This window comes from Haemaphysalis longicornis, unplaced genomic scaffold, assembly GCF_048455015.1.
Source record: "Haemaphysalis longicornis isolate Haplotype H1 unplaced genomic scaffold, Haemaphysalis longicornis Haplotype H1 scaffold_9, whole genome shotgun sequence".
NCBI classification, from domain to species: domain Eukaryota; kingdom Metazoa; phylum Arthropoda; class Arachnida; order Ixodida; family Ixodidae; genus Haemaphysalis; species Haemaphysalis longicornis.
This window is the reverse complement of record NW_027526460.1, coordinates 51,771,876-51,842,950: the sequence shown is the minus strand read 5'-3', so window position 1 is coordinate 51,842,950 and position 71,075 is coordinate 51,771,876. Positions and strand designations below refer to the sequence as shown.

The 71,075-nt window shown below is 48.2% G+C and overlaps 3 protein-coding genes across 5 annotated transcripts in view; 1 reads left to right on the top strand and 2 right to left on the bottom strand.

Annotated features, from left to right (window-relative positions):
• The window catches only part of LOC144152624 (uncharacterized), a 324,401-nt gene extending 303,628 nt beyond the window's left edge, over positions 1–20,773 (top strand). For all 3 annotated transcript variants that reach the window (XM_077683960.1, XM_077683961.1, XM_077683959.1), the window contains 3 exons: positions 13–159; positions 4,965–5,109; positions 18,296–20,773. In XM_077683960.1, the coding sequence (XP_077540086.1) occupies positions 13–159; positions 4,965–5,109; positions 18,296–18,558 (555 nt within the window). In that variant the 3' untranslated portion in view covers positions 18,559–20,773. The remainder of the gene's footprint in view (positions 1–12; positions 160–4,964; positions 5,110–18,295) is intronic.
• A 5,838-nt stretch (positions 20,774–26,611) lies between these two features.
• Positions 26,612–53,102, bottom strand: LOC144151597 (protein 5NUC-like). The gene is made up of 5 exons (XM_077682706.1): positions 53,034–53,102; positions 42,921–43,104; positions 39,227–39,376; positions 32,848–33,051; positions 26,612–27,229 (listed from the first exon to the last, which is right to left on the bottom strand). Exons 1-5 carry the CDS (start codon positions 53,091–53,093, stop codon positions 27,036–27,038), a joined length of 792 nt encoding a protein of 263 aa, XP_077538832.1. The 5' UTR covers positions 53,094–53,102; the 3' UTR covers positions 26,612–27,035.
• Positions 53,103–55,587: 2,485 nt separating this feature from the next.
• Positions 55,588–63,178, bottom strand: LOC144153182 (protein 5NUC-like). Its single transcript, XM_077684832.1, has 3 exons — positions 63,029–63,178; positions 59,846–60,077; positions 55,588–56,000 (listed from the first exon to the last, which is right to left on the bottom strand). Exons 1-3 carry the CDS (start codon positions 63,131–63,133, stop codon positions 55,588–55,590), a joined length of 750 nt encoding a protein of 249 aa, XP_077540958.1. The 5' UTR covers positions 63,134–63,178.
• Positions 63,179–71,075: the final 7,897 nt, after the last annotated feature.

Sequence of the window (71,075 nt, the reverse complement as noted above, 5' to 3'; positions counted from 1 at the left end):
TCTCGCCCCCAGTCCCTTCAGCTTCAACAGCCGACCGTGTCCCGGCGCATTGGCCTGTGCTGCTCCAACTGCGGCACCACGGCCACCACCCTGTGGAGGCGGAACAATGAGGGCGAGCCCGTGTGCAACGCCTGTGGACTGTACTTCAAACTGCATAATGTGAGTGGCTCTCGGCACTGGCACGGAAGGGACTCCGTTTCTCTGAGGTGGTGTTCTTAAATGTTCGGAAAGAGGGGTTCAGGTGTGACTCCTTTCTCTCGACAAATTTTACACGCGTGCACTCGAGAGCGCATTCCAAACTATGATGGATGTGGCCTCCGGCATGCAATGCTGCCTCTTGGTGGCAACACGAAGTTGCTCATTTTTTGGTTCAATTGAATCACTTCTGTTGAGAGTACGTACTGTGCGAAGTAATATGCAGGCCAATTGAGTGAGTGGGAACATGGGATTTACGCGAGTGACAAAAACAGAGCGACGATGCATACCAGATGCATGCAAATTGGAAGTGAGCTTTTTCTCAGTAATATATTTTTTTTTTCTCCTCAACTTGTGCCAGTTTGCCGTGGGGCTTCTGGGCTGAGTTTAGTTTCGTCGGTCCGAAAGTGGTTGGCAGCGGACACTGGAGAAGGGCAGATATGAGGGGGGGGGGATCTAAAGACTCCCTAAAGGGAGGGTCGAGCTCACATAAAGAAGAAAATGAAACGGAGTGACAAGGACTGGAAAGCTTAAAGGGGCACTGACACAAAATTTTGAAGGCGAGATAACGTCGGAGATAGATTGGTGGGAACACATATACATCATCTGCAAAATATCAGTGGCGAATACAGCCTAGAACATATTTAAAATCAATTTTGAAGTGTGCGAAACGCAACCGAGCAGCCAGCAGAGGACCACGCGCAATTGTAAATAAACAACATCCAAACACGTCACGAGTTTGTGTTTGCCGCTTCCGCACTACCGGCGTTTTACGCGGGCTCGCCCGGCTCGCCGCTCCAATCGGAGGGCCGGAGGGCGGAGCTTCTGCTCTCGAGAACGAACGACCCGATCGTTGGCGGCGGAGGCGCTGTGATTTCGTCAGCAAATCGGGCAGCTGGCCGCGACCAAAGTTCTACAGCGATTCCAGGCACTCTGTTTCTATTACTGTTTATTACCATTGGATGCGAAAACGCGCCGGAGGCACGAAAAGCCCACTGAGCTAGCCGCACGGTCGCTGTGCAGGCGGCGGCCACGGCCGCGAAGTGGCCCAGGCCGGCGCAGGTAGCTCGAGTGATAGCTTGTTACCGCTGCACGAAATTGTCCCCAAGTCCCGACCATAGTGGCTTAAATGAGAAAGGAGTTAATGATGCGATGGCGGGTTGCATTAAAAATTGTCATCTGCACCGCTTACGAGAGCGGCACTCGAATATCCGCCGCAGTGCTGAGCCGAACACATCTGTAGGCGGACCTGTAGGCAGACCGGCTGGCTGCTCCCAGCGCGCGTCTTGCCACCCACCGCCTCGAGCATCGCGCGTCGTTCTTTAGCCGCGGTAGCATTTGCACTCGCAGCGCCTGCGCCACATCCACGGTCGCTTTTTAATCAAGCGCCTCACGAGATCAGTACGTGGGGGCATTCGCAGAAACTGCCGTCGATGCGGATTCGACAGTGCTACGGCGGCTCTGCTCTGTGATATCCCTCCGACGGTCACGTGGTCAGCTTTGTTCACACAAAATCCACAAAATCCATCGTTTCGCGGCACTCGCTGAAACCGAAACTGCGACTGGCCGCATTTAAAATCCCTCTAATTTAACAACCGTCGCACGCTGAAGCAAATGAGGTTTCTACAGGTTATAAGTAGGTCACTAGCTACTTATCGCAACGAAAAAAACAAGATGCTAAATTTTTGTGTCAGTGCCCCTTTAAGAAACATGAAGCTCATTTGAAATACTTCCGCCTCTGCAAAGTGATTTTTCTTCTGAAGGTTGTTATGGCACAAAGCTTCAGGAGTCCCGATGCCTATTTCTAGTTTCCTGGCTTGGTCATAATGGGGGCACTTGCACCACCAAGCAGCAGCATCAACAGCAATGGCAGCCTGCTATATAACCCATTCATCACCATCAACCTATTGAAATAGAAAAGACGTCTGAAAAGGGATTGGGAATTTTAAAATTATATGCTTACATGTGGCAACTTTCTCACTCTTAAGGCAAAAAAGTGCAACTTCCCGCATAAGTCTCGTTTTTATATTTTTGATGTGTATGGTTTCCCAATTAATAACGAATATTTCTGCCAAGTTTGGTTATGTGCAGCGTAGAAAAAAAGATTGTTTCATCGTCACAGTGGTGGCGTTTCCTTAGACCAAGGAAACGGATCAACAAAGAGCAAGTTCTTGTGTTTGTTTTTTCCCTCCTAACATGCTTGTGTTCTCAGTTAAAAGTGCCATGAATGGGAGATTGGCTGAATGACGAAACCTGAAATTGAAACCAAATCATGCAGCGCTCTAGTAAGGAAGAGGTGCTGGAAAACCTGTCCCTCAGAACCGGAGATAGCGAAGGCCTTGGCTGTGCTTATGATGGTCCCAGGTTCATGTGGAGAGTGCTAGAGGAGCTAAGTTGAACCCGGATTCAACAAAGCTTGTTCAACAAGCAAAAAGAGCAAGCTTTCCAAGAGCAGAGAGAGACAAACACTCTTGACAGCTCCACAGCAGAAAACGGAACAGAAAGGCTGAAAGAAATTGCCAGTAAACAGCGTAGGGTTACTGTAAGTGGCAGTGTCCTCTGATTGACCACAAAAAAATTCAGTGAATGCTTTCAAATCTCGGATTATTTTTAATTAATTTGAACTTTTTGGCCAACCTGACTGACGTGTGGGGAAACTTATCGTTGTTGAACGGCACGGCCAAAAATTGCTGTCGGGTTGCTTTCTGAACGAAAATTTTGTGAGGAGAACAAGGTAGGGTACTGATTGTGTTAGGTCTCCTGCCTTTACTGAGAGCAGATAGAGTTGAAACTTCGAAATGTGGAAGAAATGAGAAAACTAAGTAAATTTTAACGCATGACATTGTTATGAAAAGAAAAAGAACGTGCTGCAACTGACTACCCTTATCTTGCACAGTAAACTTTGTGGAGGTTACTTACAAAGAAAAAATGGGTGTATGTATTTCATATTTTTTAAGTAGTAATTTTTCTATGCTGCCACATTCAATTGGTTATCGTGGTGGGCTTATCTTCATTCCCAGTTGTACTGGAGTAACTAAATTTTGAATGTATTCTAATGTCGATGATATGGAGCATTGCGGAAAATTACACCAACATAGTGCACTGGTTCCAAAGTTGTCCCTTTAGCCTAGCATCGCCCCTTTCACGCTTAGAGGTGCGGTTTCAAACCCTTTAGTGTTGTGACAGCTGTCATGCTACTAGGAAGTGCGGATGACAATTCTCTCCTTTTTTCGTGAGTGTGCGTGTTGTCCTATGTGGTTGACAGGTGTGTCAAAGCATTTTTCATTTAGGTCTGTCTGTTGGCCCATGTGGTTGACAGGTCTATCAAGGCATTTTGTTTTTATCTCTGTTGGCTCGTGCACTTGACAAGCATATGAAGGCTGTGGGAAGTTGGGAGAGCTCAGCTTGAAACAGATATGCAAGAACGTCGCGAGACATTTAATTAAGAACTTATTAACAGACAGTGGATTTCAACCCACAGGGAAACCAAAAAAAATTGCAACATTGGAAAACGTAGAATGCAAACTTAACAAGCGACGTGGTGGAAAGCAGCGCGCGTGTGATCAAAAAGTGCGCGTGTTCGAGGAGTGGGCAACAGTTTCCTTGCACAAAAAAATCGGTACAGAAGACAACTTGGAAGAAATATGCAACATGAAGTAAAACATGAGCTTTCTCAGCAAAAACAGGATTCCAAACAAGAGCTGCTCATCCTTGGATGCAACCAGTAAAAGTGGGATTATTATCGCATTCACTTGAATCTAAGCCAGCCCCAATTCTAAGCCACCCCCTGCAATTCGGAAGGCCAGAAAATAATTTTACATATTTTTCTAATATGAGCTGGCCTAAATAGGCAAGGGTGGCAACAGCCACAAACTCAATTGGAGTTTATTAGTCACAGGCCTGTGTAGGTTCACTTAACATGGATGTCGTCGCTGCTTTGTTACCGTCTTCCTTCTAGCTGTCACTCTGATAGGGTGTGCAACATTCAGTGCTGCCAAGTGCATTTGCAATGCTGCACTTTTTGAACGAGCGTGTAGTCAAGCTGTCCAGAATGTTATTTTATGCTTGTCTCAAGATGCTCTCCAATGCTTAGATTTGGAGAGCGTTTTGAGAAAAGCATAAAATAACATTCTTTCTTCCATCTTCTTCTTTCTTTCATCAATGCTGAGTTCCTACCTGGTCTAGAGGTTTCAGAGAGTCTCTGCTGCCAGCGTAACTTAGTTTTGAAGTGGCGCTATAATACACTGCTCCTGGTGTAACGATGCAAAGCAGATGAACTTGCACTTCTAAGCCGATGTGGAACTCTGCACGTTGCTTCGAGCAAGCATGATCAAAATGGTAGTCTGTCACTGGTGCTTTCGTTTGCTATGGCTGTCAATGCTAATGGCTATAATACTCATGTTTTAGAACGGGCTGAAGGGGATGCTACCTGCATGCCACTGTTCAAATTTGAATTAGTACTTGGTGTGTTCTAGTACAAATCCCCCAATCGAAGCTGATTCATGACTTTTGCACCACCCCACCTTTTTAAGAGTGTCTGCTTAGGGCCGAGAAAATACCATATGGGCGTACATCACCACCAGTCATCGTCATCGTGGGCATTCTTAATCAATGCTGCTGATGATAGAGACGATTGGTTGTGGTGCATTTACGCACAGATGCATTTTCGCTTGCAGCCAGTCATCGTGTGTTGTAGTTTATCGCACGAAAGTTCCATGCCAAACTTGCCCTTGCCGACGGATTCTGTACTCTCACCCCTGCACGTGCAGATCAACCGGCCCCTGGCAATGCGAAAAGAGAGCATCCAGACTCGCAAGCGCAAGCCCAAGGGCAAGACCACTCCTGACGGCAAGGGCACGCCCGGCCCCGAGAACCTCTGCACCTCTACTAAGATGGAGAAGGACGAGTCCCTGGGTGAGTGGCTCTTCCTCTACCTCTCCTCCCCCCCTTCCCCTCCTTTGGTCGAGGGCAGGAATTTTATCTCTGTGACAAGTTGTAGCTTATCTCACCGAATAGTTTGGCATTGCTGCATCTTCTCTGCAAACCCTGCTTGAAAGGGGCAGGTTGAAATCGTCATCATCAACAGCGGCAGCCTACTCAGGTCCACTGCAGGACAAAGGCCTCTCCCATCGACCTCCGACCACTCTTGTCCTGCACTGCTCGAGTCCACTCTTTGTCCTCCACTTTTCTTATTTCATCGCTCCATCATGTTACTTGTCTTCCTTTCCTTCTATAGCACAAGCTACGTGCTGCACTGTGGAGGCTGCATTGTTGTCGACAGTCGGCCCTCTCAGGGCGCCTAACTCACCACGAAGGAAGCGACAAAAGGCGCCGGGGTCTTGCGGTTCCACCTGCCGAGAGGGGAGAGGGAGATGTCCTTTCAGGGCCCCCTTCATGTTGTGTTAGGCACCCCTGCTGACAACAATGTAGCCTCCACAGTGCTGCACGTAGCTTGTGCTATGAACTGTAGACCCGCTTCTTGGTATCCACTCTGTTACCCTTAGTGGTCCACTAGTTGCTTTTTTTTTTTTTTTTTCTGGGTGAAGCCCCTTAGGGGCTCCAGCTGTCGGTGTCTCCTGTCGGTGTTGTCTCATGTAGTCACGGTACTAAAACACCAGGACACTCGTTTTCAAACGCCTCGCGCTAGAATGTAATGTGTACTAAAAGAAAAGTGCATAATAGAACAAAAGCGGTTCAAAATAAACTAACTTGATTTAAAGATTTGTGGAACATACATCGTCAAGCACAAGCAGAAGCTGTTTGTAGACGGGTTATAATTTTTGTTACACTCAATTACCCACCGGCTCTCGATGCTAGGCCTGATTAGGTCGGGTGGTCGGTCAAGAAAAGCAAGAAAAGGCATACTTTAACTGGTGCGGGGGCCTCGTTGATTGCCGAGGACAAGCCTCCAGGGTGAGGTGCGGGCATTGCACTGCACTTGCGTTGACCCATGCCAGTACCCCAAACTGGGGCAGATGGGGCATGCAAATCGCTTAAATCCAATTCAACACAAAAGAGGGCGCTACTGCCTCGGCAAGCACACGATTGCTCTTACCACCGCGCTTCTCGGCGCCCAATCAGCGCGCGCCATGTGGCAAGAGACTTGCAATCTTTAAATGCACGTATATACTGCATGCTTCACCACTCACCAGATTTCACGTTAGTGGAGATGACCCGGGATATTTTTTTTATCACTACATGTCCTGCCCAAGTCCATTTCTTTTTCCTTATTTGAACTATGACATCGTCCAGCTACACAATGAAGCTTGGCTGCTTGGAAAAGGGTTATACAATCTTAGTGCCTACCTTTTTAGGCTTATAAGGTGGGTGAGAGTGAGTGATGCTGTAGTCAAAGGTTCTCGTTTTTAAGATTTTGCAATTTCTTGTTTTCATTGACAAGGGAGAGATAGAGAGAAGACAAACAACTGAAACACGACCACAGTTGTAACACAAGGATTGACTTTTAATCACATGTGTGCGTGGGCTGTGGGTTCGGGGAATTTTGGAAGGTGCTCGGGAGTAAAAGCAAGCCATTAAAGAAAAAAAAAATGAACTCAACCACGAATGTTACACCAGAACAGCAAAAAAAGAAATTTTATTCATTGGCAACCTTTTGGAAATGAGTTTTTTTTTTTTTTTCTAAAAGGGAAAGCTGTATAGCTTTTCTTTGTAGTCGTACGGCTGAATTTCAGGTGGAATATCAAATTTTTTCTTGGCAGAATCTTACTCTATCTCGGGGATATACTCTAAATCTGATCAATTAATACCTGTCCCTTACTTCGAGTCGTTGGTCCATTCGCTCTCGCATTACAAATGGCTAACCACCTAGTTAGCTCAGTCGGTAGAGCGACTGTCCTAGATGCCTAGGCGGGGGACACTTTAGAATCCTGGACAAGGGCAAACTTTTCTTCAGCTGCAAAGTTTCTAAGAAAGCTTTATAGCAATGCTTTGTAGCCGTATGGCTGCATTTCAAGTGGATGTCAAATTTCCATTTGCAACTTAATATCTTTAGCATGTAAAAAAATCTTGCAATACAAACCGTCCTCTCAATTCAAGCGTGACAAAAACAGGACACCGCTCTCTTTTTTTTTTTTTGTATTTAGGTGTGTTACGTGGATATGGCTTCTTAAACTGTGACTATTCGTCGCCTTCTTCCAATAAATGTTCATTAGATGAATTCCAGCCCTGACTGATGAAGCAATGCGTCGATAAAGGGAAGCGGTTTTACTCCATTTCGCACCCTATTTTAGTTCAAACTAATGTTTTTAACACGGATTATGCTAATTATTAAAATATACAACTCAGGTACCATGCATCTCGCCCAGAAGCCCAGCTCTGTTGTAGTCTGAGCAGGGTCTGTTATCGTACACCGCAGCAGGGAGGAGATGATACCGTGCACACAACTGATAGTGCGTTATCTTTACTGCAAGCAATACCCGGGACCCTTGAACTTTCTTATCAAATTGCCTTTGGGCAAAGAAAAATGCTTGCAGCTTGTTACATATAAAAAAAGGCTGCTCAGTAGCAACGTGCAATGATAGCTCCAATCTCTTAGTGGGTCAGTCACGGGGCAAAAGCGGCATTTCATTTTTGGAGATGCGTAGAACTCCTGCTGCACTGCATTTTCTGCGCTGTTACGTTCTTCCTTCTGTTGCGTCGCCACATTCGTGGCACCTTACTGATTGCAATGTGATCGGTTAGGTTGTCACATTGAAGCGTTCCCTCACCTTGCAGGGCAGGTTTGCCTAAAAGAAGTTGCAAATCAGTGTAGTAGCAAACTTCTGAAAGTGCTAACACTGCAGACTGCGAGACTGCTCCGCAGTTTTGCAATGTTCTTAAAGCGAATCGGTATGAAAAAGTACCAGAGGGCATCGTCATGATAGCCATCGGTGTCATTACTTTACTCATACCCACAAATGGGCAGAAGTGTACGCACTGTAGTGTTTAAGCATGTATGGCCGATTTGAAGTTTAAATAGTTGCAGTAAGTGAAAAAAAAAATTGGCACAGCTTGTACTAGGGGTGCAAGGCTGGAGAAACAGCAGAGCTGGCAGCCCCCCTAGGCCCTTCGTTGAAGACCCAGCTGTTGCACCTCACATGAATTTCCGAACTTGCCGCTGAAAGTTCTCCATGACTGGCAGGCCCGGGTCGTTTTGTCCGCAGGCTTTCACATCTCTCCCAGACTGGACCACGTTAGCACGCACTAGAACCCGCAGCCAAGTCCAAAGCCAATGCCTGCGCTACAAACCCAAAGGAATGCAGTGCACTTGGAATGCAATGATAGCTCAGTTGGATAGACGCCGTTTCCTAAAGCGAGGGGGGGACCCGGGGTCAGTTCTGACCATCAGAAGCGGGATATTTTTCTTTTCTTTCCAATTGGCTGCACTTGTTCTTGTTCCCTGCCACTGATAACCCTGTACCTTTTGCGCCGTTGGGGTGGCCCAATGGTTAGGTTGCCGGTTTCACGGCGTGAAGGTTCCGGGTTCAATTCCACCTCCCTGTCCACATTTTTTTCTTGGTGCTTTGAGGTATTTTGGTGCAACAGACGGACAAAGGTTGGCCTCTGCTGTTAAAAATGTGCTCTCACGCCTGTGATGTGCTGCCTGCAAGATTTTTTGCAAGCCTGTGGGCCACCACTTCTCAGTAACAGGTGCAGTGAGAATGGAACCTGATGATGTCGTTTAGTGCTCACTCACGTACAAGCTCGTCTTGGTGTACTGTGGTTCCCAAAACTCGTGAGGTAAGCAACGTAGCTGGATGATGCAAAGGTTTGTCACATTTGAAATCCGCACCTACACATTAGGCTCACTCTTGCCATATGAAGCATCTTCCCACTTGCCTACCTTGTGACATTTGAACACTACTTCTAAACACATCTGCAACATGTGGGTGCACACAGTTGCGCACACATGCACATGCACAGGGTGAAATGTTGCCACTTCTTAGGCCAACAGTGGGAGCTTGTTGTCCGTGTAGCATTTTACCTCTCAGTGCGGTCACAAGTACAATGCTGCTCAAGCCTTCATTGCCGATGAGTAATGTAAGGCGCAGTGGGGTCATTTTGTCGCTGCTGCTGCTTGTGATGTGTCCAATTTGCAATGAGCCATCGAGAGTCATTCTTCATAACTTTTGGGGTTATAAGGAAAGGTATATTTAAGATAGTTTACGGAACTTAAACTGTTTATAGAAATGGAGCTTGTGGGAGTTGTGGAGACCTTCCCAATTCTTCATGGCACACCGCCAAGGCAAGAGGCGGAGGCCCTTCTTTCTTGTCCAGCAGTGGTGGCTGACTCCCTCTTGCATGGCTGGTCTGGCCATGCAAAGACTGGAAAGGCGCACTCTGACCCTAGCTGGCCAGCTGGCCACCGGCGCAGAGGTGGCAGCCTTTTTTTCCCGCTTGCCTTCCTTTCTCCACACCTGCACCACTTTCCCAGCTTGGGCTGTTGGCCTTGCACACAAATGAGTGGTGCACACAACGAGCCTTATTTGTGGCCCAGCAAATGTTGGTATTGGCAAGTTTCTGTGTCTTGTGTGTTCCTGGCTGTTCTACGCCAGTCGGTGTTCACCTAGGCATGGCGGATTTGCCTGAATCTTGAGCCTAGGCTACAGTGCTATCTCTGCTGGACTGCACTACTTGACAACCAACTGGCGCCGTGGCATAGAACAGCCAGTAACACCTGAGATGAAAAAAACGACAGCACCAGTGCCTGTTGGGAAGCCAGTACACTGGATGCGTTCCTTGTTTACTGGCAAGACCAACTGGTCAGGCTGGGGAAGTGGCGCGAGGGTTGGAGGCAGGAAAGGAAGGCAAGTGGAAGAAAAGATGCCTACCTCTGCTGTTGTGGCCGGCCGGCTTGGCCAGACCAGTCATGTGAGAGGCACGCTGCTGCTGGATAGAAGAGAGTGATTTCCCCATTTGAGGTAACAGGGTACGGTAAGCTGTGCTTGAATGCTATTGGCATGGCGACGTTGTACCCTTCGAGGCAGTCGATGATGTTGCGCAACTCGGGGTCAGCACACTGCTCGGCAGCTAAGTTGGTCTCTGTTGGGACACCGAAAGCTCATCGTTGTCATCATCCGAGTTCATCATCATCATAAGCCGGTAGTATCCGAATATTTCCCATCACATTTGTAGGCATCCGATTCCCGCAGCCACAGGCACTGCCACCCTAGTCGGCTAGAGGGGTCCTTCAAATTTGTGAGCCAACATGGTGCATATTTGTCCATTACCATTCTGATTGCTCTGCCATAGACATATGGATGGAATCGAGAAATTGCCCATATAATAGCAAGGCAATTTTTTTCAAAGGCTGAATAATTCTTTTTTTCCTTTGAAAGGGTATGGCTGGTGTTTCAAAAGTGATACCTCTTCCCAGCTGTTTTGCCTTTGTATGAGCACGGCACCCAAGCCTATGTCACTTGCATCTGTGTGCATTTCCATTAGGGCTTCTTTGTCGAAATGGGAGAGCACTGGTGGGAACCACAGGGGGGAAGTTGAAGCTTGCGGAATGCTTCCTGTTGAGCTTCTTCTCAGCAAAAAGGGTTTCTTCCTTTCATCAAGTGCATGAGTGGCTCGGCCGTGCACGTATAGTGCGCAGTTTTGGACAAAGAGCCAATAGCATGTGCATGGGCCAAGAAATCTTCGCACACCTGTCTTGACTTTCAACATTGAGAAGTTTCTATAGCTGATGCCTTTTTCGGGTTGGGCAGGATGCCTCTCATGTTGATGACTGGGCCCAAGAACTTGACCTCTATGTGGGGTGGCACTTTTAAGGCTTTAGTGTAAACTCCGAAGTTTGAATTACCTCGACTACCTACTCTTGTGGGGGCTTGTCAAAGTTGCAGGCAAATACGGTGAACTCGTAAAGGTAAAAGAGACAGATGTGCCACTTCAGGCCAGCTGGCGTTGTGTCCCTGACTCTTTGGAATGTTTCAGGTGCCATACACAGCTCACACGGCATCACCTTAAATTTTTGCAGTTCATCCGGCATTGTCTTCTCACGGTCTCTCTCGTCCTCTTCAATTTACTGCAATACAAATAAAAGGCAGGCCAATCGATACATAACCTGACGTGAAACAGCCCAAAAACACACAGGGACACAACTTACACAGACGCAGCCACTTCAATTTTCCAGTACCTGGGTTTTAGGTCCATTGAAGAGAAGTACTTTGAGAAGTGGTTGAGGACATTGTCGATTCGTTGTGGTGGGAACACATTTTTGTGCGATTTCGTTCAGCCATCAGTAGTCAACACGGGACCAAGGATGGAACAGCTCCGCCATTTGTGTCATTGAGCGCCAAACTTGTTTACCTGTGCCATCCTGCGCCAAACCGCCCCTGTGGCGCCAAACTCATTTATCAGCGCCGTCCTGCCATGATGCCCCCTGCCCAAAAACTTGGCTGAGGCTGAAACCAACAAAAACTAGTAACGTTGGCTGAAACGTCATGTTTTCGGTCTCGGTAACCAGGTTATGGTTTCGGTTTCATCAAGGCTATGAGCGGCAATGAAAGTTGGCTCTGGTTTAGCTGTAAGGCCGCATGCCCTAAGTGCCTTCTCCTACCTCCTCCGCCTTCTCTTCGCATTTTTTTGTTTCGCATTTGCAGTTTTCCTTGCCGGCGTGGCCACTGCATCGCAATCGCTGAAAAATGACGAAAAGTGAAATATTTTTGTGGCTTGTCGCAAACAAATAGACTAATATTCGCATGAAAGGTTGTAGTTTATTGGAGGTAAATTTAGTGGCCCATTTTTGACGATCCTGGCTTTGCTGCCCGCACTGTTATGTAGCGGCATGTATTGAACAAATAGGTTCTTGGACGCTTTGCCCTCATTTGTCAATACGGTTTGCTTTGGTTGTGAGGTAATTACTATTTTTCGCCAGTGAACTTCGGGGTTAGCTTTGCTTGGTAGGGGATGGTCCAACATTAATCATGCCTTCTAACACACTGTAGTTACGTAGTTGATGCCGTAAGTTCATCAACTTTCGCAATCGTGTGGCAGGCAAAGACAGAACTATGTTCTTCAGCATCGCATGTACTAAAACCGCTGTTTGATAGAAAAAATGCAAGCAACCACCTTGTTTTAGGGAATGCCACCGTGAGTTTGCTCAAACACTGCCATTTACCGAACGCAAAGCAAGGCCTGTTATCTGATCCCCTTTGGCTCTGCGCGTGAGGTTTGACCTTTACACAGTGATAACGAGGTGTGCTCGCTGGGGTGGAAGGTAGATGACTCTGCATGTTGTAAATCTCCAGATATACAAGACCTGCCTTCCCGGATAGGAGCAGGTCTAGTGCCCAGTAGAACGCCTGAATAGTAGATGGATAAAATGTAACTTGGATGGGGCTGGCACAACGGCCAGCACGGAGGTTAGGCAGACACCATAATGTTGTGAAATGGGGTTACATCTGCTCCAAATTGCATTTCTCGCTGCTCCAAACCTGCTCCAAATGCCTGTCTGGCTGCTCCCAGCCTGCAGCAAAAGGCACTTTTGCCTGCTTACAGGACTGCTCCCATACCTATTTTCCCAGTTCCACCCTGCAGGACCTTAGTGTGCCATCTTTCTTGACAAGCACAGCCGGAGCAGCCCGCAAGCTCATTTTTGTTGTGGGATTTTGTCACCCAGAATGTCATCATCTTAATTCTAAATAGCTTCGTGTTCACGTGAAGGCACAGAGTAAGGTGATTATCAGGTAGGTTTAGCATCACAACGCCCGCCTCTCGTGGACGGGAGGCGGGAGTTGTGATGCGGCCGTGCTCCCTTGGTTGCGTGCGGGCACAAAGCATTCGTCCTCCCTTGCTGAGGGTATTCCTCCTTGTAGGGTGTTCACAATAGCAGTGGGAGAGGGGCTGCTTTTGTAAACACAACGTTTCACCCTCTCTATGCCTGTTTTTTCTGCCTGTCCCCTTCCCTCTTCTATCCCCCGCTACATTCTCTTCTCACTGTCCTTTCGTTTCTGCTGGCTGCAGCTCAGAAACCTCAAGCTTCCTTTTTGTGTTACACTTTTCGAATAAACCACGGCCGGGGCAAAAATCAGGTGTTTCCTCTTGTCTCTGACAATGAGTACTCTTGCCATTTCGGCTTCTCTTCCCTCACTTCCCTCTGTGCCCTGCACTCTAGCTCTCTTACCGTCGCCTTGCCGCTCTGCCTGCGCTACTCATCGATTACGTGGGTGAGTTTGTGTGCACACGTCGCATCAGCAATCAGCACGCGTTCTTTTGACACCCGCGCCCCCGCGTTGACGATTCGGCCCGGCACCTTGGCGGCAGCCTCTGCCTCGGTTTCCGCTTGCGGCAGTGGGAGGAGCCTCACGACTTGCGTCGAAGGGGAGACACACTCCCCATAACAGCAATTTTGAAGCGCTCGTAACAGCTGGCTGGGCCACCTCCGTGGCAGATATTTGGCGCGGATGACGTTTTAAAGGGCAGTTTTCACCCACATTATCAGCTTGTTTCCCGCATGAGCAGTTTAGTTTACACCTTGAGCTTCGTTCTAACGAAAGGTTGGTAGCAGTCGCTGGAGCTACCTGCACCCCTTTATGAAAGAAGCCAATGCCATGTTGCTGCTACCTGTCGCGTGCGTGGCGCATTTCCACGTGCAGAGAACTTATTTTGTATGGTTTTGTGGTGATATGAATTTTCTAGTGATATGAATATTCTTGCCGCCCCTTGAGATTCGTATCACCGAGATTCCACTGCATATAATGTACTTGCATAGCTGCCACTGCTAGCAAAATGGCGGAATCGAAGGCCGGACGCGTCAATAGAACTCCGTTGGCTCAGTACTTTTGCTTGCTTTGATTGTAAATATAGGTCACAATTTTTTGGTTATGAATACAGGTCAATGGCTCATTTCGGGTAACATTTCTGACAGAAATAAGGTCGTCCTATATTCAAGTATGGTAGTTTTGCGAGTGTCATTAGATTCTGGCTAAAAGTCGGCAACGGTCACATCACTAACTTCCCTAATTTCCTTCAAAAGATGAGATGAATGGACTGTTGAAGCCGCTGATCATCCTCAGTGAATTTCGTGACCAAAACTTGCGGTTTACTGCACTTCAAGCTCACAATGCCTGTTCTGATGGAGACACTGCAGTCAAGAAACAAGCTCTAGTCGCTCTCTACGACAGCGTTGGTGTCGGCGACAGCGTGTTGACAGTAGACGGCGACCATCAAGTTCGCATGGGGACATTGTACAGGACTTTGTTTGGCGTCGTGGCGTGCACTTGGCACTACAAGATTGCCTCCTGCTGTGTGGATGTGCTGGCGTCCCAACTTGTTGCAACTTTTCCAGCTTCGATGTGAATAATCCACTTGCACTGAATGGTTGCCTCCTGTGTCGATCGTGGCTGTCAGTAAATAGGTGTTTGTTGAACAGGGTTGTCCTCGAGGTTTGGGTGCATCGAGGTGCTTTATCATGGCCAGTGCACATTAAGGATTGATTGCTGCATCTCATTGACTTGTTCATAGTGAGCTTGGTTGCATTGGGTGTGTCGCTTAGTGTGATGCGGCCATTTCCATGTTTGGGCGTCACATTACGGCTTCATTGTGGTGTCAGGGTGTAGCCGTTTCGTGGGGCCTGGTAGTCCGTGCATTGCTGCATCTTTTGAAGGTCTGCCTTACCTTTTGTGGAGCGACCTCACCTCCAGAAGCTGCTGCCTTCAGTTTCTTCTTCGTGGGCAGCAGGGTTTCCTGCAGGTGACATCGGTAGCGCGACAAGGAGCAGCTGAAGCACGCTGGGCCTCCACTGGTTTGGTGCAGATACTCATTTAGCTCGTTCAAATGCTGTGCTGGCAATGGCTGGGGAGCATCAAAGAGGAAACCTTGCAGATGGAGTTGCTTGTAGGGGTAGCGGCGATAGATGTGGCCTGCTTCTCCACAGTAGTTGTGCAGCAGTCGAAGATGGTGGGGCAGGTGTCGAGTGGCAATACGACAGGCCTCCCGGTGATGAATAATGGTCAGGCGGAGACAACGAACAGCAGTGGTGTAGACCATAGCTTGTAGCTCACAGAGCGCTTTCCTCTCGTATTAAGTCATTGAGAGCTGCAACTCAAGTTTGCGGTCTCATCAGAAACATCTTCCTCAGTTCTTCGCACACAACAGCGCAAATTGTGGCACGTAGGCAGTCTATTGCTACTCCGACAGCATTGACAAGGCTCACCATGAGCGCACAACTTGGTTGTCGTATTTCCTTGAGCGCAGTTCGAGGGTCACCTCCATCATGGTAGGCTCTGAGAGGAATTTATCCGCGGTTTTTCGGCAGCTGCGGTGAAGCCAACAAAAAGTTTCTGCCTCAATCCCCGCATCAGAAACTGCAATTCCCTCCCCCCAACATCCTGGGGTCAGCACGCCAAAACAACCACATCACCTGCTCTATGAATATGACTGCACTTTCATTTGGGTGTTGAGTGCGAGTCTTGGCCCATTCTTTCTGCACTAACACAGTAAATAGTCTTCGGTAACTCACTTTTGAATAGATTTCAGGCTGTTACAGAGCTCTCGTGGTTCTTGAAACCATAGCAAGCCAGAGAAACACTTGCCTGAGTGTTTTCTCATTGTCGCATCAGTTAAATATCCTGATTTACAGTAAAGCCCGCTTATATCGAACATGGATATATCGAATTATTGCCTATATTGAACCCTTGTATAATTCTGGTAAAAATTACATGCATTTAAAACTTTTCATATCGAACGTGATTTTTCTCGCAATGGATATATCGAACTCTCCTGCGCGGAATTTTTCGCTCTCCTTAGGCATGCGGCAGGCTTTCCCGCAATACATCAACGCGCAGCGTTGGCGCGGGTGTCGCTTGCAACTCCCGCGCAAGCTCGGGCGCGTTCAAACCGGCCGTGGCAGAGTGGACCAGCTCCACACGTGCATGCCGTTGGAGTCGAAAGCGCCACATTGGGCACTGCGGGCTGCGATGTCGCCGAACTTCAAGTCTGCGCCACTCGCTGCGCGCACTTGCTCGGTTCACTGGGTTCGCCGTTATTCTTGTATCCATGCTTGTCTCCGCTCTGTCGAAGACGCCGAGCACTCCGTACCGCTTCCTAGCACGAGCGAAGCCATCGCTGCCGTGGCCCTGCTACTGCGATACTGCAGTGCCATTGAGGGCAGCAGTTTTGTGCTTGTCGACTGTTTAGATACCGTGGAGCAAGCAGTCACCAGCAACGCGCTGCGCTCCAAGAAGCAGGCTACACTCGCGCAGTTCTTCCGCCCCAATAAATTATTGTTTTCTTTCCGAGAAAGTGTCGTATCAATAGTGATCTGCAGGGTGGTAAGAGCTCAGCGTTAGCTCGTGACTCCGTCGGCAAGATTGCTCTCATATAAGTTTTTTTTGCTTCACTTTCTATATGAAATTTTTGCTATATCGAACTATTTTACAATCCTTGCGCTGTTCAATATAAGCGGGCTTTACTGTATTCGAGTTGTTCCAATCATTCCTGGCAATCAGTAGGCTGACTACATGCCAAGAGGCAAGATTCAAGAGTAACATGAACACGGGCAATTGTCAATTAAGCCTAGTGAAACCTAGCAGCATGCATCGGCTGTGTAACGGCATGGCCCTCAGTCCCCCCCTGGCTTGAGCCAATGAAGCTCCTGCTCAGATCGTTTGGCAGTAAATTGGCAACTTTAGCCCATTTGAACCTTCGAGTTACTGTGCTGTGGAGACGTTCAACTGACAGTTGAGTCGATGGTCTTTTAAATTCTGAAGCTCTGTCGAAGTTAGTGGAGTGTTCTCCTGTTGCTTTACATCTAATTTCAATTGTGAGTGGTATGTTCAACACTTCCACACCTCTGAGTTGCAGTGCGACGATCGCTGTTAATTATGCTCCCAGAACTTTGTGCACAAGCCAAAGGAGCGAAGGCATTTTTGCACCTGCTATATTGAATGCTTGCTCTCAGTTCTCATCACAGCTTGAATATGGTGTCTCACAAGAGAAAAATTATCGTGCAAACTTGCTGTGGAACCATAAATGCGGCCTAGGGGTTCTCAGCTTTGACCGTTGGCCCAGTTAAAAATTCAGGTTTTCATAGCAGAAGAAATGGCAGAACTGTGCACAGTGCTGGCCAAAGCTTCAATGGGTGTCTCATGTTTGTGCACTGCATCCTCAACCTGTTTTTGTCTGCTTCCTTGTGTTTCTAGCAAATAGCAGTCAACATTTTTGTTCACTTGAGTGTGTTTTTTGTGCATTCAAAGGCGATCCAACACGACATTGTGTTTGACCCGATTGCCAACCTGGAACAAACACTGATTCACTAAGTCAAGGGTCAGCAACATGCGGCCCTTAGGGCGGTATTATGCGTCCCCGGGCACAACATTCCCCCCCCCCCCCCCCTGTCACTTCCTATCTAAAGGCTGACATGGCAGGCAGTTTTCGCTTCTAATGATGTTTGACAGGAACAAAGAATGATCATTTACATTTGGCATTGGGTCTTCACTTTCTTTCTTAGCATAGGTCCAAGAAATCCCCCCCTCCGTCCCCTGCCCTTTCCCCTGGTTTGCTGACCCCTACACTAAGTGAAGTGAATGTTGTTCATTGTGAAGCTCATTTTGCTTGTATTACTTCAACTGAATGTCAATTCGTAGATTGTAGCTTTTGTTGTGCCATGAGAGCACTGTGCGGAGACCACCATAGAGCCAGTGTGAAATAACCATTTCCAAATTTGCTTCTGTGGGCTTTTCTTGCATTCCCGCATAGTTTTGACCATCTTCAGCAATGCTGCATGTTATTGTGGGAGTGCCTTTTGGGGAAGTGTGACACTGGTAGAGTAACTAGGCTCTTGCAGAGTGTGAACTTGGCAAGTGCACAGCTGTCATCTTTCTGAATGTGTAGGCTTTCATATTCACTACTGGCTCGTTGCGGGCTGATCACAGCTGAAACAGATTTCACTCAAACGTGTCCTTGCAAAGTTTAGATTCAATTTTGTACGCTATTCATTGATTTTGCTCAACTGCTAAGCGGAAAGGAAACTTTGTGCATGTAATAAGCTTCACATGCTGCTTAATTAAAACTCTCCTGTGGACGAGTCCTTGGTGAAATGTTGGCTGTACAGTGGGCAATGCTCTTCTTCTCCTCCTCCTCCTCCTCCTCCCTGCAGACCCCAAAAGCATGGAGGGTGAAGAGGCTCTTCAGCGGCTGGCACTGTGCTCATCAGCTCACTCCACCAGCAGCACATCCTCCCACTCCTCTATGAGCATCCTGCCCATCCAGGACGCCAAGGGCCCCTGGAATGCCTACGACGATTACGAGGGCACCAGCCACAGCGATGGCGGTAACGGTGGCAGCGGTGGCAGTGGCGGCGGCGGCGGCGGCGGTGGCGACAAGAACTCTGACCCCGCGCGGATCCCAGATCTGGCCTAGTGAGCCCCACCGTGTGCGCTGTGGGCCCCTGCATCTCACTTGGTGTTCCTTTTTTCTCGCTCTCTTTTGGTCTCTCTATCTCTCTCTCTCTCTCTTGGGAGTCTTGAAAAAAAAAAGAAAAAAAAAAGGAACTGTGGTGCATCGTCGGAAGAATAGTGCTTTTGTGTGCTGACAGCGAGGAGCGGATGCGAAACGTGCCTCTCGGGGAGTCGTAGCAACTTGGCTTCTAGCTGTTGCCTAGTTTTTTTCTTTGTGTCGAGTTCACCCCTACGCATTTTGTTGGAAACGTGCTGCCGTGCAACTGTGTGGCAGCACGCCGGCTGTCTACGGAAAGTACTTAGAAACGATGGTGCTGATCGTTTCCGTAAACACGATGTTTGCTAATTCTCTTTTGTTGTGCACAAATGAATTGCGGTTTTAGAGAAGTGTGTTTTATGGGATTACTAAATTGCTCTTCAGTGCGCAGTGCTGACTTGTAATGAATTTTGCATGTGTAAGGATATTTTTTAGCACTTTTTTGACGCACGCGCTGCGTTTAGCGGACACTGTGTTTGAGGCGCAGCGACTTCCAAATGTGTGATTGTGTTTCACCTTCTTTTATGTGTGCGTTGTAGAGGCGTGCCAGCAAACGGCTTCGCAGATTTTTAGCCACTAAGCCTTAGATGGTTGCTCGCCGAATGCGCAGGGACGCCGCACGCGCGTTGGTACACTGAGCCTATTTTAATGCACCACGGCCTTTGGAGAAAGCCGCGTTCCCTGCCTGCGGCATCTCCTTTTCTTTCCCAACGTATTGCATCTCACTTGGCCTGCTCTTGCATGCACTCTGTTTGCTTTTGGCAGAAAAATTGCGTTTTTCTCACACTGGCGCCACCACGAACGTATTCTCAACTGTGATTTCACGCGGGCAAAGTTGGTGGGAGTTTCGAAACAGGAGGCCGGCAGCTCATCACGTGCGCGCTTCGGTGAGCGTGCCGCTCGCAGCTTTGTGGCGCGGCTGCTGCTCGGCGGCCGCTCGGCAGCTGTGGAACTGCTCCCATGTAGCTAAGGCGCATTGTTTGTTGGACGCACAGCAGCCTATTTTCTTCTTTTTGGCACTACGGAGTACGCCTCCCCGAAAACAGCCATCTCATGTAGCAGTCGACACGACGGGCCCAGTGTTCGCTGTATCTCTGAGCTGTTTTTTGTCACGGGGTCACTTCTGGCGTGCTATTTCGCGGTGTATGTGTGTGTGTGTGTGTTTGTGTGTGCGCGCATGTGTGTGTGTGTGAACGTGATGGCGAGTCACGCAATAGCAAAACCACGCGAGATTTTGGTGGCAAGCATAATAATAATGCCTTATGCCTCTGATGTGTTGCTAAGCTGACACTGGTATAGGACAGGTTCATTTTTAACCATCACCCTTAGCGCGTCGGTGGGCGCGACAGGTTATACTTTATACGACACGCGTGTAATAACCCTTATTTTATTTTTTCGAGCCTAGATATTTGAGAGAAGAAGCTGCAAACGCTGTGTGCGTAAATGTACCCCATAGGAGAGGACCTTGTAGCAGCACAATAATGTTTTCTCAACATCAACCGTGTGTAAAAGCCAGCACCCAGCAGACGCTAAGTGTTGTGACCGATTTCCTGCATTTGTGGCACTACATTTCGAGGTTGTTTCTCTTTGACCCCCTCGTTTCACCATTTTGTTTTCGAGCGTTTCCGCACGCGTTTTTTTTTTCTTCGTGTTGCAGTTACTATATAACTACGAGCACAGGGCTCGAAAAATACTCACACCTGGTTTCTTGTGATAGCTCCAAGCAGTAGTGAAGAGAGGAAGAAAAAGCATACTAAAGCTAATCACCATTTGTTTTATATATGTCTCCAAATGTACTTTATTTATCAGTACTCGTAGGCTTGCGGCAAGTGCCTTTGTTTGAGGCCGGTGCCAAGAGCGTCTATTTTTTGCTTGCCTACCGTTTCCTTCCTTCCTTCTCGTCCGAGCTAAAAACGCATCGACGTACTGCAGAGATTTCACATTTTTTCACCAGCATGTGCTTTTTGTGTGTGGGACAGCACCCGAGCGCATTTGTGTACTTGTAGCCCCATCCGCTTCTGTGTTCTTGTGTACCTGCAACATTGCTTCATCTGTGTGTTGCAATTCGGAAGTCACCTCTAGGTTGATGGTTTTACTTTAGTTGCCGAGTATATTTATAATAAAACATATTATTTCACGACGCACGCCCTCTCTGGTTCAATTTGTCGGGCCTCCCCTTGGTTCAGATCACAACACTACCTTGCTAATTAGGAAGAGTAAGCTCGTTTTTTTTATCTCCCAGTCCATGTAGGCTAGTAGAGCACCCGACAGCCCTATTGGGTGCTCTGTGAAAACAGGGCAGGGTGTGAAGCAGTTTGGATTGGCAGTGTAGTTTAGTTTATTCTAAAGACTAGCTGTTGAAATAGTGTTGATGTGTTGTGGCTCGGTGGAAGTAAATGTCAACTGGAAAGACTTTTCAACAAGGAACACATTGTAGGTGCAGTTCATCAGAGCAGTGGCTCCTAGTTGTTTCTGTACGGGCAAAAGCAGTGAAGTGCCCAAGCAGAAGTGTGGTACCTGGGGAGTGCATTGGCACCTGAAATACTGTCAGTGTAACTTGGTGGCGAAAGAAGAACTATCGAAACCCATAATCTAATACATAGGCACAGTTGGGCAGTTGCCCGTACATGTCGAAGTTAGTGAGTTTCCTCGAAGGCGGAAACGGAGGACTACGTAAGAGAAAATACGTTTGCATAATTTGAAGGTAGGGTTTGTTCCTGTGATAGTGATGCCAATTTTAAATTGCACTGCCCACAACCGAACTAGCTATTAAGGAAAACAGATGAAGTGGGCTCACGGGCCACTTACTTGCCCCGCCTTCATGACCTCACAGAAACTTGTTTGCGCGATTGATGGTCGCCAGCCAAAGCCACCATTGGGAAATGTGACTGTGTGATTGTAGTGGTGCTTTTAGTTCTTTCTATTGCACCACTTAAATACCAAGGGGAAGCTTATGCACTGATAACTCCATTTGCAGCATTTCCCTTAGATGCCACAACTGACACTGTGTAGCGGGGAACTTTAATTAAAGCTTGTCATTCTTTTTCTTTCATTTTAACCTTAAAAACATCTTTCGAGCTAAGATTGAGTTGAGTGTGTTGCCAAAGGCTAGTTCATTCGAATTTGAAGTTGTGTTTTGTCTTCGTGGCTCCTTTGAAATAATTTGCGATTGTAACAGAAAAAAGGTCCTTTACTTGCTTCATTTTGTTGTTTTAGTTCGGCTCGTAGTGCAGTGATACCCACAACTGGCTGCTGTAGTTTTCTTGTATCTCGGGTGATACAAAGGTTGCTTCTTTCCTCTTAACCGTGTGAGATCCAGTGCAAACATATGGACTTACACCTTGGACATAATGCATTTACATTATCGCGAGCACTGGAGTTCTCGAAATTGTTTTCTGAATAGTCCAAAGATGCTCACATCATCTGCTCAATAGAGCTCCTTCACATAACTTAAAGGTCACGAACAGGAGCGTAGGGTCAGAGAATCCATCCATAAGTGTGGAATTTGAACGTCTCTTATAGGGTCTCTTATAGGGAATTTGAGGGTCTCTTATAGCCACCAGTAGCTATAGTGCTCAAATCTGTGGAAGTCCCCGCCCAGATTAAATCTGCTCTAATCACCCCTGATGCGCTATACTTTGTCGCAAAATTCTCAAAGAAATCAAGATCAGCATTTGGGGTACAATACACTAGCCACAGCCCTGTGACCAAGGCATTTGTCTTTACAAAACAAACTTGCATCACCCCGTTGAATTAACTGCTATCGCCACACCACCGCCACAAGTCGGTCGATCACTTACAAAAATCTGCAATACTGGGGCACGATTTTCCTATTGTGACTGTGTCATGAAGCCATTTTTCGTTTACAATAACGATTTGCTGTTTTGACTTTTTGCACCTTCGAGCTTTATACAAAAATTCCCCGCATTTCCCCGAGGGGAAGAATGTGAAAGTGCGAATGCACGAGTTGAATTTGCGCGGTTCGGTAATGTTCGCGAAAGAGAGATCACACACACACACACCACTACAAAGAAAGAAAGATGCATTTATTCACAGACACCTATTTGTGTTGTCGTTGTACTTGATTGCTAGAGCGGATCTCAGCTTTGAAATTTCGTGTCAGTACTCCTTTAAGCAGGTGCATTAGCCCTTCTCACGCCCGATTCTTGGCCAATCCCCCACGTGGGCATGTGCTATGTCAGCGGCCAGGCTGCGCGCGCCCATCTCCACGTGCGCGGACATCGCTGGTGGACGCAGGTTCAGGGTCGCTTAAGAAGTGCATTGCACTTAAAATGATTTAAACAGAACCAATTAGCAGGAGAAAGTCATTAAAGGGGCCATAAAGATAAGGTATATACAAATTCGACCTATTCAAAAAGTAGCCTTGTTAGTATAACAGGTGCTATTTTCAATTCACTTTCCTAAAATAGGGATATAACGAGAAAAGCAGGCAATAGGCGTGCGAATCATTTGCCACTTTCCTGCACTAGAATTATGACATGTTGCGGCTCGCTTGTGTGATCGGCTGAGACAAAAAAAAAGCAAATTAAATGGGGATTATAAGCTTGCAGAACAAGCTATATGTACTTGAAATTTAGTGGATATTTTTTTTTTTTTTTCACGGAAGTAAAAATGTTGCGTTAAACAGTAGGATTTCAACAAACATTTAAGCATTGCTCACAGAACTGCCGCCTCGCCGGTGGACGCAGGTTCAGGGTCGCTTAAGAAGTGCATTCGCACTTAATAAAAATATAGTGCCTGGAATCATAGTAAAACTTAGGTCACGGCCAGCTGCCAACGAAATCCCGACGAAATCCCGTGAAGAGCTAACGAAATCGAACAAGCAAATAATGCTTGTTCGAATGCCACTGTTAACGCTTAATTCCACCATAAAGCGCTCAGCTATTTTCGTGACTTCAGGTACTTTCATTGAACCTGTCGAACACGAAGCCCTTTCTCCACGATGTGGCCTATCTTCGGGACATCTTTCCATGGCGCCACCATTAGTTTTCTCAGCTATGAATACTGGCAGCTCACCTTGACAGGATACGCATGGCAGCATTGATCACGTGTTGTGAAACCATGCACTTTCCGTGTCACGAACACTCATATATATGGCACTACTGCGCCGACAACAGGCAGAAATATTTTCAGGAGTCCGCCAGATGGTTGTAATCGATCGTGATCATAATCCAGTGGCCGCACCAGCCCAGATGTTCGTAGGTGTGTCTGAACGCTAGAAAAACGGTAGGAATATTCCTCTTGTCGCGCGTTCTTGCTTTGCCCGTCGTGTTAAAGCAACCGGCTTCAAAGTGCTCCCAGGAAAAAACGTCCGCATTCTTGAACATCCAGCCATCCTTAAAGGGACCCTGCAACACTCTTTGAACAGTGCAAGTAAACCTGCGCGACGTTTAGATTACACTGCCAGGAATACCTGAGTCAAACGTACACGTGCACGTGAAGGCGTGAGCGCTCAAATCGCTGTGAAAGACGCGGAAAAACCAACCACACTGTCTTAAATTTTTCTCATTATGCACCCCTGGCATGGCCTAAACAACGTCATTGCAGCCATGGCTGTCCTATATTGGCTGTCGCTCGTCAACTTCGCAGCTTACTATTTCTCGCATTTTCTGTGACAATCCGCTGTCGTCGGCGCTGTGTACCAACCTCTTCTATGCCTGGACCTGTACTCACAGTTTTGACGTTTATTTTGTGTTTTGAGTGCGCGCGGATTTTGAGACCACTCGAACACAAACGTTTATTGCTTCAAAAACGCCCTAGCAGCCTGAGAGCGCGCTTGCGAGCAGCCAGCCGTGCCTGCTTTTTGTGGCGCCATAGAGGAAATAGACCTATCCACGTTGCGGAGAAAGGGGAAAACATGGAATTCTTTCCTCCATGGAGGAAGACTCCTTGGCATCCGATATATTGAAGGCCGCCCAAGAGGGAGGCGCAGCTTTCGTCGCGTTTCCCGCGGTCGAGTTCACTATCCGTTCACGATCCGTTCACTATCATCGCGCGCAGCTTCGGTGATAGTGAACGGATTTTCACAATTCTTGCGGGGGGGAGATTGCTGGGACAATAGAATTTACCCAAAATACATTCCGAGAAGTAGACGGTAAGCTCTGCAGCAGGGTCCCTTTAAGAACAGTGCGCTGCCATGCCCCACGCAGCGTCTTGTCTTTCGGAAACGTGTGACACACGCACACAGAACCCATTTCACATTCAAGTCCGGGTGTGCCACCGTCACGCATGTAGGATCGCGTACACGGCGGGGTGATGTTGGCGCGTGCGTGTGCGGCCGGCCGCGCCAGCAGCTGCGCGGGGCAGCCGCAGCCGACGTTACTAGAATTTATTCGTAGGCCACAGCGAGCCGCAGCCGTTGACCTGTGCACAACTCGAAAAAGTGTTCGATGCGCAGCACTGAAAGCGGGCTTTCCTGTCGTGGTGGAACCGGTGGCGCGGAGGCTCGTTGTTGTTGTTCATTGAACTTCTGACAATAAAAAAAAAAAAATTCCAAGGTGCTGAGGCAAAAGGCCACTCGCCTGACTAGGCCCCTAGCACCTGACAGCGCAAGCGACAGGAGCAGAGGCAATTATTCATCCCTAAATGAATACAAATTTTCATACACACTTTTAGCGTAATAAACCGAAATAATACCTACTACAAAGACAAAATGGCTAAACACAAAGACAAAGACATACACGCTTTTCTTGCGTAACAAAATTAAAATAAAATTACCATGTACAGGGCCGTAGCCAGAGGGGGGGTTTGGGAGTTCAAACCCCCTCCGAATTTTTTCCCAAGCAGCGCGTAAGCGAGGCTTAGTGTACCTTTCGGCAAAATTCGTCCCTTTCGTTAACCCGTAACTCCCTCGGAAAGAAAATTATTGCTTCGGTGAACCTTGTGAAAACTCTGGTGAAACTCTGGTGAACCTTATACAGGAACTCTACTTCGCTCAAGGTCAACTCCACCTCCATTGACGATGCCGGCTGTTCTGCGACACGAGACCCTTGACTCAACGCGTTGAAGGTGTCTTCAAAAGTGCCGCTTCTTTCGATCCAATTGCTGACTTTGACTTAGTGTCCAGTACGAGCTAGTCCACAGCTTAAGTTTATCTGATCATTAGCGTCATTAACCAGTACAACCTCTGAACGAACAAACGAAAAGTCGATAGTTATAGTAAATATTTTAAAGGCTGAGACTTGCAAGTACATTTCAAGCACATGCGGCGTCACTGAGGAGATTGGTGGGGCGGCTATGAACAGCCAGCGCGTGGTGGTTTTACTTCTTCGGCCGATTACGTAGATCTGAAACCCCAGACTTCTTCTAAGCAGTCATATTATAAATTACCCGAGTTAAACTACTGCACAATGCAGCCACAAATAGGCTTTTAACAAGCTCACTCCAGTGGCCAGATCGGTGAAACAGCAACGCATTTGATCACCGACGTATTTGATCGTCCAAGCAGCCGCAATCCGCACGCTGTTTGGACGATCAAAGCTGTCTTCTCTCGTTTAATCCTAGCCCTCATTCTTATCTCGACACTTTTCGATATTTTGGAGCACAGCGAGCTCGTGAGAGTCCAGGTGAACCGGTGTGTATCCAACATGCGTCGAGGGGCCAATGCGGGCTTTGGGGTATCAATGACGACACGGCGCATGCGCTTGATAAAAGCATGTAACTGAAAACAGCTAGGGTGTGGTATTCCGGCGATGTACTGTTAACGGACAAACACTTTATCAACCCTCCTTTCTTCTCACCCCCTCTATCATTACTTTCTGTTGGGCATTACGAAGCTTCGTCCTGACCCAGCCACCAGGATCCGTTCAAGTGTCAGTGGGATAGCGCACACAGACCAGCCTATATACAACCGCCCGATGAACTCATTTTTATTAGCAAAAATACTGGTGGTGACTGTACATGACGACCTATAGTATTACGTCGGTACGATATCGCAAATGATCTTGTTCTTTAAAAAAAAAAATGTTGACTCTTCATTATGCAAGCGATACATTCATAAATACACATACAGGCATCACATACATCAATAACCCACGAGGATGGCTTTTGACTGCGAAAGTCGCAACATATTTCGTACCAGGCACATTGTCACAGAAAAAAAAAAACGCAAAGCATACGAGTAACAACGAGTGTTGTATTACTAATCTAAACAGGGCAACATCTATAGCGCATTTAATGTTTCGCGCACCGATTCGCCGTAGTAACTGCAATCTAGAACATCTAAAAACACAAGTCCTGGCGGTGTTTGAAGGCATCTAACACTTCAGTCCACTAGGCGGGACCGTGCCACAGCGTTCATCACACCGTGTTCTTGGCATCAAAGCAAACTGGCTTTACTCGTCCGGGAAAACCCCTGGCGTCTTTGTTGCGTATGGGACGCGTCAATGCTTCAGCATGCTGCAGTAGACGCCTCCGAAGAGCAGGAGCAACCTGACGCAGGCAGCTCGACCGAGGTCCCAGAGGGCGGCCGGGCTCTCCGGTGCGCCGCTGGTGAAGGTGATGCGGCCGTCGAGCATGGGCATCAAAGGCGAGTGCTTCTTCAGGTACTTTTGCAGGATGTGACCGTCCGTTATGTCTGCGTCGTAAGCCAGAGGGAAACAACTGTTGCAGGGCTCAGGAATGATCGGTCTTATACGCAGAGCGCGGAGGGCCAATATCTTAGTTGATCAGCATGAGCGAAGACGTGACAAAGGTTAGAGCCGAACAGAAAGAGAAATGCCAGGGAGAAAATAATGATTCATGCACAAATCGTGACAAAACTCCGGCCGCCATTGATCCATGTGGTGAGGAACTTAAAGGGACCCTGCAACACTTTTTGTAGCGTATGTTACACTGGCCGAGGTTGAGCAGTTTCCCGTGTGCAGTGAAGGTCTGTTTTGCGCAAGCGCGAGGGACATTGAATTGGATTGGCTTGGCTTGGCTTGGCTTGGATTAGATTGTGTTGGATTGTGTTGCGTCATAGCCGCGGCAGACGCACTGGCGCCGGCGCGTGGTGTGCGCCTGAATTGCGCAGTAGCCAAGTCTGACGCTGCACCGGAGCCGCTTGATAGCCGTTTCGCGTGGCTCGTGAAGAGCCGTGCTGAGCATGCGCGAGGAGCAGTTACTGGACAGGACTGGACTGGACTGGATTAGACTGAATTGGACTAGACTGGACTGGATTGGACTGGACTGCTGAACTTTAGCTCACGCTACGTATATCCTGGCATAGCAGAGCTAAGAAACTACTATTTCTTTTTTCAATTTCTTCAGACATCTTAAATGCTTGCAGCCAACCAACACATCCGGTACTTAGATTAGGGGGCCGCAAAGTATCCAGCCAGAAATTACTGCTTTACGCCCATCAGATAACTCAGATTTTTGCTGAAAAGATTGCTGTCTCTTTCCAGGTCTTGGCGTTCTTCGATCGCTCGAATTACGTCATTCACAGCGGTGTAGTGGCTATTGGCCGGCTTTTCTTCGGTTGCAGCAACGAACGCATTCACGAAAACACCAAAAGTAACGGAAGGCGTATCTTCTGCGACAAGCAAAACACATTCTGGCGATAACTATAGCTTTCGCAGTGCTTCCAGATGCTAAGAAAAGGGTGAAAACGTTTATTGAAAGTGTTGCAGAGTCTCATAAAATCCAAGAAAATTTCTTCCGGTGGTTCCTTGTACTGGATGCTCACACCACATTTGTATCGGGGCCTTCTCTTACCACTTATTGAGATGATTTTATGTGTTATCCAAGAGCATTAATGCGATTGCGTCGCTAATTGCCGCCGGTGATGACTCCGGTTGCCCCATTGATTCTTGACCGCAACGAGTATTTTCTGAGCTGGCTGCCACTGGCTATTCTCAGGAGTTGAGTTCCAGCCTGGGGCCCATGCTCTGCGTTACGATTCTCAAGTTTGAATATCCGAGTAAATTTTGGGGTTTAAATTTCGCGCTTATCTTTTTTTTTTTTTTGCTCTTAGCTTGAAAGTCCCCTTTTGCCGATGCTACACATTTTTTTTTTCGGCCAGTACATTGTATACGAGAGCATTCCGGGTATATTTATACATCCAGCGTGTATGTGAGTTGAACTTGTGTTGAATGCGATGTTAGGGAAGCTGTCCTGACCAACGTTTCTAGATCCTCTAGTAACGTTGGTCCTGACTACACTTAGTCGGAGTTAAGGGGGGCGGGGGGGAGGGGAGCGACAAGAACACTGCTTACGAGTGGTGAATCCTTAGTGGCATCCTTCACTCAATAGCGGACAAGCAGGCATCCCACCCGCGTAATGCTTCTACTTCTGACAGCAAGGAACAGGGCTACTGTCCACAAGAGGTCAAGGCAGATGACGAGTACCTCGTGTACACGTATATACAGCCCGGCAATAACCTTCCCCTACTCTCTCTATTATCCGTGCCTCCTGGAGTATTGGCTCAGCTCGGATAATATGCTGTACTTGCCATACTTTTAACGTTCTCTTGCGGATCAAGCCCTGCTCTTCACGAGGTTTTAATTTAATTTAGCCCTAAAGTTCTCCACCTCCGAACCAGCCAACTAAAGCTGGCAGTGTTCCGACCCCAGCAACACTGGTGATGCCCGCACGCGATGCAAGCAAGAAATATACGCTGCCACGTTGTTTAATTGATTGTGGGGTTTAACACGCCGACGCAACACAGGCGATGAGGCACGCCGTAGTAGACGGCTCTTTGATTAATTTTGACCACCTGGGGATCTTTAAATCGCGTACACACCGGCGTTTTTGTTCTTCACCTCCATCAGAAAAGGTGCGGCCACCGCGGTTTGGAATCGAACCCGCGTCCTCGTGCTCAGCAGCACAACGCCTTAGTCACTGAGCCACCGCGGCGGGCGCTACCACGTTGTTGGGATGCCGTATAGTCTGAAGCATGCTCCGGGAACCGCCGGGTATCTTACACGCATACAATTTAGCCTTCAAGCAGTTTGCAGTAAGAGGTGCTTTCAGGGTTAACACGAGCTGCGGATGGGTGGTTGGTCCTCGATCTTTTAAAGACGATAGTCTTTCTTGGGCTACTTAAACCCAGAAATTTTGGTCTGTGTCTGTCTGTCTGTCTGTCCGTCTGTCTGTCTGTGACTCGATTCAGCCACCCAACCAAAGTAAAACAACGCGTGCGCAATAGTCTTATATAGTCGCAGCTAAATGTGCCCGTCTAAGTCCGGCGTAATGTTCATACTTGACAATATCGTTGAAGAACAACGACACATTACGCATATACAAAACAACAAATTATTACAGAAGTGATACTTGCAGCGTTCCTTTATAAAAAATCGTACATGTTTGATTTCGGCGAGATTAAATACTTCATCAACTGAAGAAAAAAATATCACTCCGCCGGCGCCTGCTGTCTCCCGCGCCATATAGCCTTCTGGCGGCATTTGAAGAAATCAAGTGGCAAGAGTTACGAAAGGTTCCACTAGATAGGTTCCACGGTCTGCTTAGAAAGCACGTGGACTAGAGAAACGCGGTTCTATAAACGTTGAAGTAGGGCGCCTCGATTCACACGCGTCTTCGCCGTACGGCAGCGTTGACATCGAGACACCCAGTTTGGAGCAGGGGAACGCGGGAAATTTAAAATGATTTAAGCAAACCTTTGGCGTCTTTACCTTGGGAGGAGCGCGACGCAACATGAACAACATGAGAGGTGAGCGGGAAAGTGAAGGGAGGCATTTACTTGGCAAAAGTGAGATAAAGACTATCGTCTTTTAACGACATTTGCAACGAAAGGAGCAGATACGCGGCCAATTTTTTATTTTACACTCAGTGAAAACTGAATTTCATATATAGAAAGAAATGGGAGTGTATTGTTTTGTCCAGACGTAGCCATCGCCTGAATAAAGTTCGATTATTTATAAATATTGACAGTAATAAGGCGTTACAGGGGACGCTGGCTAGTCAGGGCGCAGAAGAATTTTGGTATGAAGGTTCACACTGCTCTCACTGAGTTGTGATGCGGACGTGAGGTCTGGATGCAACGTTAGCCACAGCTGTCTAGCGTTACATCTTGGCGTAACTGTAACCATCACTAGAGTTAACCATTAAGCAATAACTAACAGTGACTCCGGCTTGTCAGTGAGCGGAAGTGGTTCTGTTCGGTTGGGTACCAATTCGAACTGCTGTCGCCGTGAGTTTTGAATAGGGAGTGATGTAGACTGCAGTGTTTGCATAACTCAAAGGGACAGGCAACCAATTTTTGTGGAGTCCATGTCCTCTAGCTCATATGAAATACAGCGTTTTATATAGTGGGGTGGCAAGAAATTTCGAAACAAGTTGGCGGATATAATTTTCATTTGGCACTAAGCTTTCTGAAAGGTGCAGCCATGTATAGTGCCTTATAAACTCCGTCGGTACCATTGCGTGATTCAAAAAGCGCAAAAAGGAATAGGAAAGGCTGCATTTTGTTATTGCTTAAAAAGGACAGACAACCGATTTTTGTTGAGTATACATTTTTTTATCCCTAATGAAAAGGCATCACTTAAAACCCGAAACGGTTTTGCTGATAACGTCCTAGAAGTTTTAAAATGGGAACTCTTAGATCTATCAGCCGTACGTATCCCGTCAAAAGGAATGCTGGGAACCTTGATAGTGAGCCGTGTGGCAACATACTTTTAACTGCACATGAGATAAAAAAAATATTTAAAAACTTGTCCCTGGCTAAACAACATTAATGCGCAACTTTTCCTGCTCCTTCATGCGGTTTTTGAAACTAGCATTGAAATCGACGGAACTCTTTGGACACGTAAGGTAGAGAGTCACGCCTATACACTATATGGCGCCAACTTTCAGATTTCGGACATGTTAGTGCAAAATTAAAATTAGTTCCGCATGTTTATTCAGAAATTTGTTGCGGTTATCCCAGTATATAAAAAAATACTCTGGCTTTCATATGAACACATGCACTCCTCAAAAATCGGTTACCTGTCCCTTTAAAGGGACCTTGCAACACTTTCGATAAACGCTTTCACTCTTTCCTTCGCGTCTGAAAGCACTGCGAAAGCTACAGTTATCGCCAGCACGGAGCGGCACTGCGTGATTTGCTCGTCGCACCAGATACGCCTTCCGTTTCTGCTTTGTTTTTGTGGCTTTATTTTTGAAGTTGCTATCGAAAAGCGTTCATTGCTGCAACTGAAGAAAAACCGGCCAACAGCCGCTACATGGCCTTGGTGACGTAATCCGTGCCGTCGAAGAACGTCAAGACCGGGAAAGAGAGAAGAATCTTTTGAGCGAGTTTAAAAGTTTTCTGATGAGCATAGAGCAGTAATTTTTGGCTGAGGTACTTTGCGACCCCCAAATCTAAGTACTGGGTGTGTTGGGTGACTACATTCTGCAAGCTTTCAAGATTTCAAAAAAAGTTGAAGAAAGTGTTGCAGTGTCCATTTAAAGCTGGGGACAGCTTTTTTAATACCTCTTTTCATTTCACATACAGTTAAAGGTATACTGCTGCACGGATCACCCTCACGGTTGGCCGCATTCGTTCTGGCGGCTTACGCAAGGTTGGTTGATGCAAAACCGTTTCGGTTTGAGGCGTTTCAACTGATGGCCTTCCATTTGGGATAGAGAGTGTGTAGTTCACAAAAATCGGTTGTCTGTCCCTTATAAAATGAGCGATGATTGCAGCCACGTCTGGACGCAACGCTAGTCCCAGCAAAAAAAAAAAAAAAGAAAATAAAAAATGGGCTTGATTCCTCTGTCATAAGAACCGGTAAAACACGTAGGCGAAAATGTGCAGCGAACTCTGCAGCTGAGCATGAATTGCGGGTCGGCGGCTGTCTTGTGGGTGCGGTTGGCGAGCGATGTCCTGCTGGCGGGTTGCTTCGGCAAAGGTGTACTGGCGTCATTTCCGTGACGGATATGACGTGAGTGAAATTCCGGCATAAAACACTTTCGTGTTAAAATATAAAACCCGAAAACGAACAACCCTAAGTACTATAACGTACTCTTTAGTGCTAAAGGTTGCTTCCCCGCAAGAAAAGCCTGAGCGCAGGGGTGCACCCTTTACAGGCCGCTTGCTTCGTTGTATTGGCGTCACTTCCGTGACGGATATGACGTCAGCGGAATCCTTGTGTATCCGGGAATAAAACACGTTCGTGTTAAAAAGGAAAACCTTTTAGAGGGTAAAACTTGCCCGCAGAATCCGTCTACCGGGCAAACGCAGACATAGCGAAGCGGGCCCATTGATGCACTCACTGCTGTCAATTTTGTAGCCACGCGGCACGCGTGAGAAGTCGTAGCCGCCACCACCTCCAGCGATGAATCGAGGCATGGCCACGGTGTACCACTGGATTTTGATCACGCGCTGGTAGGAGGGTGTCCGGCAAGCGGTGCACAGGATGGACAGCTGTTTCACGCGAGAACCAACATCTGCGTTCCGGTCGTACTGGACACGCATGCCTGCGCGCAAAAAAAAAAAAAAGAAAGGGGGGGGGGGGGCTCAGGTTTAGCACTCGTAAACCTAGTATCCCGACCGAAGGCGTACGCCCAGACGGCCACCCGGGCGCTGGGTGGACCGTGGGGCGTAGCGACCAAGCTCCGGCGAAGCGGCCGTTAAACCTCCGTCTAGCCACGTGGTACCGCAGCAGCGAGACTGCAAGCGAATGCAACTGCGACGCCTTTTCTCAGCGGATCACGTGGCGAGACGTCACACTTGCGCCTATGGGCCCGCCGCGCACAAATACAATGCCCGAAACGGGGAAACAGCGGAGAGGAACAAAACAGTAACAAGCCTTACGTCGCACAAAACGTATCCTCCCAGGTCACGTGGTTCTGTTTCTCTCTCGCGCACGATCCTTATGCAAAAAAATGGCATCATGCATCACGCTTCCTTACAGGTAACGTGATGTAGTTTTTTCTCTCACTCCTTCAACTCACGTCTGCGCGCATAGCATGCGAGAGAGAGAGAGAGAAGAAGGGAGGGAGGGAGGGCGGGAGGGAGGGAGAGAGAGAAAGAGAGTCTCCCTCTCTGAAATGCGCGCTGGAAATTGTCCCCCCAATGGTCGCTTTTAGTGCGACCGAGTGTGTATGTGGGCAAGAATGTAGCGGCAGCTACGGGATGCAAATCAAACCGCTAACAAAACGGCGTAAATTTGAATAGTTTAGGTGACAATCCATGTCACAAAACGTTTCACCAGTTTTCACCAAATATCATCTGGTGTAGCCATTCCGGGACATCAACACCAGGCGCACCCAAATTTCACCAGATTTTCAAAATCTGGTGCCGAATTTCACCACCTGGCAACGCTGCCGCGTTTTTTCTCTCAGAGCCGGGTACGCTGACTGGCTACAGCATTTAACGGGGCCCACCAATAGCGCAGCCGTACTGTTGAGAGATTCGTGCGTCACACGGGTGCTTCACAAGCGCTCTGTCGCACGTCAGAGCGGTGCAGTGTGGCGGCAAGGAAGCGGTAGGTGAGCAAGGAAAAAAGAAGGCACCTTTGTTGCGTGTTTGTTCGGCCCCTGCTTTACGCAGAGGTGTAATATTTGGTATACATTGTCGTGAAGGGGTGCTCTAGCGATTGCGCGATTAAAATGGCGACCTTCAGAAACCTATTTGGGGCCCCTTTAACGTGAGAGAGGTCACCCCATATACCCAACGACGGAGAGCTGCGAATTATGATGACGCTTCCCAAGGGGTACGTTACCGTTTCACCTGCTCAGGAACAGGCAACCGCAAGCACTACACGGAGCGTTTTCAGTTGCGCGTTGTCAGTCCATACACGCACTCGAGCACGCTGCAAAATTCTCCCTTATTCATTTTCTCTCCCCCCCCAATTTCTTCCTCTGCCTCCAACACTTTCCTCTTTCCTCATCAACCTCGGTCTCCCTATTCCTCTTTTTCTCCACTCCTGTTTCGTTACCCATTCCCTCTATCACACTATCCACCTTCCCCCCACATCTCGCTACAACCTTATTTTGCCAAGCCCTCTGCAAAACCCTACCTAACTCCCTTTGTCGCACTTACTATCGAAAAGACTCACCAATAACATTTCGGAATGCTTCGGGGGACGGGCTCACCAGACAGCGTTGTGCCAGAGCATCCAGCCCAAATTTGCTTTATCTGGCGACGCACGACGGCGGGGCGGATTCGCGCCTCAGTCAAACCGCCCGTGGCAGACGTGCCCCAACATGCCGGCGCCGCAGAGCCGCCTCTCCGGCTGGGCCAAATTATGCTTCAGACGACCGGCCCGCGGTTACAGTTCCTGTATGTAGCTCCCCTAGGGGAGCAGAGTTGCGCGTCCATCCGCCATCTTGAGTTCCAGGCCGTGCGGGAAAGCCACCCTTCTCGCGTGAAAAAGCTGCCGCCGGGCCGCCGCGCCAGTGGCAGTGGCGAGGAGGAGTGGCGAGGAGCGGCCGGGCAAAAACTGGCGCACGATATTGGACCGCTTATCAGATGAGCGGCCGCCGCTGCCACAACCGCCGCTGCCCAGTTGAGGAGAACTGATTGTGCGCAGCACTGAAAGCGGGCTTTCTGTCGAACTGGAACCCGCGGCATGTGGCAATCAGACGCGCAACTCTTGCGCTACGCGATACACAGGAACTCTCGCCCGCGGTAGACGCGCAGCGACATGCCTGGAGAGGCTGCCGCTGTGTCGCCTTCTCTTTCCCTGTCGAGGCGGCTCGGCTGACGCAACCGCTTCGCCTCCATTCGTCGGATTCAAACTTCGGCCAGCGAGAGTCCTGACTGGAACGATTCAAACCGCTCGCGGCTTCAGCGGACTCCCAGAGGTACAAACCCGCCCGGAGTTGGAGCAGAGGATGACAGATTCATAGAGAGGAGACACAGATGATAGAGGTGACATATTTACAGAACACAGGGGAGAGAGGGGCATATTTACAAGTTAACACAAACATAGACTTTGTGTGTGTGTGTGTGTTAACTTGTAAATATGCCCCTCTCTCCCCTGTGTTCTGTAAATATGTCACCTCTACCATCTGTTTCTCCTCTATGAATCTGTTATCCTCTGCCCCAACTCCCACACCAGCCGGCGTTCCGGTGTCCACCCCTCTGTTTCTACTCTCTATGAATCTGTTATCCTCTGCCCCAACTCCCACACCAGCCGGCGTTCCGGTGTCCACCCCTAGGTGTGACAATTTACGCCTGCTGGTGGTCTTTCCTTTCCTTTTTCTTGACAATAAATTCATTCATTCATTCACTGCGAGCGCGGCACTTTTCGGAGGCACTGAGTGGGGACGTGCTGTCGCCTTCGTGTGGGCCATGTAACGCTTTTGTTACCCTTGTACATACTGTATATAAATGTTGCTTCAACCAGAGTCCTTCAATGCTTCTCTAACCCGCCGCGGTGGCTCAGTGGCTAAGGCGTTGCGCTGCTGAGCACGAGGTCGCGGGTTCGATTCCCGGCCGCGGCGGCCGCTTTTCTGATGGAGGCGAAAAGCAAAAACGCCTGTGTGTACGAGATTTCGGCGCACGATAAAGATCCCCAGGTGGTCAAAATTAATCCGGAGCCCTCCACTACGGCGCGCCTCATCGCCTGCGTTGCGTCGGCGCGTTAAACCCCACAATCAATCAATCAATCAATCAATGCTTCTCTAGTCATGAAACTCCCGGCAAAGTTTCGTACGGGGACAAAGGCTACCGCGAAGGGCGCCACCGCAGATCGGAGAGCATCGGGCGGCCACCGCTGCTCTGTAGCCAGACCGGCAGGCAGGAACGCAGAAGCAGCATGCCCATTCGCACCAAATTTTTTCGCCACTCACAAAATGACAAGTCCATTTGAGCGGACCACGACACGTAAAGCGAAAGCGCACTGCTGATAAGGCGGCGAGCGTCTGTTTTATCTTACTCCGTGGTACGTTACCTGCCAAACGCGCTCTGACCACGCCCCCGGCTGCACTCCGATCAACACCAGCGCCGCGGCCCGGCCTCCCTGGGCAGCATGCGAAGCTCTCCCATAGCGTGACGGCGAAGTTTCATGACCAGAAAGGCATTGAAGGACTCTGCTTCAACTCTTCGTCGGCTCGAGAACTTAATCGCTCTGCTTTGCGCCGCGTCAATAGCGGACGGAGCAAGGCAACGTCACTATACCGGTGATTGCGCTCGGATGGCCAGTCGCAAGTTCGAGAGGGCCCAGTCCCAACAGTGGTGACAGCGTCGTGGTGGCGGATTCCCAAGAACAGCCAGCTGAGCTCAAACAAACCAAAGTTTTCGCGCTTACCGAGCATAAGAACGACTACCTTTAAATTATGCGTTCTGAAGCGTCTTCATACGCATGTCACCGCCTGCCACGACAGTTCCTTTTCGCAGGCTATCAAGGCATTGCGAGGTGCTTGCGGAACTGATTGCGTTATCGTCGTCGGCGTCCGTATACAAGGTAAGGTGATAAGACCCGCGAAGCTTGCGGCTTCGCAACGCCCTGCATGGACCTGTTTTACGTGGGCCTGTTTTGCGTAATGTATCCCAGGCGTGGGCGGGAGAAGATGGAACAGCGACATGGCTTTAACTCCCGTATTCATAAACCCTATTTTCACTTATCTTCAGCGCAACTAATATTACCGCCCCGGGCCTCAATCGGCCCCAATTACACATTTATTTCAACAACAAACGCAACCCTTAACCGCGGCCACTCGATTAAACGACACCTCTTTCATCGTGCGGCCGTGCCCTGACAGTGGCTTAACTTTATCGGAGCAAGCAGGCTGCAGGCTTGCTGCCTATCTGCGAGAATCTGCACTCTCGAAAGTGCATACCGTACTTGTCGCATTTCATAATTCGGATAAAAATGTAGCATAACTGGAAAGTGTAAATACTTGGTGTGTTTCTATGGGAACAACGAAAAAAATGGAGGACGCTCACACTAACGCGTAAGATTTCAAAATAGCGAAGCTGGACGCAACACTAGCGTGTTTTCTCTTTTTCACCTCACGGCGTTGTTTAAGTGTCGCCGCTTAAACAGGTGGCGGCACGGGTCCCGCGTGCTTCTGTGTTTCCTCCTCACCTATCTCTCCGCCATCGGGCGCTGTTCCAATCCGGGCGCTTGAGGAAGGGGGTGTGGTTTGACCTCTAGCTCTCAAGGTCAGAACTGGTCACCCCGCGAAGACTTCCCGAGGTAGCGTACTGTAGCTTTCGCTACAAAAAGGAACTCCAAGTACACCTGAGCCCTACTCATGGATTCTAACGCGAAATGATTAATGTACAGTTGAGCGCCTGAGACGCCCTGCTTTAACCTTGTGTTGTCGAAGGGTTCTGTAATCTTGCTGCTTGGGACACTCAGCTTTGCTACCAGCCTTAACGCTTTTGAACGGCTTTGATCTGTCCCCTTGAGCATTGCGCTGCTGCGCCTTTATGCAGCCGGGTCATGGCTGACTATGTCGCAGCTTGTTTGTTCACACGTTCCGCTGCGTTTTGAAGCAACGCTTTCTACCTCTACCAGCCAATGGTTCTTTCGTGGCGTGCGGGACAAGAAACTCCCAACGCGGCTGCGGAGGGAAGGGCGGTTTTCACTCAAGGAGCATAGTGTAGATGGAACGGCGAATTTACCCAGCGTAAAGTCCCTAGGGGCCTTAACCCAGAGTTCTCCGCGCGCTCACGCCGGTGGGCGCATCGGCGCGACCCGGCTTTGTCGTCCGCATTAGCAACTGTTTTCGACCTGTTTAGGCGCAGCTTCGCGCCCTTTGAACGCTTCCTTCGCACGGCTTGATTAAATTGTTCGACAGCACCTCCTGGGTAACCCGGATACGGTGGAATTAAACGGTCGTACGGCGAACATACGTTAAAGATTGGTTTGCAGGGCACAAAAAAAGTTGAGACCACATACAGACATCTGGCCGCTAAACAAACACTACCTTTTGCGCGCTGCTTGCCACGAATGGGACTGCGTTTTCTAAATTGGTGACTACCAATTCGGTTAATGGTGTTTTAACAGGTATTACTAAAGGCGAAATGAACAACTGGTTCTGATAAATAGCGATGATAAGAGTTCCCTCAGCTTTCTCGCAAATCACAAACTTATTAAACTAACTAGTTTAAATCGGTATAAATTGAAATCACTACGCTCACATGCCGAATTGTTTCGGTGCCCACGCTTGTGTCGCGCGGTGATGTAGCCCCGAGTTAGCACATCAGGATGGCTAGGTTCCACTGTCTCGCCCTTCGAATGACGCTCCTCGCCGTTTTCTTTCTGCCGACACACGTCCGGGCTACAGCGGCGGCGTTCGCCGCTCTAGCCCGGCCGTGTCCGACGCTTCTGCTTTCGGGACGCCGCCCCTGGGAATTCTAGGTATACCAAAAGGCAGAATCTCTTTGTAGAGCCACGTGTGGGAATTCAAGTGACGTCGCATGGGCAGTTGTTGCGGGTGTCGTTTACAGCTTTGCTTTCCAACCACTTTCACAGCGGATCGGAGCCAATTTTTTTCCGCTCCCGCCATTCGTGATGTATTGGCGTGCATGCGACCACCTCTCGCTGTTGCGGAACGCCTACTGCAATGAGGGGCTCCCGACGGGGCTAGCTCTACTACTGCCGAGTTTACGCTTTAACCGCGTTAAAATTTACCGCGTTCAACCGCGGCAAATTTTTCTACCGAAGCGAATGTCCGAACACGCACGTATACTTACCGGAAATCTGTAGGAACTTGTCGGCGTGGCCGACATCGGTGTTTATTGAGTGTTCCATCATGGCCCTCAGCGTGTCTCCCTGCATGGTGACGAGGACGTACGGGTTGTCGTACGGGTACATGTCGAAGAGGTCCACCAGGCGCACCTCGCCTGCGTGGAGACCACAGGCGCGTCAGGCGACCGCGCCAGGCGACCGAGACCACGCCGAAGCGCCGTGTGAACGTCACGAAGGCCGCACTACGCTACGTTCTAACCGAGGGAGCAGCTAGGGGGGCGGGGTAGGGAAGGGGAATTTTTAGGGCGCTCTGTCCCACACGGTCGTTCATCGCGTCGCAATGACTTTCAGCCGCCTGAACGCCAGTGTGGCAGATGTGACGTCACAACACGTGGTCTCCCAGCTGCACTCGCTCGAAGCCTCGCAGCTGCGGTACCACGTGACTAGGTGTGGGTGAAACGGCTGCTTCGCCTGCACTTGATCGCTCAGCGGCAGCTGGGCCGTCTGTGCGCGCGCTTCATCGCAAGCTAACCACTTGACTAAGCGACGGTTTAACGGCTGCTCGCCTGCGCTTAGTCCCTCAGTTCCGCCATCGCTGGCGCGCCGGCTAGGCTGTCTGTGAGCGCCCTTCAGCGCAAGCGAAAGGGTTCACGAATACAGTAGATATAGCTAGACGACAGGCTGCGAAATCTGAAGCAAAATAAACTTCCACAGAGCACTGTGCATGATCTTTGCTAGTGTCACTAGATAAGATACAGAGTACCGTGTCACTGAGACACGCAAGGGAGCAACGGCGGCCATTTTGTTGTTTATCAGTGTTGCGGGATTGTCGCTTCTGCGGCATCACCGCTAACTTGGCTAGGTCATTTGTAAACAACACTGCCGAAGGCGCAGCAATAGGGCATCTTCGGACACACTTCTGCAGCTGAAGTGCTGCGTAGCGCGTTATCTTTTATTCACGTTCGGAACGACGCCACTCACGCGCAGCCGCAGAGCAGGGAGGACAAGCTGAGACTACCACAGTTGACCGAAGGAAACCCATAAGCAACGATATGGCGGCGCCCATGTACCGTCGCAGTGTAAACAAGTGTCACGTGATGTGAACTGACCAGTGATCACGGCGGCGGCACGGAACAATAGGAGAAAAGAGTGCCGATACTCTGTAACCTTATCTAGTGACACTAGTCTTTCTTTGCATTCGCCCGTGGTAACTAGCGGCGCCCATGAACCGTCGCAGTGTAAACAAGTACCACGTGATGTGAACTAACCAGTGATCACGGCGTCGGCACGGAACAGTAGGAGAAAAAGAGTGCCGATACTCTGTAACCTTATCTAGTGACACTAGTCTTTCTTTGCATTCGCCCGTGGTAACTAGCGGCGCCCATGAACCGTCGCAGTGTAAACAAGTACCACGTGATGTGAACTAACCAGTGATCACGGCGTCGGCACGGAACAGTAGGAGAAAAAGAGTGCCGATACTCTGCAACCTTATCTAGTGACACTAGTCTTTCTTTGCATTCGCCCGTGGTAACTAGCGGCGCCCATGAACCGTCGCAGTGTAAACAAGTACCACGTGATGTGAACTAACCAGTGATCACGGCGTCGGCACGGAACAGTAGGAGAAAAAGAGTGCCGATACTCTGTAACCTTATCTAGTGACACTAGTCTTTCTTTGCATTCGCCCGTGGTAACTAGCGGCGCCCATGAACCGTCGCAGTGTAAACAAGTACCACGTGATGTGAACTAACCAGTGATCACGGCGTCGGCACGGAACAGTAGGAGAAAAAGAGTGCCGATACTCTGTAACCTTATCTAGTGACACTAGTCTTTCTTTGCATTCGCCCGTGGTAACTAGCGGCGCCCATGAACCGTCGCAGTGTAAACAAGTACCACGTGATGTGAACTAACCAGTGATCACGGCGTCGGCACGGAACAGTAGGAGAAAAAGAGTGCCGATACTCTGTAACCTTATCTAGTGACACTAGTCTTTCTTTGCATTCGCCCGTGGTAACTAGCGGCGCCCATGAACCGTCGCAGTGTAAACAAGTACCACGTGATGTGAACTAACCAGTGATCACGGCGTCGGCACGGAACAGTAGGAGAAAAAGAGTGCCGATACTCTGTAACCTTATCTAGTGACACTAGTCTTTCTTTGCATTCGCCCGTGGTAACTAGCGGCGCCCATGAACCGTCGCAGTGTAAACAAGTACCACGTGATGTGAACTAACCAGTGATCACGGCGTCGGCACGGAACAGTAGGAGAAAAAGAGTGCCGATACTCTGTAACCTTATCTAGTGACACTAGTCTTTCTTTGCATTCGCCCGTGGTAACTAGCGGCGCCCATGAACCGTCGCAGTGTAAACAAGTACCACGTGATGTGAACTAACCAGTGATCACGGCGTCGGCACGGAACAGTAGGAGAAAAAGAGTGCCGATACTCTGTAACCTTATCTAGTGACACTAGTCTTTCTTTGCATTCGCCCGTGGTAACTAGCGGCGCCCATGAACCGTCGCAGTGTAAACAAGTACCACGTGATGTGAACTAACCAGTGATCACGGCGTCGGCACGGAACAGTAGGAGAAAAAGAGTGCCGATACTCTGTAACCTTATCTAGTGACACTAGTCTTCCTTTGCATTCGCCCGTGGTAACTAGCGGCGCCCATGAACCGTCGCAGTGTAAACAAGTACCACGTGATGTGAACTAACCAGTGATCACGGCGTCGGCACGGAACAGTAGGAGAAAAAGAGTGCCGATACTCTGTAACCTTATCTAGTGACACTAGTCTTTCTTTGCATTCGCCCTTGGTAACTAGCGGCGCCCATGAACCGTCGCAGTGTAAACAAGTACCACGTGATGTGAACTAACCAGTGATCACGGCGTCGGCACGGAACAGTAGGAGAAAAAGAGTGCCGATACTCTGTAACCTTATCTAGTGACACTAGTCTTTCTTTGCATTCGCCCGTGGTAACTAGCGGCGCCCATGAACCGTCGCAGTGTAAACAAGTACCACGTGATGTGAACTAACCAGTGATCACGGCGTCGGCACGGAACAGTAGGAGAAAAAGAGTGCCGATACTCTGTAACCTTATCTAGTGACACTAGTCTTTCTTTGCATTCGCCCGTGGTAACTAGCGGCGCCCATGAACCGTCGCAGTGTAAACAAGTACCACGTGATGTGAACTAACCAGTGATCACGGCGTCGGCACGGAACAGTAGGAGAAAAAGAGTGCCGATACTCTGTAACCTTATCTAGTGACACTAGTCTTTCTTTGCATTCGCCCTTGGTAACTAGCGGCGCCCATGAACCGTCGCAGTGTAAACAAGCACCACGTGATGTGAACTAACCAGTGATCACGGCGTCGGCACGGAACAGTAGGAGAAAAAGAGTGCCGATACTCTGTAACCTTATCTAGTGACACTAGTCTTTCTTTGCATTCGCCCGTGGTAACTAGCGGCGCCCATGAACCGTCGCAGTGTAAACAAGTGTCACGTGATGTGAACTGACCAGTGATCACGGCGTCGGCACGGAACAGTAGGAGAAAAGAGTGCCGATACTCTGTAACCTTATCTAGTGACACTACTCTTTGCATTCACTTGCGGTAACTACCATTAGAGGTGTTAAGCCTGGGCCATTTTTTCGTGGAGCGAGGCGGGCATATCGTATATGATGAAACAAGAACCGAGTCGGTCGCGTACCCCCGTTGACGCGCTCGTCAAAGCTCTTGACAAAGGAACCGGCGTTGACGACCACGGCGTTGATCTGGCTCCAGACGCCGGACACGGGCGGATCCGAAAAATGGTCAAACACGGCGTCGGCGAACATGTTACCGCCATTGCACTCTTCTGCCGAACACTTGGACACGTGATTCTCGATGAGGACCTGCGCGGGCACAAGCGGTCGGTATACGCGCGCACTTCGGCCGTGGGTTTCTATAGGGATCGCACTTCGTCGACAACATGCGCGGTGGATTCGGCGGATTTTATAGCGAAGTTGTATATAGCTACCCTCCGGCGGGGCGACACGAAAAATACGAATGTTCCGTAGCTCTATCAATTTAATGTATGCATAGTAGGAAGCAACCATACTCAAATTGTCCCCTAAGGCAACCCTATATCGCTCCGCCAAGTTTCATCTACTTGTCTTAATGAGTTGTAAACGTTACAGAATTACCGTCAGCTGTCAATACATTGCCGTGTACGAAGGAAGTATGGCTACAGAAAACGGCTGCAACTTATGTTTTATCGAAAACGCCCTGAAACAAATTAAACGACAATTAGGCGGTAAGATGCGATGACGATAACGTTACGCTGAATTTCATCTACTTTTAATAATTAGTAGTTCACAGTGAATTTGTAAATATTGTGGAATTCCCATCTGCTGTCAATACACGGGCTTCTACGGGAGGGAAACGGAGAGAGAGAGAGAGAGAGAGAGATAGAGAGAGAGAGAGAGAGAGAGAGAGAGATAGAGAGATAGATAGAGAGAGCGAGAGAGAGATAGAGAGATAGAGAGAGATAGATAGATAGAGAGAGATAGATAGATAGATAGATAGAGAGAGATAGATAGATAGATAGAGAGAGAGAGAGATAGAGAGATAGATATATATATATATATATATATATATATAGATAGATAGATAGATAGATAGATAGATAGATAGATAGATAGAGAGAGAGAGAGAGAGAGAGAGAGAGAGAGAGAGCTCTTTATTAGAAGAAAGCAGAGAGGTCTGCAGGCATGTATTCGCTTACATGCTACTTTGCGGGGATGGGGTGGAGGGAGTAAAGGCTTTAAAAGAAGTAGGGCGAAAGAGAGGGGAAAAAAGGAAGAGGTAAAAAAGAAGGCAACATGGAGTGTTCCGTGGGTCACGTAAAAGTCCAGGTGGTCTCACAGGATGACGATGTAGAGTTCTACAGTGTCTCTGCGACGCCGATGTCGTGTAAATAACCAAACAGTGCATCTAACACTTTTCGCTGGGATGATGGAGATGAACGGAGAGCCCCATGTTTGCCCCCTAGTATAAAACGTTAGTCCTTCTGAGTTTCATTCAGCTGGTTAACTACGAAGTATGCTCAATCGCAAATTACAATTTAAACGCGTACATGCGTCGACTGCGACAAAACATGCCACAGATTCGCTACTCTTCCTTCTTCACAAAGTGGAAGTGGTGATGAATTTTTAACGCATTCTTTTCGAATAATTGTGCACCAAGCCACATTTCTTATTGTTTCCGATGTCAAATACAGACAAAGTAACTATTGCAAACTTTTTCTAGTAGGCATCGGCTTCTTCTTTGCACGCTGACTTTTGGTGATGGTGTTGTTTGAAACCAGCGGTCTTTTCTGCCTGGCTTGCAAAAACATGGTTGGGACGGGGACAGATTTAGTGGACGGTACCGAAGGGAGCATTTTGCTTTCTTGCCACATAACAAAGGACGGAAAAAAAAAAAATCAACCAACAAAACTTCGGCTGAGAATACTGGAGGGCGTTCTTCGCTTCGCAAATGGAAAGAAGCTCGTTTAATTCGGTGCTCCGAGGGAAAAGCTTATGCTAAGTTTCCGGCTTTGCTCGCACACCGAAACGGGCGTGGTTCACGGCTAGAAGCTTCAAAGTGCCGCGTGAATCGGGATGTGGCGAAAGAGACACCATACAGAAGTAACTATGGAGACACCTTCTAACGGTCACGTGATCGCGCACAAGTTCGAAACGAAGCAGACTATTCGATTAGCGAAGATTCATGGGAATGGTGGTATTCAGGCATTGTTGGTTGATCTCACGAGAGCTCGAACATGCGTGTACAGGCGCATTTTTTTGTTTTTTCCTATATCTTCATGGCCTATATCTTCAAGCCAGTAGACAAAGGGCAATCCGTTTTCTATAGCATGCGTAATTTGCGAAAAAGAAAAGTGGAAAGGTGGCGTGGGTGACGCGTGGTTTCCGGCGGCTGCAGTTTTTTTTCTTCCAACTTTGGGGTTTACCGCATGGCAAGGTGTAATTGTTCTAAAATTTGTTTCAGAACTAAAACTACACCAAAATGACAAACAGTTCAAAACAAAGCTTACGTTCTGCCATAAACAAAAAAAAAATTTCAGAAAAAAATCGCGATATCCGACCAGACGCTAGCTTTTCGCTCGCTGTGACGTCCCTTATCTCCATATACCTGCAATAGTGACCAGCTTCTAAGTGATAGGTAATGTCGGCCAGATATTCTAAAACGTATCAGTAACTTATCGCTTGGTCAGAAAAGTGTATATATACGCAAAAAAAGATTCCCTCCTGTGCTTTTTCTAAAAATGTGTAATTTTAAAAATCAACATAAAAAAATTCCGCTCTCGATGTTCTTCAAAACTGGGGAACCGAGACTCCTCAAGAGGGCAAACAACACTGCTGGGAAGTATGTTGCACTATTTTGTTGGTACCGCAGTTATTTGGTACCCGCGTTATTGGTACACGCGTTCGAGACGCGTCGTGCAGAATGCTCCGCTAATGCCGCTGCTTTTACCAACCGCGGTGGCTCAGTGGATAAAACGTTGTGCTGCTGAGCACGAGGAGGCGGGTCCGATTCGCGGTCGCAGTGGTCGCTCCCCGTGTGTACGAGATTTCGACGCACGGTAAAGGTCCCCAGGCGGTCAAAATTAATCCGGAGACCTCCACTACGGCACGCCTCATCGCCTGCGTTGCGTCGGTGCGTTGAACCCTACAATCAATCAAATCAATGCCGCTGCTTTTCTGGCTTCGCGCTTTGAAACAAAGGTGTGTGTTTGCATTCTGCGACCACAACAGGTGATTTTCAACGTTTCATGTCAATCGAAAAGAGATATCCGCATTCTTAATCTTTTTTATCTGCAATGTTTGAGCGCTAGCACAGTACGCCTGTGGCGAAGACGTGACAGAAAGCCTCGTCACTTTTTTCATAAAAAAAAAAGCAGGGTAATGAAACAAGAGTATTTTGGTGCGACGGCTGCCGTAACTGACCCCGTGCCAGCAACCTATTAAAAAGGGAGCGCCTGTTTAAAAATTGCGAACTTGCTTAAATGATCAAAAATTGAAAACTGCGATTGGTTTTGATGCCGAAAGAGCACCGACATTTACCAGGACACGTCTGTATGCATAACTCTGCCGTGCGATTTAGTTATAACAAAGTTCCAGTCACAGCACGAACAAAGTACTGAAACAGGAAAGGTCATAGGCGTGAGAGTTTTGGCGTGAAGACATTTATTATAGCGAAATAACGCGGACGCCTGGTAATTTGCTGGATGGCGTGGCTGAGATCATTTCTTTCATATCCCTGTAATGCCCAGTGTATCATTTATGATACGTAATCTTTCGGATTTTTTCACTCCCACCTGTTCGACCGCCAAGAAACGCTGGCTGTATCATTTCTGATACCTCCTGAGCGTTTTTTTTTAGACTATAGTTTCATAACTGGACGCATGGAGTCCCACATACACTTTGAAATATAGCACTCTCCATCGTAAGCGTGCCGGTGGGTCTACACCAGCTTTTTATGGGTATATGATACCTTATAAACCTAAAATATATATGTAGGTATACATATACCTACTCTTTATGTGTGTATGATACAGTATGTATTTTCATAACCCTGGGAGAAAAAAAATTTTCGCCTTTATTGATTGTTTGTGTCCCAAATTATAATGTAATAAAGCATTATAATTTTTGTCTATTGTTTTCTTTGTCTGGGTATTACAGGGATATTAAGCCTTTCATAATACATGATCATAACCATAAAATTAAAGTGAAATGCTTATAACTTTTTCGTTACAACTTGGACGTTCATACATTCAAACACAGCACACCAAATTTCTTGTAAGGGCAAATGAAAGGTCCCCTAATCTCAGAATAGACAGGACTGCTTTAAAAAAAAGATCAGGTTAAAAAAAAAACAGGTTTTAAACAGCTCAACCGGTTAGGTGCTTCATTACAACTGACTCTAGCCTCACGATAAGTTCACGCGCTCGCGGCATCTCCCATGGGCTCGTCAGAGATGGCAACTTAATTGGTTGTCCATGCGCAGAAGCTCGCTGCCTCATTGTTATTTCAATTGTCGGTATATCTGTACCCTCGGCAAGACAGATATCATTTTTTAAAGGAGCCATGAAGAGAAAACACAAGTTTGTTTCATTCAAAAGATTGCCTCGTTAGAATCATACTGACACCACTTTTAACGTAAACTTCACTCAAATAAGCTACACAATTTGGAAAAAAGGGAATGACCATGTGACCCACTAGCTCAATTCCCGCACATAACCTATGATGTCACATGGGACAGCTCTGGGATTGGAGGAGGGCGGCATAAGCAAACGCAAATTAGGCAGAGCTTATAAGCTTGCCGAACGAGCTATTTGTGCTTAAATTTAGGGCACATTCTTTTCAAAGCCGTACGAATGGTGGGACAAACTGTGGAAGTTACGAAAGCACACGTAAACAGAAGTGCCGATGCGTACTGCTGTTGGTACTGCGTGCACTATGCTTGGTTTAGCTGCACAGGACTGCGGGGCTTTACGGTTGTCTCAGACTACACTTTCCCATTGACGCAAGGAACGGTGTCTTACGTGACCATATTTGTGAAGCGAGCACTATGTTTCACCAAACGATTTTTTTCTCCGTGAACAAAAACAAGCCTGGCGTAAATGCGGTCAAAAACAAACGAAAGGCCACGGAGAAAAATTGTTGCTCCGTGCCAAAGGCAGAAAACGGCTTGCTACGGTATGGTGGCGCCATGTAGGTTCACTAACGGCAAACAAGGCCTCCCAATTGGCTGCAGAGCTATGGTCCCTAGAAAGACATAGCAGAGCGGTCGGTTCCCGTGATGTCATTGCAGACCAAGAAAACGCACGATTTAGCCGGAAAATCAAAATTTTAACCTAAATTAATTCATTTCTTTGTGAATAAAGCATCGTTTGCATTCGGACAAGCCCTGGGGGCACTATAAAACAAGAAATCTTTCGAATGACACAAACATGTATTTTGTCTTCATGGATCCTTTAGTGCAGAACACTTTATGGGCTCGCCTTGTCGTCGTAGCTAGCTAACAGTCGATGTCAAGCGACTGCCGGAATCAGGCGGCGCAGCGAGATAGCGGACCCAAGTAGAGCCTGGTGTACTGTCGTCAGGGAGTCACTGTCACGCTGAGGCTTCGAAAACCACGTGGTCTAAATAGTCATAACCGTTCGAACCCCGTGAACCGCTGACCCTGGTCATACATCTCCCCGTTGTTTAGCGCAAAGAAAACTGCGGGTACATTTCAGGCAAAATCTGTGTACGTATATAACCGGCAGCTTCCGCGTTCATTTAGGTAGGAACGCTCGTTGGATTGGTTTTTACGATGGTAAGCGAAAAAAGCGTCCGCGAAAGAAAAAAATGGCGCGTTCGAAATGACGCAGAAAGGCTCCAGCCGCGCAAGAAAAAAAAATTACGCTTTAGAAATGACGCAAAAGAGCTCCAGCATACGAAATTAGAGCAAGCACAAAAATAACAGAACTCCCGCGGGCGCAGTTCCAGTCAGGGGCGCTCGAGCACTGCGAAGGCGGGAAATTTGAAATGCATTGCGAGGCAGCAGTAAGCGGATAACGGCGCTGCAGCCCATTATGGCGAATCACTGCTTTGCACTTCTGACAGCTTTCACATTGAGTGGAACGGCTCTAATTTCTTGTTGAAGCGAGCCCAATAAGCGTCGCCTGCGAAAATGCGCCCATCGGTGAGAGGCCATGACATTTTCCCTATAGGTACCATTGAATGATTGATTGCAGGGGTTTAACACGCCGACGCAACGCAGGCGATGAGGCGCGCCGTAGTGGAGGGCTCCGGATTAATTATGACCACCTGCGGATCTTTAACGTGCGCCGAAATCTCGCACACATGGGCGTTTTTGCTTTTCGCCTCCATCGGAAAAGCGGCCGCCGCGGCCGGGAATGGAACCCGCGACCTCGTGCTCAGCAGCAGAACGCCTTAGCCACTAAGCCACCGCGGCGGGTTATAGGTACCATTAGGAGGTCAACGTCACGGAGCAAGATCTTGCTCCATGGTCAACGTGTCCCCTCTGTAGCACCCAACCCGCACGGAGTCAGTTACGGCAGTCGTCACACCAAGAAAACTCTGTTTCGTTACCCTGCTGTTTGATTTTGCTAAAAGAAAAGTGATGATGTTTAGAGTTTAATGGCGCAAGGCCGACTAAGGGCAAAGAGCGCCCTAAAAGAAAAGTGACGCCCGCGAAGGCGCTCTTTTTGTCGGGCCTTCGCCACAGGCGTATAGCACTCAAACATTGCAGAAAAGAAAGTATAAGAATGCGAATTTCTTTTTGGGAATGATGATGTGGCACAAAATGCGGACAGACACCCTTTTATCAAAACGCGAAGCCAGAAAAGCAGCGGCATTAGCGGAGCATACAGCACGACGCGTCGCGAACGCGTTACTCCGGTAGTAATAAAATAATGCGATATATTTTTCAGCAGTTGTTGTTGGCCCTCTTGAGGAGTTCTGGCTCAGCAGTTTTGACGAAAATCGAGTGACGCATCTCTAGAAAAAGCACCGCACTCAATCTTTTTTTTCTCGTATATTTATATAGTTTTTCAAACTAGGCGATAATTTACAGGTATGTTTAGAAATATCTGACAGACATTACCTATCACTTAGAAGTTGGGGTCCTATTCTCGACTGCATAAATTCACGGTGAATTCGCCATGTTTTTTTTTTGTATAAACAACACGTAGCCATCAGTGACGTGATGCATGTGTAGCTATGACGAGATGCAGTGTAATTTCACGCTTAGCTCATACAGATCACAACCAAGCTATCAACTATCGCGGAGGAAAGGATGTAAAAACTCTTGACTTGCATTATAAAAATTAGGACGGCACCTGAGGCTGGCAAGAGAAACATATTTCTTTAGGTTACAATTGGCGTCGACACCCCAAACTGATCAAATAACGTTGATCCAAAAGCGAGCGAACGGAGGGTGTTAAGCAAAAGAACAACACACAACCTTTTTTGCCGTATCTATTTGAGGCGTTTTTTTTTTCTAAATGGGCCAGATCAATTTAGCGCGAATTTGAGCAACAATCGTAAATTTGTTACCGAACCTAACTACAACGCCTTCCAAGCTATTATATGATATATTTAACATGTCAGCTAGTGGAAGTTTATGGCAACAAGTAATTAAAAATTAATCCGTAAATTTGAGCAGTATTGAGGTGATAAGTTGGCATTTGGCTCATATTGAATTGAAACACTGGAGTTGATGCGGAATTCTTATGAAAACTTTATTTAAATTGACTTTCAAGCATGATGTGATTCAGTTTCTATGGAAAAAGCATTAAAATATGCAGCAGGTCTTCGAGAACGGTATGACCATACATGGAGAGCTCGTGAGTCCTCTTGGCCCCATTAGCAGCTATTTTTGGAATTCTTTTCTAGTGATAATTTTCTTGGGCACTAAAGTAAGCAATCTCTCCATTACTTTGCCACGAATTTCCAAAATGCTTCAGAGGAAGGCTGTTCATATTTTCTTCAACTTAAGTGGTTCGTACTCTCAGAAGGGGGTGGGGGGTTTTACCAGAACTTGTAAGCGGTGGCTATTTAGTTACGTGCTAAAATGGTGAATATGGGAGTAAAAAAAAAATGCTATAGCCACAGTTATTTCGTAGGAACTGGGGAAACGAAATGAAATCATTGTTTCACATCTGTTTGGTTTGTTCACTTCTTCCGTTTACTTCGTCGTTGACATCTGGCAACATCTTTTTCAGATCTCCTAATTTTCGTCTGCATTCGTAATGAGCAAGCTCCGAAAAGCAAAAAAAAAAAAAAAAAACGTGATAACACCCACGAAACAGTCTGATCAGTCAAGCCAAAAGCAAACTCCCATTGGGCAAATGAACTTAATTGGTTCATATTGATCCGTGAAACAGCAGGATATGGCCCATTTTCGATACAAACTACGATCTGCGTACATGTTTTCAGGGCGTTATCTCAACTATTTTCTTTCCATCCCTTTTTTAGGGGGAAGTTGCCGAGTTTTTCTTGTCACTGCAGTTTTAGGCGGCTAAGTTCCGGTTTCTAGATCTGGCTCACCTCGAAAAAAAAAAAACACGTCTCATTTATTTCTTTCAATCGCTTGAAGTGACATAGTTGAGCTGTCTGCTTCAATGCAAGCTTTGTTGCGTTATCAGCTTCCCGGCCGGCACCGCCTCCACGTTATCGTCTGCTGCTATGATCACGTCGAAAAAGGCGGCCGTGACCACGGAGCAAGTTTATCTTGCTCCGTGGCCGTGACCATCGGTTGTACAACGCAGTAAGGACAGCAAAACGCTACGTCTGATAACGGCAGAGCGTACTGATGCCGCCAATTCACTCACTCGTCAAGCTCGAACTCAATCAACGCAGTATACTGCGTTGATTGAGTTCGTTTTATTCATTATAATGAATAAAACAGTCAGATTTCTTTATTTTTCTCCTGAATTGGATCATGTGACCCACCAGCTTACTAGGAGGAGTGTGGACAAATGTCATGCGTTGGGTTCTTTTCAATGGAGAGGCTTGTACTGCCCTCTAAGTTGCTGTTACGCCAAACAAATAATTGGTATTTTATTGCCAAACGTGAAAGGAAAATACGACACGTTATTTTTATGCTCCGTTATTGCTTACTTGGAAACAATCAAAACTAATAATTATTTTGGCAGGAAACTTTTAAAACGCGTGTCATGCGAAACTGCGCCTGCTGCAAATTCACGAGAATATAGCGGCGCTGAAGGTCGGCGAAATTTTTTGCCCTATTTCACAGCGACGTCAGCCGCCATTTGCAAGCTGTTACGTAACAACACGTCACTTTCACGCAGGCTGAAGTTGCAAAGTGTGACGCGAACATTCTCGCCAACTGTCTATATTACGTGACGTCTTCTCAGCCAACCACAGAAAGGGCGTGACATGCAAGCCGTATTGTTGTTGAATAGCAAAGACAGGCCTACGTTGTCATGTCCGCTGCATTTCGTCTAGTTTTTTGTTTGTCTGCCGAGAATTATGCGCGTTCAGTAAAGAGAAAGAAGGAAAATGTCATAAAACGTCAAAATGACGAAAGTACGCACAACCGCTTTGTCAACCGGAAGCTTTGTCGACCGGAAGCACGTGACGAAAATTGAAAGCCAGTCAGAAAATACTTCCGGCAAATTCACAGTTCACGGTGAATTTAGTGCGCGGAGAATAGGGCCCCTGGTCACTATTGCAGATGCCGAGATAGGGAGCATCAAAGTGAGCGACAAGCTAGCGTCTGGCCCGATTTCACGATTTTTCTGAATTTTTTGTTCACGGAAAAATGCAACGGTTGTTTCTGTTTGTCATTTTGGTGTAGTTTTAGTTTTCAGACAAGTTTTAGTCAGAACATTTACATCTTGTTATGCGCTAAGCCCCAAAGTTGAAGAAAAATAACTGCAGCCACCAGAAACCGCGTCACCCGCTCCACCTTTGCAATTTTCTTTTTCGCAAATTTCGCATGCTATCGAAAACGAATTGCACTTCTGGGCTCCCTGGCTTCGACGTAACTCACAAACTGAGAAAAACAAAAAAATGCGCGTGTTCATGCATGTTCGATCTCTCGTGGAATCAACCTTTTGTGAATAACACAAATGTTGTGACAGAACACATCAGGGAGTGAAGCACCTTTCATGCGAGTTGTAATCAGGCCTTCCACCGTTTGCCAGACATGGCGGAACAAAGTTAGAGAACGCGTTAATTTTCGTAACTGCATGCGGAATGAAATATGAGACACTGCCAGCAGCAATGCTCGGGTGGTTATGAACCTTGGTTGTTCCGATGACAGTCTCGGCCTCCGGCTCGATCGCATCTCTTATCGCGTTCATCAGAGCGGTTGTGTCCGCGTCTGCGATGGAAAAAGAAGGCAGTCAAGTAAGTGCAAGTCAACTGCCCCCCTCCAAAAAAAGAAGAAAATGACGAATCTAAGCCGGACACTCAGATATCCTTTTTCTTTTCAACACGACTGTGTTTTATTCCGGGATTCACGAATATTTCACTTACTTCACTTACGTCATATCCGTCACGGAAGTGACGCCAGTACAACGAAGCACGCGGCCTGCAAAGGGTGCACCCCTGCACACAGGGTCGTCTTGCGGGGAAGCAACCTTCAGTACTCAAGAGTACGTTATACTTAGGGTTGTTCGTTTTCGGGTTTTATATTTTAACACGAAAGTGTTTTATGCCGGGATGCACCAAGATTTCACTCACGTCATATCCGTCACGGAAATGACGCCAGTACACCTTTGCCGAAGCGATCCACCAGCAGGACGTCGCTCGCCAAGCACACCCACAATACAGCCGCCGACCCTCAAATCATGCTCAGCTGCAGATTTCGCTGCACATATCACTTTCGTGTTTTACCGATTCCTATGACAGAGGAATCAACCACAGTTTTTTGCTTTACTTTGTACCTGAGTTTCACATAAAAGTAACAAGGATATCAGGGCCCATTTAAGTAACCTTAAATGGGCTCTAAAACGATACCGATAAATGCTTTAACTCTTTCCTTCGTTCTTTACTCATTGTAAGCACGGCGAAAGGTATAGTGATCGGCAGTACAGAGCAGCACTGCGGGATTTGCTCGCACCCCAGACACGCATTCCAGTTCCTCTTTTTCTTTTGCTTCAATTGTCTTTAGAGTGGCTATCAAATGCGTTTATTGCTGCAACTGAGCGGAAGCCGGCTGATAGCAGAGCCACAATTCATGGCAGTGACAGTATTCATGTCTGAAAATGTCAATGAGACCATGACATGTAAAGAGGATACAATGCCTTAAATACCCCTTGCAATTGAACATGAATACCCCAACTGGCATCCAATCAGAATAGCCCGTTTGGACCTTAAGCCCCAGTTACACGGTAACAACAAGGGTAGAGAGAAGCAACAGTCCTGGTCTCCTCTCCCCTCTCTGAACTCGAACGACCCTAGCGTCGACGCGGAGGACGCAAAAACCAGAGCTACCCAAGGAAGGCTAGCAGCCAACTAAAGTAGGCTAGTATTGCGTAAGAGATGATTCATGATTAACAAGCTAATGATTGATTAGTAAACGGTATGATTACTAAGGTAATATTGGGCGGATTAAGATATATTGTAGAGGATTAAGGTGGATTAAGGCGTAATTATGTGGGTTAAGATTCATAAATATAGATTAAGGTGAAGGACGGTAAAGTTGCGTTGCGCTGTGTCGACCTGTTGACATGTTATGGTGTACTAGAAGAGAGGTGTGACGTCTGGAGCTAGTTTGAATGGGGGAAGGGGGTCCCTTGTGCGATGAAAATTTCTGCTAAGGAGCTCCTGTTGTAAGCAACGCCTCTGGCGGCCGTTGCTTCCCAAATGACTCCACAAGTTTTTTTTTTTTTTGTAAATTTATCCTCATTTATTGCCTTAAATAGCCTTGTTTTCATTTTATGGCATATTGTTTTATAAAACACTAACAAAGGCTTGTTTAGGGGCTATAGTTGGTGTAGTCTAGAATTAAAAAAAAACGTACGCTGCATATTTCGAGGGACAGTGAAAAAGACACAAACCAAACGATGGTTCGCAAATATTAACCTGCGCTGCATATTTGGTCAAGGGACAGCGAAAAAGACAAAACCAAACGATGGTGCGCAATCCTTTGCGCACCATTGTTTGGTTTTGTCTTTTTAACTGTGCCTCGTCCAAATATGCAGCACACGTTAATTTTGAATTCTACCTTAAATAACTGTTGAGTTTGGTTTAAAATCTTTTAGGTGGCGCGGGCGGCAACAGGGGTTCGCTTGGGAACGCCTGCGCTCCATACAATTTGTTTATCGCAAATGGGATCCGCTCTTTCCATTGGTTTGTCCCCCGCACGGCACAACCCCTATCTTCTAGTACACGGTAGACATGTACGCCAGGTTTTCGCCTTCAAGACGGGTAAGAAGACTTAAAGCCGTATTCTGAGTCCCTCCTCCACTCAATTCATTCCCTCCATTCGACTATAAGGGGAGGATTCCGCAATGCTTATGCATGGGGAAATCGATTTCAAGGATCTCCTCCACTAGAGGCTCAAGTGGAGGATGGATTCAGAATACCAGGGTTAGTATGCGTAGCCCATGCGCATGTAATTTAAAACATGTACGCGACGCGGAGCGCCTGGATACAAGCACTCTCCGCGCATAGCCGCGCGTATAGCCACTAAATTCTAGCCGCGCGTTATACCTAAGAGTGACGTAGATAATTCAACTACAAATGCGCCCATTATAGTGATTATCCAGCGGAGAGTTTCGGCCCAATTTCTATCTTTGTGCTCAAATCGTTGCCCACAAACGCGTTTTGTGCCAGCCGGAATGTGCAGGGCTACGCTGGTGGCAAGCAGTCACCTTCTGCAGAGTACTTGTCGAGGAGTTCGGGTCTTCCGGAGGCGGACAGCACCTTCCGGTCCCTCCACCGCACCGTGATCGTGAAGCGCCCCAGGAACTGGTAGTGGTTGGTGGCGACGAATATGTAGCCCGTGCCGTTTGCCCGGTCCACCTTGATCGGGTAGTCGAGGTCAGGCGCCTTGCGCAGGAGGTTCTCCTGCGTCGACGGGTAGGCGAAGCGGTCCTTGTAGGACACCACGAAGGCGTCCACCTCGGTCACGTTCTCGGCCAGATGCCGGTCCAGGTCCGGATTGCCGCCGCCCAGCGCGATGACGACGCTGACGCCTTTGGAGCGCAGCTTCCTCGCCTCCTCTTGCAGGCAGTCCCTCGGGTTTGTGAAGGTAATGGTGGCTGCACGAAGTTTTACCGGCTTTTGGAATAGCGGAACGCGACGACACAGCATGGAGAGGACAGAAAACAGGCCTGAACAAGTACTGGCACAAAAACTGGCACGAAACGAGCACTGGAACAAAATTTCCACCTTGGGAATTTCCACTTACTCCACCTTGGGAATTTCCCCTAAATATGGTCGATTAACACCTGCAAGACAACGGACTCTCGCTGCGTTTCTCTATTCGTCCCAGGTTCGAATTCCTGGCGGTGCCAGTAACTGCTTTTATTTGTTCGCGGGAGTTTTCTGTTGACACCGACGGTCGCGACAGAACCCTGGGGGGGGGGTAGAGGTAAAAAAGCTTCGCTTTAAAAACGCACGCGTAGCACGCGTACCAGCAACCGGCGCAACCCTTTAACATGACTTCAAAATAAGGGCTCGCTTTCGCTTCGACAGAGGGCAGAACTTTTGCATAAGGCCCATTCTGGCTTTCCTTCATATGCAGCAATAAACGCATTCGAGCCACTTTAAAAAAAAATTCCCCCGCATTTCCCCGAGGGGGAGAATGTGAAAGTGCGAATGCACGGTTGTCGGCCCGCTTGCGGCGCTTGCGCTCGGGCCCCGCAGCCCACCGCCTCGCCGCCTTCTCTTCCATCTCTTCCATCGGGTTTGTAGTATCACGTGTACACCACGCAGTTATCAAGCCGCTATAACGCCGCTGAGTCGCCAACGCACGCCGCTGACGACGTAGTTTGAATGCGTTAAAGATATAAGGCGCGTCACTAACACTGATATCAGCGTCGCGTCCGTGGCTTGGTCGGTAGAGCGTCGCGCTGCAGCCGCAAAGTCCTCGGATCGAAACCTGGCGCCGGATGCTGTTTCTTTTTTAAATATAGAGGAGCACTGCGGACGCCGCCGCCGCCGCCGCCGCCGCCGGCGGTGGATGGTTTGGGGTCGCTTATAAAGTGCATTCGCACTTAAAATGCCACGAAAGCAAAGCAGGAACAGAAGGCGCATCTGTTGCGACGAGCAAATCGCGCAGTGCCGCTCCGTGCTGGCGTAACTATAGGCGGTGAGCGTGACCACGGGCAACGCTGCGAAGCGCGTCTCCGTGACGTCGGCTTAGGGATTCTGCTTCACTCGGGCTCGCTCTCCCTGCTTTTTGTTTGCTCTCGGTTGAATTTTGATGCTTGTCCGCACCAGATTTGCGTGTACGAACCCTTTGATGATAATAGAAGACTTAAAATCGGATAGCTCAAGACGTGGTTTAAAGTACAGTTTTTGATACCGCTCCGGAAGAAACGTTCCCGGCGTCACCCCATTCCTTGCGAAGCCGGTCCTGTGCGGAGCGCGATGAGCAAGAGCTAGGCGTGAGCTTCTGTATTAAGCAATCTTTCAAACAAAGGGAACAGGGAAAGTCTGATAACCGACAACAGCTAAAAGGCAAGACCAAAACAAATTCCAGGCCTTCGGGGCTGTTGGCTTTGGCAGAAGGCATTGCGATTCCCGGTAATCGTCTGTAACGTAAAGCCATTTTTGCAACCTTGCCGAACACTCGAAAGTATTGTATCACATCACTTTACGTTGTCATTGCATGAGAGTATGCCGACGAATTCACTATGGGACGCAAAAGATGTAGGTAGAGTTAAAAATAACCTACTCCTGCTGCTTTTATACCCGACTTGTAACCAGTATGGACATGTATTGAGCGAAACGTTAGCAATTCAGCACGATACCAATAACGCGGTTGGTGCAAGCTCGGAGGCTGTGCTCGTATACAGGGCACGGCGCCATAACCGTTTCGTCCACAAAGCAATCGTGCTTTCAACCTCGTCTGATATTTGTAAGTGTAGACCAAATAATAGAGACTTAGGAATGGCACGCCCATTTTACATTACTGCTCTTTTGTCCTTTAAAAGCCAGTACGGAGTGTAAAAAGTCAGTACGGAGAGGAGCTAGTGCTAGTCGGTTTGCATCATTTCTGCAGGTGCACCGCCATAGCATTTTCCCGCCATAACACAAACGAATGCACACCCACACGCATGCACACCCCCACGCACTCACACACAAACACGCACACACATGCCCGCACACACATACACGCACACGCACGCACGCACACGCGCGGAGGCACACCCGCGCACGCACACAAACATATGCGCGCGCACACTCGCGCGCATACACACGCACTCGCATGAACCCATGCTAATCATGTATACGGTAAAATACAGTAACACGATGTGTTTTCAGATCTGGAGGGATATTTACGGTACATTTTCCGCAGCCATATCTTCACCATATGCAGATATGCGTTAAAGTAGAACTGCAATTCATGGGGCATCATCCCGAGTAGGCCAGGATTTCTTCAGTACGCCCGAAGCTAGCAAAAAAAAAAAAAAAAAACTGAATTACTGGAAATATGCTTTTTAATGCACTGAAACATCAAAACAGGCGATTTCTAGCACAGGCACCTTACAAGTGGAACATGATAGAAGACAGCGGCGCGAATCCCAAAGCTTACGTCAGGAGGTGCACGGGGCGCCACTCAAACATCTCACCGCCAATAGCTTCCTCAATGCTTGCAGACACGAAGGAAAGAGTGAAAGTGTTTATCGGCAGTGTTGTTGAGTAAAACCTCTTTTGCTCTGTCCGTTATAGTGGTCCTAGAGGAAAGCCGTTCCTGGTGCGAACTCGGCTTCTGTCACGTGTAGCCATTTTTCGGGACAACGGAAAGGGCGTTTCGTAGGACCCGGTTATGCAGGATGAAAGAACACGGAAAGAGGCAGGTGTATCTCCCTATAAAACTGACATGGCTCTGCACCAATCCCGGAAATAATGCCGCGTTTCCTTGGCAAATAGCCTGCGGGTAAACGCAACGGTTAAGAGCGAAAGGCGCAGCCTTTTGAAACTCACATCGGGGAAGCACCACAGCCGATTGCTCGACAAGTTAATCGATTAAATTCGGCAAATTAATCTGGTTGAAACTGTTGGTCAACATCCTGTTCTAATACTTGTGTACCACCCGCCGCGCTGGCTCAGTGGCCAAGGCGTTGTGCTTCTGAGCACGAGGACGCGAATCCGATTCCCACACCCTACGAGGCTGCACACTATACACCCCACCCTCTACGATTCCCTGTGCAGAAACTGCGGCGTCCCTGCCATGCTTTAGCACATGGTATGGGAATGCCAAGTTAACCCCCACATCGACCCTATCCAAAACTCCTTCCGAGAGCAGTGGGAGAGAGAACTCGCTAGCTCTAGCCCCAGCAGATAGCTGCAGCTGATCGAACGGGCGAAGACGGCGGGTTGCTCCAATGGTGGGTTGCTCCACAAGACTTTTTTGGAACAAGTTGTACTCCTCCTCCTCCTCCTCGTCCTCATCCTCCTATTCCCGGCAACGGCGGCCGCTTCTCTGATGGAGGCGAAAAGCAAAAGCGCCTGTGTGTACGAGATTTCGGCGCACGTCAAAGATCCCCGTGGTCAAAAGCAATCCGGAGCCCTCCACTACAGCGCGCCTCATCGCCTGCGTTGCGTCGGCGCTTCAAACCCCTACAATCAAATTAAATAAATCAATACGTGTGTACGTGCGTTCGTGTGTGGGAAGGACGTGCGCACGAACGCACAAGCACACTCCCACTCCCTCACTCACCCACACCCACACCCACACACACACACACACACGCACGCACACACACACACACACACGCACGCACGCACACGCACGCACACACACACACATATTATATATATATATATATATATATATATATATATATATATATATATATATATATATATATATAGAGAGAGAGAGAGAGAGAGAGAGAGAGAGAGAGAGAGAGAGAGAGAGAGAAAGAGATCTTACGGCCTGGCTGCCCGTGGACGCGCACTTCCTCGTGGATGTAGCCAATCACGCCGACCCTCACGCCCGCCATGACCTTCTCGAAGGATCGCTGGGGAGTGTTGGGTAGCTCGTTGAGATGCGGGTCGTTAGAAAAGTCCGCGTTGCACAGTACGAGCCGCGTCTCCTTGGTCAGGTTGGCAAATAGAGGCGTGAGACCCCGTGGACCGTTGTAGAACTCGCTGATGCCCAGCGACTGGGAGGGGCGCAGGGCGAAGACAGCATTTACGCTTTCGCTTCGTTCGCCCTAGAATTGCGTATACTCGCGGCAAAAATACTAGTGTCCAGAATTTTACACTGACGCCTCAAAAACTGCCACTTCTATCTCCTGTGCTGCGCATGGACCCAGCTTCAATGTCAGTAAAATTATGAATTGCAATAGTAGTATTTTTACAGCAGAGGCCTATAGTATACTTCATCCTTCAAAGTCAAATTCCACAATCTATTGTCTATACCGATACCCTTAGTGTTGTGTGGGCATTGGCATCCCCAAAGCCTTCCAAGAACCATGTTGTCAACCTTCTCTTCAACGCCATCATGTCTGTACATTCCAAAAAAAACTTGATGTGGTTCTTTCCTGGGTCCCACGTTCCTTTGGGATCGCCGGTAATGAAGCGGCAGTTCAAATGGAGACTACTGCTTCACTTGCAAATACAGTGAACATTACAACGCTAGCGTACACCGACCTCAAACCACACATAAACAACACCTTCGCAAAACATGGCAAGTACACTGGAATGAACGTACCAAACAAACTACGCGTAATAAAGCCACTCTTGGGATTATATACCACCGACACACGCAACAGACATACTGAAGTTGCCTTGGCTAGGTTACGGATAGGCCACACATATGTAACACTCACACCTGCTCACTGGTTCCTCAAGACCATTGTGTTGTAGGTGCGGAGAGGGCCTATCCGTAACACACATCCTCACACAATGCGAAGTACTAGACACAACACGACATAAACACTTTCCAGAGCTATACAGATACAACTTCCGCTGCATCCAGCACACTTTCCGGAAGATTACCCCATGTTTTCGGTTAAACGTACTTTTAAATTTTCGACAGAGATTCACTTTTTAGAACTCATCTTATATCATGTGTGATCACCAATAGCCCTATACACTAGCAATCCTCATTGGATTTTATTTCGCTTCCCTTTTGTTGTCTTTTTACTGTAATAATTTAGTATTTACACTTACAAGTGTATCAGAAATAACCATGTCTTTGGCCCTCTTTGCCCTAGCGGGCCTTGCGACAATGGACACAAGTCATCATCAATTGCATATGCTACAGTGATACCACGCTTCAAACATGTTAAATCTGCGTGTTCCCCCACCTCTGCCGACTACACAAACTTTACCCAACTCAACACCCAAAGCTGTGCGCCAGTGCAACCAACTAGCCACCCTCTACCAGACGGCAGCACGGTGCGACCAAATTCACGAGCACATCTCTAGCAGAGGAGCAGTGGAGGGAGACACTGCCCAGCGCCGACTACAACGAGCAGTGCCTAACAATCGCCAGAGCAGCCACCGGCGCCCTGCAGACTGGAGCCACGGACTAAGGGCACCCATCACGTCGTAACAACCAACGAACCTAACAAACTTACTTCTCTCTCTCTCCTTCTCTCTCAAACATAATTACGGCGCTAGTATCGGTTACGCTGGAGAGGTACCCCCCTCACTCCAAGAAATCGGTGCAGGTGGGCTTCACGACAACGCCCCAGAACGACCATTCAGCGTGCTTAAATGTGCGAATTTGGCGAATGACGAGGCCCAGCACGCGATTAAAGTAAACACGGGGATCTGTGCTGGGACAACTGCGCAAGGCGTTCGTGCGCGCTGTTATCCTAGCGCAGATCCTAGTTTTTACTTTAATCGCATGCTGGGCCTCGTCATCCGCCAAATTCGCACATTTCAGCACGCTGAATGGTCGTTCTGGGGCGTTGTAGAGTGCTGCGACGTTTATTTCAATTCGTAGCATTCTTTGCTGAGTGCCGTGTCAGCCTCAACCGTGTAAAGCCGTGCGTTTGCACAAAAATGCATAACTGGCGGAGTTTACACATTTAATCGGTATAATAGCGTAAATGGGGATAATAGGCCATTTAAGATTTTACGAACAAGCATAGAAATATAGAAACTAGAAAATGAGCTAACAAAATTAAAAAAAAAATGCCTTTTTGTACATCGCTCGAAAGCACGAAGATAAAAACAAAAAAGCCTGAAAAAACGATGGAAAAACGAATAAACATGGTAGAAATCAACCCACCGTATTATGCTCTGCATTTGCACAAAAACGCAGAATTGGAGGAGTTGACACGTTTGCTCGCTATAATAGTGTAAATATACGTCATTGGCGAAAAGAAACAAAGTAAAACAATAAAATTAGTAAAGGTACTTGCCTGATCACAGCCAAATCTGGCTGTAAAAAGCTCACAAAGAGGACAGTGGCGTAAAACTGCGACACATTGAGTTTTAATTCCTTGCGGTGCTGCACATTTTTAAAGGTAAAAAAGCTTTTTCCGCCTTCAAAATGTGCTTTTTCGTCACTTTCTACTTGTTTTTTTTTCATGCATTACCACGCAGAACGATGCATCCTTTTCGAGAAACCAATTTTCATCTCGCATCAGGTGGCCTTCAGAATGAGCATCCGGGTCAATGTGAGTGGTTTGTCCTGTTAAAGGGACCCTGCAACACTTTGTTAAACTTTTTTTGATATCTTAAATGCTTGCATAACGCAGTCACCCAACACACCCAGTACTTAGGTTAGAGTCACAAAGTACCTCAGCCAACTCTATGCCCACACAAAACTTGTGAACTCACTCAAACGATTTTTCTCGCTTTTTCGGTCTTGGCGTTCTTCGACAGCTCGAATTACGTCACTAAGGCCATGTAGCGGCTGGTGGTCGGTTTTCCTTCAGTTGCAGCAATGAACGCTTTTCGATATCAACTAAAAAAACCAACAAAAACAAAGCAGAAATGGAAGGCGTATCTGGTGCGACGAGCAAATCACGCAGTGCCGCTCCGTGCTGGCGATAAATACAGCTTTCGCAGTGGTTCCAGAACCGAAGGAAGAAGTGAAAGCGCCTGAAAGTGTTGCAGGGTCCCTTTAATAAACTGCGTTTTTGTGGCCACCCACCATTGCGTCGAAACTGAGCTGGTTCATCATCTGCACGACCACCTGCTCCTTGCGGATCCGGAACCAAATGTGGCCTTGGTAGACGTCGCCAGAGAACAGGGTCATCGCCGGTTGCTGCGCCAGTAACTGCGGGTGCGGAGAATATCGAGCAGGACGAGCGTAAATGAATTAACATAAATGAACCAGTGACGTCGGGCAATAAGTGCTTCATCTATATAGCTGGGACCGAAATTAGGAGAATCCATGTGGGTAACACGTACCACAGATGGGTACCAGGTAAACGTTGACAGAACGACTAACAGATAGCTCGGTATGGAGAAGAAAAAAAAAAAAACTGTGGTTGATTCCTTTGTCATAGGAATCGGTAAAACACGAAAGTGAAATGTGCAGCGAAATCTGCAGCTGAGCATGATTTGCAGGTCGGCGGCTGTCTTTTGGGTGTGCTTAGCGAGCGACGTCCTGCTGGCGGGTCGCTTCGGCAAAGGTGTACTGGCGTCATTTCCGTGATGGATGTGACGTCAGTAATATCTTGTTGTATCCCGGCATAAAACACTTTCGTGTTAAAATATAAAACCTGAAAACGAACAACCCGAAGTATAACGTACTCTTTAGTACTAAAGGTTGCTTCCCCGCAAGATGATCCTGCGTGCAGGGGTGCACTCTTTACAGGCCGCTTGCTCCGTTGTACCAACTCCGCCTGTATTAACATTGCCTGACGCGTCGCGCGCTTTTCAATGGGAAGGGTAGGGACGCTTAGTTCAGGCACTGATCCGCTATGTGGCGCGTGGCGGCGGACATCTCGCCTTACCTCACTGCTCGCGAGTCGCAAACGCTGCACCCACTTCTACGACGTGTGTCTGTCAGCTTGCCTGTTGGGCTTCAAGGGCCGTTTCGCTTACATCTTAGCCGCGACGGGGCGCTAGTTCTGTGGCACACTGGGGGATCTCGTTCAACGTGTCGCTCGCTTCATACTTGCTGCATTTTTCCAAAGATAAAGACAGAGGCGGACTGAAATAGTGTAAGAACATACTGATTGTCGGGTAGACATATAGCTAACAGAAAAACGATATTTTTGGGTGGGGCAGCCATTATTTTACTGATATTTTTCTTTCTGGAGTATTTAGGGAATAAAAATTGCGTGCACGTTTTTTGTTCAGGCGCTCACTTCTACGATTACTTTCCAATAATATCACGTGCTTGTAAACTTCAGAAAATTATAGGAAACAAAAGGATAAGCAGCTGGGATCCCGCCACGCTGTCCGGGCGCTTCTACAGTACAGTCCTCAATTTTAGAAGTGCGTACCGATGCGGAGTGCGAATAGCGGGGTCAAAACAATACCTAAATGCGGTGGGGATAGAGGTGGGATGCCCCACTCAGAAAATTTCAGGGCCTGTGATCCGAGTAGATAAGCGCGCAAAGCCGGCATCAGCCTGCGGCAGCGCAAGGGATTTTGCTTCGTGACAACGGAAGTTTCATCAGTGACAGACCAAGACAGACAGGCATGGTGAAAAACAAGAAGGCGTAGGAGCGCCGCCTCGGGAACGCTAAACACACTTTCCACTATTTTGCATAGTTTCCGAGAAGCGGCGCTGGCTGGCGGACGCGAAACCACGCTGGAAGGCTACGGAGCGGGGAAGGGTAGGAGAGAGCAACAGGAGAGTGGCTGTTTGGCCATATTTCGCTCACGAGTTAGGCAATGTTTATACAGGCGGCGTTGGTTGTACTCACGTCACTTCCGTGACAGATATGACGTAAGTGAAATCGTCGTGAATTCCGGAATAAAACAATTTCGTGTTAAAATTAGTGCCTTCCCACTACTGTGAAGATGGAAGACCAGTGAAGCTGTATTGCTGGATAACTGTATTTAGTTATGTATGGGCACTTACTATTTTGATCGAATAAAGACACACGCACATAACTTATTTAAAATTCAAACATAATTCCCATATAACGTGTTCCAGGATAGTATTGAAAAAAAAAAGAATTGCTGTTTCCTCCGTAGAGGGCCATGTGTTGGCAGACGACGGGAAATTTTGTTACGTTTACACGTTCACTGCGATTTAACTAATTAGGACAAGTAGATGAAACTCGGCTTAATGGTAGACTCGTCTTAGAGGCCAATTTTGGTGTGATCTTTCCTACGATACCTATGTTAGATTGAGAGCTACAGGACATTTTGTACTATCTCTGGACCGCGCGCGTGCAACTGTTAGTTGACGCGACCCGATAGACGCCCTCAATAATTGGGTCAGAACCTGGCGCAGGACAGCTTCTATATAACAAACAACAACAAAAAAGCTTAGGAGATGCCCTGGAATCATGCCTACCGGCAAACAATCCCGGCGCCACAAAGCCCCGCGGAACTCCCCAAAGCTCACTGACAACGCAAGGAGCAGTGGCAGGCTTACAGTGAGGACGTTCCCGACACACCACGTCAGCTGGGAGCTAGAACCAGCAACGCAGTGAGCGAGTCGAGTTAAGTTACCTGTCGACCACGTCAACTTGCCGAGTTTTGAAAGTGGTATCTGGATCACAAGCTGGAGTCGTTCATAACGAGCGCTACCGAATGGGGTTTGAGCCGAACTTGGGAAGGCCGAACGTTCCATAACCGCAGTTATAGTGAAAAGACGCGGACACACTTCACCGTCTGCGCAAATTGTCCCGTCTGGCTGATGGACAAATGGGTACTTCTTCCCGCATTGGTTCAACGCACAAAACGCGTTGTCTTGGTCTTCCTCTGCGTGATAAATCTTTAAGAAGCGCAGTGAACCTGGTTGTCGAGTACTTTACTCAGCGATATGGTGAGAGGCTGACTTCAGTAGGCTTACGAACGTGCACGAGGAGGTGGCAGGTCCGGTTAATCCACGCAGGTTGCAGTCATTATGGAGACAGGAATGCTGAATATCCCTAGTTTCACAGTTTTCTTTGCATTGTAAGGTACGTTAATGCATCTTAATTCACTTTAATCTCATGCTCACCTATCTTAATCCCACCGTAATCTACCTCGATCTATATCTATCCATATTAATCCCACCTATCACTAACAAGTCATTAAGCTATATTAACTCTTCATTCTCATGAATCCACTTTACATCATCTTATTCCACCTTAATATATCTCAATCCTACCCTCATCCACTTTTTAATCATTACTACCAATCACTAAACAATGATTAACTTTGGTAATCTTCAGTCATCTTGTAGACGGCTGGTGTGCTCTGGTTTGCGTCTAGCCTTCCTTGGGTTTTCGCACCGTTCGTGTCGACACTGCCGTCATTCAAGGTTACTTTCCAATGAGACATAAGGAGTCGCAGGGTCTAAAGTGCCGTCCGACGCCAGTCTAGCTCAGCGCTGCAGGCATGGCTAGAATGCCGTCCGACGACATTAGAATATCTAGGACTAGGCTAGCCCCGCCCGAAGCGTCGGCTGTTGTGGTGTTGATGCCAAGAACGGTGGTTCGAGACCGGTCATCGCTTAGGTTTTTTTTTTTAACTTTGACGTTGAAATATAAGTTTGACGGTTTGATTTTATGTGTTTTAATATGATTGCTTTGTGTTCGTTAGGTCATAATATGTAAGGTTAGGAGGCTAGTTTACGCGGAGTTACCTTACTTTACGTTAGGTTTAGTGCCAGACGCGGCATTCGACTTTACAAAACGCCTCTAGACGTCGATATAGTGTAGTGATTATGGTACCGTCGGGTGGCAGTGCAGACATCCATAAGAATTTCGCCTTAATAATGGTCGTGCACTTGATAAGTGAGCCCTTCTATTTTTCTGCAGCGGGAATATCATGAGGAGGCCAGAGATGTCAGAACAGGGATGCTATCGGTTTAAATTCGGCCGAACTTGGACGTTCTGTACTGACCTGCGATTTGATTTTAGCTGCTCCGCCGAAGCACTCGCTCTCGGCACTTCTGGCGGTCGTGCAGTCCTGGCCGTCTCGGTCCACCTGGAGGAAGTGCGAGAACAGCAGGCCAGAGTGTACAAAGTTCAGCACCCGCTTGTTCGAGTCTTCAATGGGTGCTTCCGTCTTCCTAGGGAGATCGTCACTTCCGCCCTGCTTGCGGACACGGGGCGACAGTGACGCCATCGTGGCCCGCGGCAACAGCAACAGAGTTGGCAAGGCGAAGCTCAGTAAGCACGCCACCGGCTGGGCTGCGTAATAGCCGCAGCGAAGAGCGTTAAGGGTCGGCATTGTCCTTGTTCCTGTTCCTTCTTCTTCGCTGTAACTGGCACTCGGCGCGTGTGAGTAGGCGCATGCGGTGATGCTGCTGCTGATTGGGATGGTGTTGCCCACAGTCAATTTGAACCGTACCCTACAGCGTGGTTTCAAGACACCCCCACGACATCTGGAACTGCCCCCCTTTCGACTTCTGGCTGTCTGCCCTCGCGCGCTCGGACGCCCAGTCCCAGTGCACCCTGTTCGACAGGACTCAGGCCCACAGAGCCTCGCTTCCGCGGCTAAACCGTCCGGACTAAGCCTGGCCAGGAATAAAACGTGATTCTCTCTCTCTCTCTATCTCCATCCCACGTTACGCCAGATAATCGTACCCTTCCTCCACGAAAGCTCTCCCTTTCCCTATAAATGCCCCCCTGTTTCCCCTACTCGAGGCCTGGCACCTTTTACAGTCTGAATAAATTCGTTTATTCATTCCCCCACACAGGCCGAGTCACCATCCTTGTGTCAATAAAGTTTCATTCATTCATTCATACATTCCGTAAACGACCCGCATCTGATACGTATCGACTACAGGGCACACGAAAATCGATGTAACAGAGTACAGTCCCTCTTTAGTGACCTTACTAAAAGCTCACAGCAACCTTTCTGAGGCGTCTGAAGCTGGTGATTCGGAAGTTCGCTGATTGGAGAAGTGGCGGTATGCTCTACTTCACAGATGGAGATGGAAATATTTATTTCTGTCTGCAATTGGCGGTCAGTCCCCATATTCCAGGAGTCCATTGTTCCGCTCTTTTTTTTTTTCGATTTGCTCCCGGTGAACTTCGCGGCCTCCGCTGGACAGCATTTCCTTAGAAGGACGACTAATTGAGCTAATTGGTACGGGTTGATAGTACCAACTCACCCATTTCTTATGTGCGGGTGTGTGTGCGCGCACGTGCGTGTATGTGTGCGTGCTTGTGAGTGCCTGCTTGTGAGTGCGTGCATGTGTGTGTGCGTGCATGTCTGTTATGGCGGAAACATGTTATGGCGGCGCACCTGCTGCAGAAATGATGGAAACCGACTAGCCCCTCTCCGTACTGACTTTTTACACTCCGTATTGACTTTTAAAGCGAAGCTTTAGTGTTCTCACTGATGGCGTCTGTATTGCGAAAACGCCCTGCAGGAAAGTTAACTTTTCCTGACTATGATGATGAATGATCGTGGGTGAAGGAAAAAAGAACTGCTTCAGTGGTCGTAATTGAATCTTGGTCCCTCGCGCTAGTAAGCCGGCGTCTATCCGAATGCTCCATTTCAACATGATGGAAACTCAATCTGAACTCATACGACAACATAAGAATCCGTCACGAGAAACTTTCGCGTTCAACCATCGTCGTCATTGGACGGAGGGGTGCATGATTTTTTATAAGGTCAGAAAAGCAGCAATGAAAAATGGGTGTATCATTCCTAAGGCTGATTACCGGGAATCGTAATCCCTTCTGCCAAAGCCGACAACTTTGAAGGCCCGGAATTTATTTTCGTTTTGCATTTTAGCTGATGTCGGTTATTAGCAGCTGGCCTTTGTTCGAAAGTTTGCTGGATACAGAAGCTGACACCTAGCTCCGACTCTTCGCGCTCCGCACGGTACTAGCTTCACAAGGAATGGGACAACGGCGGCAGTGTCTCTTCTGGCGCGGTATCAAAAACCGTACTTTAAATCACACCTTGAGCTAGGGCATCTGATTTTAAGTCTTTTGTTATTAAAAAGTTACGCACGAGAAAAATATGGTGCATTCAAGCAGCACAAGTCAACGGAGCGCAAATAAACACCAGGGAAAGCGAGCCCGAGTGAAGCAGACGACAAATGCGCGAATCCCTAAGCCGACGTCACGGAGACGCCTTTCGCAGCATTGCCCGTGATTGCGCTCCCCGCAAATAGTGCTGTGGAATATCAGAGTATATGGCGAGCATGTTACAGTAGCTGTGGAGATTTGATACGCATCTTCAGTTGCACAAAACCGCACCGGGGCATTGGAAACTCTTTAGAAGCAGGAACGCATATTGCTTGAAAAGTGAGTTGTGTAGACGCTGCTGGGGCATGCGCCAATCAATCAATCAATCAATCAATCAATCAATCAATCAATCAATCAATCAATCAATCAATCAATCAATCAATCAATCAATCAATCAATCAATCAATCAATCAATCAATCAATCAATCAACCGGTCAATCAATCAATCAATCGATCGATCGATCGATCGATCAATCGATCAATCGACGGATCGATCACTCAATCAATCAACCACTAGGGGAGGGTCGACCGCAAGGAATCGGAGTTTGTGCTTTTAATCCTGAAGCGTATCAAAGCGTTACATTAAAAACGAATGCGTGCTGCTTTCATACTATATTTCGGGGCTAGCGCAGCAATATACTATACCGTTAATAAAAGCACTTATGAATTATTCGACGCCCTTGCGTATGATCCGCGGCACCTGGTGCCTGTCAGCAATGGTGAAGAGTTGCAATGGCAAAAATTTGAGGCGTGGAATGTATAGTATAAAGCGGCTGGGGGAAGCTTTCTCGTGTTTTCTCTGCTTAGTTCAGAAAACGCAGACTAGTCACAGCCAGTCCCTCGCGTTAGGGATGTCCCGGTAAACACAACCAGCAGCAGTGCTGAACGTAATACTCATGTCCGGGGCGCGATGCCACTGACGCGTCTGAATATCGCTCAACGAGCGACATCGTCGTAGCAGCGTTGAACCGTCCGGCCACGTATATGCTTCCTTCCAGTAGCACGGCCACGAAGTTGCTTCTTGGGAAGGCCATGCTGGGCAGCTCGGACTAATAGCCCCAGTGCGGGTCCGTCCTCTCGACCGTCTCCAGCCTGATGGCGCCGTCGAAGCCACCCACCACGTAGATTACGTCGTCGTGCACGACCGCTTTGAGACCGCTGCGGGGACCCAACATGCTCATCACAAAGGACCACGCATCAACTGGCAGTTCGTAGCACTCAACATTGTGGAGCACTTCGCGGCCCGGGAAGCCGCCCATGACGTAGGTGCGTCCGGTGGCCGCAGTGGAGCAGGTCGCTCTGGACTGCGTGCATGGACGCGACGAATTTCCGCTGGTTGCGCTTGGCGTCATACCGTTCGCCGGACGGTGTACGGTCCTCACAGTCGAAGCCGCCCATGGCGTATATGTATCCCTGGAGGGCTGCTACGCTGACGTAGCAACGGGCCACTTGCATGTTCGACCACGATGTCCCCTTGTGCCACGACACGTCCAGGGTTACGACCGTGTGGTAACATTCGTGGTCGTCGAAGCCGCCAATAGAGAAGATGAGACCGCTCAACAAATCCACGCCGTGGTAGGCCCTGGGATACGTCTTCTGATGAGGCTGGAGCAGCCAGCGACTGGAACGGCAGTTGTACGTGAGCAGCTGGTTGGTCGCGCCGCCGGTCCTGCCCCTGAACATGAAGAGTACGTCCTTGGGAACGCGCGGCTTGAGCCAGCGCCGCTCGGAAAGTCCGGTATCGTCCCCCAATAAACGTCGCTCACCGGCTCCTGGATCAGCGTCCGCTTGATGACGGCCAAAACATCGAGGGCCTTCTCGCTAGCTCGTACCAGGGGTTCACTCTGCCATGTCTGCGGGGCTGGAGAAGCCGAACCTTATCACCGGCAGGAGTCGCGGCAAGTCGCCTTGCCTGTCCTCGACGTTCGCGGCGATCCACCTGAGAATGGCCCCAAAGGCGCACTCAACCTCATTCGGGGCGTGAAGCTCATCATCGTGCAGCATGTGCATACGATCGTCGGGAGTGCGCGATTGGAATTTGGAATCCGTGGCCTAGACCTTGTGAAAGTTTCGCACTATGTAGCGAAAGGCGTCGCT

Excerpts from the sequence above, each read along its gene's own strand:
- LOC144151597 (XM_077682706.1), bottom strand. The coding sequence starts at position 53,093 with ATGAACGCGATAAGAGATGCGATCGAGCCGGAGGCCGAGACTGTCATC. Across the intron at positions 39,377-42,920 it reads TGACGAGCGCGTCAACGGGG|GCGAGGTGCGCCTGGTGGAC; the intron begins GTACGCGACCGA and ends GTCTCCACGCAG. Across the intron at positions 33,052-39,226 it reads CAAGTTCCTACAGATTTCCG|GCATGCGTGTCCAGTACGAC; the intron begins GTAAGTATACGT and ends TTTTGCGCGCAG.
- LOC144153182 (XM_077684832.1), bottom strand. The coding sequence starts at position 63,133 with ATGACCCTGTTCTCTGGCGACGTCTACCAAGGCCACATTTGGTTCCGG. Across the intron at positions 60,078-63,028 it reads AGCTCAGTTTCGACGCAATG|TCGCTGGGCATCAGCGAGTT; the intron begins GTGGGTGGCCAC and ends CGCCCCTCCCAG. Across the intron at positions 56,001-59,845 it reads CGTCCACGGGCAGCCAGGCC|CCACCATTACCTTCACAAAC; the intron begins GTAAGATCTCTT and ends AACTTCGTGCAG.